This window comes from Panulirus ornatus, chromosome 30, assembly GCF_036320965.1.
Source record: "Panulirus ornatus isolate Po-2019 chromosome 30, ASM3632096v1, whole genome shotgun sequence".
Classification (NCBI taxonomy): Eukaryota; Metazoa; Arthropoda; class Malacostraca; order Decapoda; family Palinuridae; genus Panulirus; species Panulirus ornatus.
In genome coordinates, this window is record NC_092253.1 from 785,830 (window position 1) to 857,918 (window position 72,089).

Genomic DNA, 72,089 nt, shown 5'->3' on the forward strand with positions numbered 1-72,089 from the left:
CTCTCACAAACAATCTCTTCATTCCCAGAAAGACGTTCACTGCATAGCCTCGTCCTCCCCTTAGGTCTTCCTACCTCTCCAGAATTTCCTTCCCCTAGCTGGCCCTCCGTTCCCCATCTAATAACACTTCGCCAGCGAGGCTCTGCCCTTCCAAATTGCCCCAGGTTAGCTGGTCGCCTGGGAACCACACGTCGTGATAACCACCACCTCTTATCTACGGGTGGGTCATAGATAATGCTTTACATTCTATGGATTTTCTTCCCATGAGCCAAAATATCTCCTGAAACTCTGATGCTTCCGACACAAGATATTCATTGGTTCCCCTTTTGTTTACGATGAGAAACATTTGTTTGTTGCTTATCAGAGGAAATACTTATGAATGATAATGTGACAAATCATTTGTTAGGCTACAGTTGCATGATATCCATTACCGAGGGAATATTACATCTTAATTTTAATCCATAAAAAAATTGTGGATCTTTTTCTTAGAACTTACGAGAGCAAATATTTAGTGCATTCCTCTTGGTTATTGGTTAGATGAAGTCATGTCGCTCATGTTGACGGATATTACAGAGTTAAGTATGGGAACTCCTGTACAGGAAACTCTTGAATAGATCTTATACCACGAAATTTCACGGTCTTTTGAGATCTATAATTTGATAATGTTTTGTTCGTTACGGTCCATTGTATTTCAAATTCATCATTATATTCAGCCGAGATTAAACAATTAATTTCAAGCACTGGTTGAAAAAAAAAATGTGGGCGCCACGAAATTTCACGGGCATTTAGATTTTATAATTTGATACTGTATTATTCGCCATGGTCCATTCTATTTGGAATTCAGTATTTTATTTAAGTGAGATTACGTAATCCATTACATGAGTCAGTCAAAGCTAAAAAAAAAAAAAAACGGAAAGAAAAATCAGGTATTTACCTCTATTCAGCCATTTCTAGTATTATCAGAACTGACAGAGCTGTCCTCATGTAGATGTTTATACATTCATGACAATGAAATGTAGACTGAGTGACCACGTTTGCACATGGACTGGGCGACCATGGTTGGTTGTGGACGAGTGGTCATGGGTGCCTGCGAATTGTGACCATAAGAGAAATACGAACAGAGAAAGTACGCTTTCATTAACCTACCACCATCATGACCCTTGTTATGCATGACTAGGACTCTCAGTCATCAACCACAACACAGTGGTTCATCCACAGTGAGGATATAACAACTTAGACTTCTTACTGTATATGTTTACAATGTTTTGATCATATAGATACAAGGATAATTACTTAGTCATTCATTTTCCAATGTATTTTATTATAAACAGATATTATTAATATGAGGTACATAGTTATCAAAGCATATAATCATTCAACTGTGTAATTCTACCAGAGAATATAGTCTAACATTGTTGATAATTGCTTATTACACCTGGACGATTTTGTGTAAGATGACATTCCATTTACAGTAATCCCACGTTCCCATATATATATATATATATATATATATATATATATATATATATATATATATATATATATATATATATATATATATATAAAGACCCTTTCTCTACGGTTTCTTGCAGCTTCAGTGCTGCTCCTACCACCAGTAGCAGGGAAAGGATGGACTCCTTTGGTGTGGGTTCTTCAACGATATTGTACTCTGAGGATAAAACTTCGCCAAATGTGATTTTTCACTCTCACTCGCATCGCAACCACAAGTATGCAGACTCCGGCAACGCCTTCATATATAAATAAAATGAAAATAAATATATATATATATATATATATATATATATATATATATATATATATATATATATATATATATATATATATATATATATATATATATTGTCCTTACGGTTAACAAGAATCGTTACAGATATTCTCCATGTAAAAGAAAAGGTTGAAATACTTTTCTTACAAGCTGGACGATATTTTATTGCTAGAAATATACAAATATGATAAAAGCCAACATCAAGCCTGCGACTGGGAACGAACTATGGACCATCCATAGCATAAAACATCCTGAATTCCAGTAAACTTCCTTAGCCTAATGTGTAACAGCCAACCCTTTTAATTTATACATCCAAACTCTGGGGATTACCTGCTGCCTTCAGTAACTGCCTCAGAATACGTTCTCTAGTTTCTCAGCATGAGAGAGTCTTTCATTATTCATGTTCCTACAAAAATATCCTGATTTTCAAGATTTATTCCCCAATGTTATAAATATATGTGAAAAATTTTCCTAGTCCCCTTAATGTTCACATTTTGTACGAAGTCTTGGTATTTCATAATCATTTCCAGCAATAAGGTTGACACCTGTTATAAGGACTTAACGAACATAGAGAAATTCACTGCTAAGTTGGCTTCCTATCCACGTACAGAGAATGTTACTGAGTGAAGTTATTTCCTTGTGTTTCTTGTCAGAAATTCGGTGTAAGAAATACGTTTCTAATAGTCCCTACCGAGTAGACCTATACAAGTATGGAAAAGAGAAAAGCTTCAGAGAAAAACAGAAATTAGTTTCCTTTCTTTTACGTCAAACGTTATTTTGAAATCAGGTACGAAAGTCATGAACTTTCTCCATGGATCAGAAAGTCTAGTCATGGAAACAAAGGTTTCGTCTAAACAATCTATACTTATTGAAGGATTTAAAAATATTAAGAACATCAGATTCTCTACTGTCTGCAAAACCCTGTAATTCTCCGCCTTCCACAGTATGTCTATGAAGTTTTACGATGCAAGTAACAGACAGCATAACACCCCGGCAATGCAGCAGACGCTCTTCTTTAGCGTTTACTTATGTGCATTTCTGGTTATCGAAGTGATGTTTCTTGATAAAGTAATATTCTAGAATATATCAAAATGAGAAATATACCTTCTCACCAGATGCCAGGTAAACACGTTACTTACAGGTCGTTTCGCCCAAAAAATTTCCTTCTTGGTACAAGGTTCCGGCAGGTTTCATTATTTACTAAGTGGTACAGAGTTTCGCCAGTTTATATAATGTCTTTGATAATGTGCTTCCCTCTTCACCTGGGTCTTGCTGTCGGCCATTTCTCTGGTGGTATCCAATCATGAAGTATTTTTGTGTCATATTGTTACCATCACTTTAATGTGTCCATTTCATCTGTTCTCTTTTATCAGATGACTGTGTGGGTTCGTCCTGCAGTTCATTTCGTGTTTCTTCATTCCGTAGCTGGTTTAGTTGTTTACAGCTTTTATCACTCTCAAAATCTTCAGCATTGCCGCTTGAAGATGACTTTTCATCGTGAAATCAAATGAACATAACTTACTTTCACATATCAATATACGTCGATATTAAACTTAATCTCAATATTACGGTCTTTTTTCTTAGTAATGTTCAATACTTTTATAATTGGATACAGTAATAGACCTCTGCTAAAAGCATTAATTTTACTTCTCAAACTGGTTTGTGTTCTTTTCATTAAAACAAAACCTTCTATATTTCTGGACTGCTTCTGCTGATGATCATTATGAATCAGATTACATTGAGTTCCATCTCTTACGAAAACCTCGAGACAAAGATTTTTTACTGACTATATTTATCTTATCAACTTCCAAGATTTCCTTCCCTCCTCAGCAGCTGTCTTCAAGTCTTGTGTTGAGTTTCATAGTTTCATCAACTTTATAAGAAAGTTCCATAACCTTATGTTTGATATCGTTATACATTTATCCGTAAAATGACCAAAATGGAGTGTTGAAAGCACAGCTCCATGTCTGACTCCTGGTTCTATTATCCAATTCTGATTTTCTCCTTGCACTCTGTGCATACACAGCTGTCTTTCATTCCCTCTATTGTCTGAATTAGTTTTGGTGAAATACATTTTCATTCCCCACTGTTTCTTATAGAGTTTGTGCAACGAGTCTAATGCCATCTTCAGCCAAAAATGCAGACCTTTTTTCAGATATCATCTACACTCCAAAGATCATCTTTATCAGCATTTTCACAAACATGTTTCACTTCTTTTATTTGTCCTATTCTTACATTCTAAAACTTTTTCAGGTATTTTCTCATGTGTTTTGCCTTGTGCACCCTCAAAGATTCTCTATAGTTCTGCCATTAAGTTCTATCCTCTGTCTTATATACAAAATTCAGTACAATACTGGTCTTCTCTGGTCTTCTGACACCTGTCCAGTTTTCTAGTCTCCCTGCCACATGCATTAAGCCTTCCGTCCACGTAACACAATTATATGATTATCTAAGGTGAAATTCCATCACGGTCCACTCCTCCCATTCGTCATTAAGAGCCTCTCTGATATAATATCCTGATATACTCCCCTTTTCATTACCCACAACATTTTACGTAAAAATCTTATTTAGATTATTTACAGCAGTTTCCCCTGGTACATTTAAGAGTTTCTGAAAATATCATTAAAGATTACCCGAAGATATGCATCCCTGGTATTTACATACAGTAAAAGCTCAGCGTAATGCTGGCAACATCTGACAGCTTTGGCACAAGTGTTCCCCGACGATTCGTCGTGAGAACACGTCAGTGTTATGGTAAGCGCCCAGCGGGACTGTAGCGTTACGGAAGAGTTGAAAACTGATGCATTTTATCAAGGTTATACATCACAAATCTATGTACATACGTCCTATGTGTATTTGATAACTTATGTGTTCACGTATTTTTCATAAATTACGTATAAATAAATGAACACTATATATATATATATATATATATATATATATATATTATATCACATACAAACCTCCAACAGCCAGGATCGAACCCGGGACCCCTGTGCAACAGGCGGGAGCGCTACCGCTAGGCTATGATCATAGCCTAGCGGTAGCGCTCCCGCCTGTAGCACAGGGGTCCCGGGTTCGATCCTGTCTGTTGGAGGTTTGTATGTTTTATGAAGGTATGCGTTCACATGCACTTTGTTCATATATATATATATATATATATATATATATATATATATATATATATATATATATATATATATATATATATATATATATGTATATATATATATATATATATATATATATATATATATATATATATATATATATATGTATATATATACATATATATATATATATATATATATATATATATATATATATATATATATATATATATATATATATATATATATATATAATTGAATAATGGGACAAAAGTAACTCTCTATGGATAGCAGTACAATGTGTTTTCAAGAGATTTGTCTTTTGCCAAAATATACATAAGTCTGGGAGTAAAGACGTCATCTCGTACAACTACAATGCACACAATAATCAGCTAGGAGCAGATTACAAAAATAATATTTTTTTACTGAATTGTAAAAAAATGTGTGGACAGTGTTAGAAGTTTATTCTGAAGGAAGAAAATGTTGCATCTAGTTCTTGTGTGGTCTCTTGTTGCCGTAAATCACACTTTGACACTGTGTATTGCAGCACGTATGACACTAACACTGTATCATGCCACAGTGTTATGTCATGTCATGGTAAAACAGTTTCACACTCTAACAGCATGTTAGAGGTCATGTCTAACATCTCTGCACTGTCTACCACAGCACATATGGCACCTCCGTATTATGTGCCAGTATGTTACATCAGACATGATACTTTCACACTGTCAGATCATGCATGAAATTGTGGTCCAGCAACATGTTTGGCACCACACTGTCTTGCAACATGTTTGGCACCACGCTGTCTTGCAACATCTTTGGCACCCTCTCTGTTTCACGTGTTAACCATCGCTACATGAATCACACGATTTGTGGCACCTTCTTGGTATGTCAGATCATGTATGATACTTTCAAACGGTGTCATATTATATGACACCAAGTGCATGATACTTTCACACTGTATGTCACATCATGAATAACCCCCCTTCATACTAAGTGCCACATTATGTATAACTCATTAATTCTTCATAGCATGTATCACTCTCAGAACATAATCAGAGTATATATGACTCCTTAACGTTATGTGTCATGTATGATGCTCCACACGTTTAGTCACACCATGTGTGGCCCCTTTCATCCCTTGTCGGGTTTCAGAATAAAGCTTTTCCATTAACATTATCTTTACCGCCGCAACGTTGACCTGCACGTATGCATGTAACTTGTTTTCCTCGAGCTCCGGAGGTTACGACAGGTTGATAACCTCCGAACGCTCGAGGGTAAGATTTCTTGAGCATGAGGAGACGACCCATACGGTAACCTCAAGGCCTCTCACCTGAGCCTTAATGGTCGTGTACCGTCGAGCTAAAGAAGTGAAGATAAAACCCGAAACATTCACATCCCGTATTCTGTCTGCAGTCATGTGTACCTTCTGCTCTGTTTACCTTACATCTTGATGGGACAACTGCAGTTCAAAAACATTGATATACACATATTTACAAAAGCTTTAGTATTTCTTTTCATATAAGACGTAATATTGAGTCCTCTCCTTAGCTTCAAGACATTATAGTAATAGATCAATTTTACTATAGGTTTAAAAGATACAGTTTAGCGACACATAGTAAAATGGATCTTTTCGTAGGTTGTCTGCCAAACAAACATATTTCTTGCAGGTGGCAAAATATTTATAAGATCATCCCAGAGTACAATTTTCTTTTCTCTTTTCAAATCGACTGATAATTACCCACATTCATGCCGGGTTTATTCGGCTAATTTTATTTTCATTTTATCAAGAACATCAAACCCTCTTTGTTGTTCAACTTCTGCGTGTTGTCTGAGTGACCACGCTCCTTTATAGTGGTGAAAGGTAAGTAGATAAAGACAGATACATATAGACGAGTGATTACAAGGCTTTATTGAGTAATAAGAGGCAGTCAAAGATGTAAACAGATGCATGAATAGATACGGAGTTTGAGGCACTGTCTGTAATACACAAAGTGTGTGTGTGTGTGTGTGTGTGTGTGTGTGTGTGTGTGTGTGTGTGTGTGTGTGTGTGTGTGTGTGTGTGTGTGTGTGGTGTGTGTGTGTGTGTGTGTGTGTGTGTGTGTGTGTGTGTGTGTGTGTGTGTGTGTGTGTGTGTGTGTGTGTGTGTGGGTGTGTGTGCAGGGGAACAGAAAAAGAGTATGTTGAAGCTGAAAGAAATAGAAAGGGAAACGAATGACTGTTTCTAATTGAGGTTGTGGGATGTCAGATACAAATAGCGTAGTGCGAAGAGAGGAAAGAAATAAATGAATGGCTTAAATTCGTAACTCAGGAAGATCAAATAACAACGTTGGACTGCAAGCCAAGTATGTGACAAGTCTGTTATCAAACGTATTTAGCGTGATGCTTCCAACTCTATCGGAGGAAAAGTATTTTCTTCCACTCAAAGTATAATGCTTACCAATGAGTGTTTCCGATACTAGAAATAAAGGCAGGAAAATATTTTTTCTAAATAAGTGCTTCAGTTAAGATTTTTGAAACCTTTGATAATTTCGAGTACCTGTATCAGATCACCTCTTAACCTTCTCTTTCCTGATCTGAATAAGTTAAGGCCGTATAGACAGCCCTCAGAGGATTCATATCTCATTCTGGGAACAACTTTGATAGCTTGCCACTCTACATTCTATTTGATATCTCTTTAAGTAGGGCAACCAAAACTGAGCACAGTATTCTAAGTGGAAACGCACCATTCAATTCAAGAGTCTGGCTTTCATTTTCTCACACTTGAACGAGAGAGAGAGAGAGAGAGAGAGAGAGAGAGAGAGAGAGAGATTTGTGTTCCTATCTGTGATCTAGTAATATTCGAACCATTAAGAATTAGGATATAGCTGTCAAATTCAGTTAAATGAATAACAGGCACAGATTGTTTTCGTCTGTTGTGTCTTCCAACACCATAACAGTTTACCAGCATTATGCACAAGTCCTCAGTATTTGTTTTCATTATTGTCCCCATCTAATGTTGAATTCTGAACATACAATCACATTCTAATTACAGTTGGATCAAAACAGTATTAATTCTCAATAACGCATGATCTTTCTCTCTCTCTCACACACACACACACACATATGTATGTATATATATATATATATATATATATATATATATATATATATATATATATATATATATATATATATATATATATATATATTATCCCTGTGGATAGGGGATTAAGAATACTTCCCACGTATTCCCTGCGTGTCGTAGAAGGCGACTAAAAGGGGAGGGAGCGGGGGGCTGGAAATCCTCCCCTCTCGTTTTTTTTTTTTTTTTTTTTTTAAATTTTTTAAATTTTCCAAAAGAAGGAACAGAGGGGGCCAGTTGAGGATATTCCAAAAAAGGCCCAGTCCTCTGTTCTTAGCGCTACCTCGCTAACGCGGGAAATGGCGAATAGTTTAAAAGAAAGAAGAAAAGATATATATATATATATATATATATATATATATATATATATATATATATATATATATATATAGGAAGATCCAACTACAACTTGGATCCTCATGCAATTTTGCCCATCTGTTTCACATGTCCCAAGCCTTGCTTCCACCTCTATCGGACTATTTTCTCCACTCATGTATATGCACCATCTCTTTCCGATATAGAAATTAAGGCAGAAAATCTTTTCAACATATGTTCGTTAAGATTTTTGAACCTGATATTTCGATACCATCAGATCAACTCTTAACTTCTCTTTCCTGATCTAAAAAGTTAAGGCCTACTTCAACCCAGGATTTTCTCATTCGGGACAACTTTGTGCTTGCCACTCTCTTCTATGATCCTTTAATTAGGGCAACCAACTGGCCACATACTTCTATGGAATCCACATTCCAATTCAAGGTTCCTCATTTTCTCACACTCTGACGTCCAGGAATAGAGAAGACAGATCTCCGAGTATTAGAGAGAGAGATTTGTGTCCTTCTGTGATTAGTATATTGAACCTTAAACTTAGATTAGCTGTCAATTCAGTAATTATACAGGCCATTTTTTCTCTTTTGTCTTCCACCCATAACAGTTTACAGCATACTGCCGTCCTCGTATGTTTTCATTATTTCCACAATTGAATTCGACATACAATCAATTCAAATTTCAGTTGAATCAAAACAGTATAATTCCAATAGCATGATCTTTCTCCTCCTCTCACACACACCACACAACTGTATTATATATAATATATATATATATATATATTATTATATAATATATATTAATTATCCTGGAGGATAGATACTTCCCACTATCCGCGGTCGTAGAGACTAAGGAGACGGCTGAATCCTCCCCTTCGTTTTTTTTTTTTTTTTTTAATTTTTATTCCAAAGGAACAAGGCCTGAGCATATTCAACTGGCCCTCCTCAGTTTGCGTTACCTCCAACCGGACAATGCGAAACAAATTTAAAAAACAGAAGAATACGACTATAATATATATAATATATATATATATATATTAATCCTGATAGTATAAATAATATATTCATATCCCTGGGGATAGGGGAGAAAGAATACTTCCCACGTATTCCCTGCGTGTCGTAGAAGGCGACTAAAAGGGGAGGGAGCGGGGGGCTGGAAATCCTCCCTTCTCATTGTATTTTTTTAATTTTCCAAAAGGAACAGAGAACGGGGCCAGGTAAGGATATTCCCTCAAAGGCCCATTCCTCTGTTCTTAACGCTACCTCGCTAACGCGGGAAATGGCAAATAGTTTAAAAAAAAAAAAATATATATATATATATATATATATATATATATATATATATATATATATATATATATATATATATATATATTATGTGTGTGTGTGTGTGTGTATTAGTGTCTTTCATATGTCATCAGCTTAGATATCATTCTAATTCTGTATTTCGTAATCACTATTTCTTTCCTTTTTCGTTAATATTCTCTTACTTCATTCATCACTTCGCCAGCACTCTGCTATTTCAATGATCATACTGAACACTAACCTAACGTAAAGCATTCTTTGTCCATCCATAGCTGTCACTTTCTTCAGTGCAGTACACATCCAGGCACCACTGTTATGAACCAGCCAGAAGCCATTATAAATGGCTTCGTTGTTCTTTTCCACACCAGCAAACAAATTTGGCACAAGGTGATAATCACCACACATAGATAACCCTTCTGCTGCTGCCACAGTCGGCAAGTTTCATGAAGGAGTTTAAAGTTCTCTACAATCAGTGGCGGCAAATCTTCGCTTAGGGTGAATAAGGTTGCTAAGGGACTGGTATTTCAACATATGGAAAGCACTTGAAACACTGTACATTTTCCATCATAGACTTTTACTGGATATATTCTTCCTTATAACTTAGAAATGTGAAGTTCATCGATACCATTTTAATGATTCCCCAGTGCTATCACTGCAAATTAGATATTACCCGGAGAAAACGGTGGTTAGACGTCTATCAGGAGCTATGTTGGGCAGTTCGTGAAGAATAGTGACCCAGATTCACATATGTTGATGACAGTAGTTCACCTGTAATGCATGATCTATACTGACCACCGAGTACACCTGGAGTTGGTCAACACTTTCACTCGTGAGTATGTTCATAAAGTCTGACCAGCAGTCCACAACTTCCTTTGACCACATGCAACACCTGGTGTTAATCAGCTCTTGATGGTGTCACAACAATCGCTCCTTATTGGTCCAGAACGTAACATGACCCTCGACAATACCTGAGGTTGATCAACACTACTCAGTTTAAGAAGACGAAAGTCAAAAATATTTTGCCCTCACAGCTACCTACAGCCAGCCACAGGCTACTGAAGACTGGTAGGCACTGGCGGACGCTTTTCATTACCTCACAGTGCCGCTCTGATCTCCCTCCTGACAATAGTTGGGAACTAGAACAACGACCTCGGGTATCTGCTGGGGTGTTTCTGGCACCCATTTAACAGCCACGTCTCCATAGCAAGGAATGAGATATCCACATGATTGTTGGGCCTTCCTGGTACCGCACATGTTGACTGAATATCCAGAGTAACATAACGGGCACCCACAATCTATGTCTCCACGGCAGCAAACAAGTTTCCGCTTTACAGTTGTGGTTCAGGAAAAAAAATTGTGAGGGAATAGCGGGTCCCAGGAGGGCGGGACTAGCCAGAGGAGAGCTGAGTCTCCTGTATGATGGGCATGGTCTCCACGTCGGCTGTGTACGGAAGTAGATCTGGAGACTCTAAGCCGGACTCCAAAATGCGAGACACTCCACCTCGTGTGCTGCTTCTTCTGTGGAAATAAAGCAGATGTCACTAGAACTGCAAATCACTTTTTTCCCGAACCTTTACAACCTAAGATTAGCTTTTATATTTTCTCATTTCATGCAAGACTGATAGGGGTAAAGTTATCATATACTGCAACCTAAAAGAGAATACGTGTTGTGTGTGTGTGTGTGTGTGTGTGTGTGTGTTTATACAACGCTTTCAGCTTTCGAGATTTTATGATGTTTATCATGTGGGGTTCACAAGACAGAGGGGAAAATATGGTTATACCCAACATGTATGTGAAGGATTCCTTTGCGTTTATTTGAATTTTAACATTGGAAAAATGATATTCAGAAAGAGATGTAGGGAGGAGCTGGACTTTTAAGGTATTAAATAACACCACTTCACCATCTTTTGTTGCATAAGGAACCGACATGTGTGGTTTACAAATATCTTAAGTGTTCGGGACAAACATTCACTGTTTATTACTATATTCAAAGAGAAATGTTTCTAGAACTTTTGATATGGAGCACAACTTACGGCTGAGGTGAGCAGGAACAATTTTCTAGAACGTTGGGTCGAGCAGGAGGGGTGGGCGTGCGTTTCGGACTGTTGTGGACTGAGTGTGCACGTTGGCGCGGCGGGGGCGTGAGTGGCCCAGGAGAGGAGGGGTCTGGGGCGCAGCAGGGGGGACGAGCTAGAAGGCTTGGGTGGAAGCCATCACCACCCTTTGACCGTCAGGAACCCGTCAGGAGGGGTCGGTATAGGTTGTTCAGCGGAATGATGGATCCCTCGTTGCCCTTGTCTGGTGTCTCGTACATCCTCTGGCGATACTTCCTGGAGGCGACAGACACGAGACACACCACTACCGTCATGACGAGGACAATGCCCATCACGGCAGCCACGGCCACGTTGGAAGTCCTAGAGATCCCTTGCATCATGAACTCTATATCTTGAGTGGTGACGTGGCAGCAGGAGATCTGCAGCCAGTAGCCCGTGTAGTCTTCGTTGCCAATACAGAAACGGTAATGGGATTCTGGTTTCAGGCGACTAATGGTGAAAGTCTTACGTGACGGACTGGCCATGCTAGATCTCTTCTCTCCCACTTCGGTGCCATTGGCATCAACCTCAGTGTAGACGATCTTGTATGATGAGAAGGCTCGACGCTCAGGTGCCATTCCAGACAAGCGTCACGAAGGTCGACGATACGCGTATTGGAAAGAGGTGAATGTCGATTCCAGTGACGTTGAGGGTTGTTGAACTGCGTGTTGTAGCAATAGAGTTTTCTGCGACGCATGTGTATGACCCTCCATCCGTAGGCTTCAAATGGTAGTAAACTAAAGTCCCTGGTGGGAAAAACCTCCTCCTAACCTCATTTAAAGAGGAATTCACCAAAGACCCATCTGGCAGGATCCAGTGTAATCTAGGTCGTGGGGATCCTAGAGCACGACATTCTAAAACTTGGCGCTCACCGACTTTGCCCAACACTGTTGGTGACTGAGTCAAGTTTAGCACCGTAGGAGCACATTGCTTTGGAAGTTTTGTTGTCACAAGATCTTTCAGGAGCTTGTGTGCTAAGCTGGGTGGGCTTTGGCATACCAAATGCTCCGGCTCACGAAGAACTAGACTGGCATTATCACCAAGACCTATCAGTTGCCTCAGCCATCGGACGTTACAGTCACATTTAAGTGGGTTTTCGTACAGTGATATCTCTACTCCTTCTGGTATATGTTGAACCATCTCTTTCTGTAAGCCCAGTAAGTTATTATTATGGAGCTGCAACTCCTTCAGAGAGTCCACATTCATGAACGACAGAGGATCAACGTAGGTTAACTTCTCATTATCATGTATTTGTATTGTTGAGATGTTAACTAGATTGTAAAAGGCTTTCGAGTCAATAATACTGAGTTCGGGCATTTGACATAAACTGATCTTGGTGACGCTGAGATGTGAGAAGTCTAAAGGTTTGATCTTGGTTAGTGGGTTCTGGTCCAGAGTGAGCGTTTCTAGTGCAGGTAGACTCTGGAATGCCGTTGTAGGTATTCTGTCCATTAGATTGTCCTCCATCGTCAGAACCTGAAGGCTAATCAAACCAGAAAAAGCACGTGGATCCACGGTTGAAATCCTATTACCTGCCAAGTGCAGTCTCTCGAGGGAACCCAGCGACCTAAACACCGACACAGGGATGTTGTGTATCCTGTTGTGGGCGAGATTAAGAACCACCAAACGACCCAGACCATGGAACCACTCCTCGTATAGTGACCCCACGAGGTTTTGTTCTAGATCGAGACTCAGCAGGTTTGTCAGATCAACCATAGCTTCGTCCTCGATGTAGTTGATCTTATTGTTAGAGAGAACTAGGTGTTCCAAGGCTTTGGGGCCCATCAGATTGTCATGGAAGATTGTCGATATGGCATTTTTGCCAACATTCAGATACACCAACCGTGACATATTTTGAAACATGCCTCCTCTCCCGATGGACTTGATTCTGTTGCCAGACAAATCCAGCTCTCGAAGGTCAGTGAGTTGTGAAATACTATCGAGAACATGATAGATCGAATTTCCCCTCACACTTAATACCTGAAGATCACTTGGTAATCTCTCCGGGAAAGTTTTCATGTTGGCAAACGAGCAGTCGAATGTGTTGAGCTCCTCGTGGAGATGGTTCGATCGAAAGACGCCACAGGAACAGCCCTCTAAGCAAGATGTGTTGTAGGAGTCAGCTCGGAGATCCCCTAAAGCTCTGCCCACCTCGACCGTCGTCCACAGCACCAGCGCCTCCAGCACCACAACAATAGAGGACTGGAGTCGTAACCTCCCAGTCGTCGCTGTCCCCTTCGTCGTCATGGTTACCTGCTGATATTACTGCGCTCACCATATGTGAAGGAAGTTTGCCCACCGTGCCCCTCAGGTTGGTAGTTATGTATCCAGGTCAAAGGCCCTGTAATTAAGAGGGTATTTTCACTTTACCTTCGTTTATGTAGTTCAAGACATTTCATTTCTTCAAAATGCCAACCTTCAAGTTCCCAGTCGACCATCATATCCGTATGACTTCCTTATTGTGTAATAACAGTACCTGTGAAGATATATACGAATACATTAGTGACAACCATCTTCTGGAAATGATAAAATTAATGAAAAATATCCAGAGAATTTATGTCAAAAACTGCACCAAGGAATAGCAACATTTATGATGAATAGCAACCAGAGGTTCGGCGATCGGTCAGTTCAGATTAGTTTTGGTACAAATTCAAATAAGAAAAGGTTGCTTCTTATCAAAATCTATTCATATCTAGAATGAATCAAAATATATTTCACTGTTAAGGAATTTAGGTTTCATGAGGGTGTAAACCTGTGAAAGACTTGGTTATGGCAGGGACTCGATATTGGCCCTTTTCTGCTCGCCTCACGTCTCCACCACCTGCTGACTACGGCCCACTCAGGAAGAGTGTGCGAACGCTGTTACCTTTGGTGGGAGATGAGCGTGTGGGAGGGAAAGGCTTGAAAGGGCTGGTATTTGTGTGTATGTTAGTGTGTGTCTAAGAATGTTCACCTGTGTGTGTGTGTGTGTGTGTGTGGGTTGTTCGTTTGGGACAGGGTGAGATTCTACATTTAAAAGATGATGATCGAAAGGAAAGTTAGGGCAAATATGGTAAACTTAAGAGCAGAAATATTATTCCTGAATGATGTATTTAGTGTTATATCAGGCATTGCTTTTTTTGTAAAATTATCTCTGAATGAAATAAGAGACTTCATGATAATCATAAAGAACATGAATAAAGAAATTAATGCTATTCATATTTCGCAAATTGTTACGATGATTTAGGGATTCACTTCTCATTGGCATTTGTGTGTAAGAAGCATTAATGACGACGTACACTGCAAGATTCTCCTAAACACTTGACAGTGTTTTTATTGCAAAGGAATTCGTAAGTTTTCGGCTGAAAGTGTGCATATAAGGACGCCTTGACACGTGAAATACGAAAACTGATTGTCCTCACCTGTGTAACGACTAATGAGGTCTCGTCCAGTCCCGCCGTCCCTAAGTGAGAAAGCTAGTCCTCAGTCTCTTCCCACCCAAGCAGGAGAGTTGGTCTCCCAGTCAATTCCCACCTCAGCAGGAGAACTGGTCGAGTCATACCCCATGGGGAGGGCTGTTTCCTTGGTCATATCATACACTAGCAAGTAGCTAGTCCCTCAATCGAATCCTCATCCAGCAGAAGTGCTGGCCAATGCCAGCGGACTAATACATGAACAGCAAGCTAGTGTTCCCCTAGTTTGCTGCCTTAGTAATGTCACATCATCACAGAGTTTGCTGCTTCAAGTAACTGACTTTCTGTTGCCCTGAAATGATACCCACCCAACACTGACTAACTCAACTCTAATGAACTTAAGAAGCCACTGCCCAATAAACGTCACTGATCCTCTTTTATGTCCCTACCCACTGTCAACAAGCCACTACCCAAGGAACAAAGCACAGAACCAACACATTATTTGCCTCAACTTGTTTTGTTTTCTTCAGCAGGTGGACTTATCCAGCCCCACCATGCTCTCTCTTGCCTCCTTGAATATACATCATCCCTTTTACCCGCCTCGCTGGGCTTTTCTGAGAGCTTCCCCTTCAGAGAAGACTTTTTCGACAACCCACGATCCAAGATTAAACAATCTGCTCTTATGCTCACTAATATGTTTCTTTCATTCCACTGTTATGTTTTCCCTCTCACTTTCTGTACTAGTTATAGTAATGAATCTAACATTCATTTCATTTTGTACAATTATTGACATACCATTTTCGTATTCCTGAAAGACATCTCTTCTCAGACGCACTTCTTGATTAACTCGGACCTCGAGAAGTTCTTCCATGTACACGTATGGCTCTGAATAATGATGTTACTCATATCGTTTATATATTGCAGAGGGGAATAGAAAACTAAAGGTGAGATAACAAAATTCGGAGAAGGAAAAGAAAAGCGAACGCATCGATGACATCTGGATGTCCAGCCCGAACAATAGAGGTTATGTTCATCACAACGAATAATATTGAAAATTTCCGTGGTTCTTATGCTGTCCCAGCGCCACCAAGGCATAAACCTTGTCAGCGCTCGCCAGAGGCCCTTTCTTAACACAAACCATGAACTTCAGTCTTTCCTGTCTCACTGAAGCAGCACTTTTGCTCTCAGGAGTAACAAGCTTTAACATATTTTCCACTTCGACTGGTTGTTCATGCACTTTCCGTCAGTTATCTCGCAACACTCTCGATATTTCCTACAGGAGTTATCTTTTAAGAAAATCATCTACCAGCTCCTTCCCTCTTTTCATGTCACATGTTTCCTTATCATTTATAGATAATGAATGTCCGTATCGTCCTCGTTTTCTAACAATCATTCACTGCATCTCCTTCAAAAACATTTTTTCTTTACTCAGTTTTCCATCGTGGCTTTCCGGTCAACAGTAGTCAGCTTATGTTCTCATAGGCTACTCATCTCTGTTACACACAGCCTCACTGGCTGACTCAGTCGTGTATCTTTCACTTCCTCCCTACACTTCTTAGACGTTTGACTTATTCGTTGATACAGAATACAGCAACAAAATCAGTTACTCCACTCATAAGTAAACCTTCTGAACTCCGAGATTTAATTTCTTTGCGTTAATTCGAGAAACATTGACCAGAAATAATGGTGAAAAGTGAGAGGGAAGAAAATGTAGTACGAACGTGAGCAAAAGTTTCATCAACGGTATCGTTATGATTTATAATGGTATCTTTATGGTTTACAATGGTATCGTTATGGTTTAAAATGGTATCGTTATGGTCTACAATGAGGAAACGTACTAACAAACCAGGTATTGTCAAAGAAAGACCATCAGTGTATCTGAAGTATAGGAAGATGAATACTTCAGCGATAACGCTTATCAGTTAATAAGAAATATGTGGCACATGAAAAACATCTTCGAGAATGATATTCTCATATGCAAATATTTCAGCTTCTTCTTTTTCCATTACAGAGTAGCAGTTCAACTCCATCTTCACCAGAATGTCCGGAGGTTGTAATTAGATCATAATGTGCTTTCCATTCATCCTTCCCTGTAGAGCATGTCATTGTAGCTTTCCTATAAAACATGGCGTCCCTTCATGCCTGTTTTCTGGACAGATGATGTACAGGAGGAAGTTGTGGGCTGGTAAAAGCTCATCACTTTCTCATCCTGTTTCCATCAGTGTAGATTAGGATCATAGCATATTATTACTATCCTTCTGCAGATATTCATATCAAAGACCATCAGATCTATGTACTCCGTCGTATATTTCCTCACAGCATCGCTCACTTGATTATCTCACATGTATTCACAATATTAGTTCCTCATCGTCCACGTCCACAGTGTTGCATAGGTCACTCAGAAGAGGTCTTGTTAGTGGAAGCTTGAGAAAATGGCAACCACTCATACTAGCTCAGAGTCTGTCCTGCGTCTGTCTAACTGATCTATTCACCTTAGACACTCGAGTACTATTAAGTCTGATCTCTTTGTCCACTCAGAGTCAAGAATGCACACATTCCCCTGACGATCACAATCGTTTTACTTGTATTAAATCCATTAATAAGGAGAGTGAATTCCATGAAGCTTCTTAAGCCAACAAGTGAGACGACTTATTTCTTATCGATAATATTATGTGCGTCTAGTTCTGCATCCGTAAATAACAAAACCTAGACACTTTTTGTTGTAAACAGTGAACAGCTAGGAGTCAAGACTGTTTTTGCAGCAGCCCAAGAAAAAAAAGCCATATACATTCTCTGGAGACGCCTCTACGAGTCACATTTCGTTATAACTAATATTGACCATTAATCACTTATAACTCATACGACCATCTTGATCAACCACTCTATGACCAAGAGTGATGATTTTCCATAATCAGTTATAAGTGTAGTGACGAAAATCTTAATATCCCAGCTTTCATCGTTACCTGATACTATAGAAGGACTTCACAGTAACCATTTAGTAACCCTAGATGCGGTCGTGTCCCTGGAGCAGCTGCCCACATCCACTCTCCTCAGAATTATACCAGGAGACCAACCCGGCCGATCTCGCATGATGTAAAGGCGCCATAAGTGACCCTCGCAGCAGGGAATGGAAGCGACTGGAGGACCTGGGATGGAGCCAGAGGGAGGAGAAAGGAGGAGGAGGAGGGGCAGGAAGAAGAAGAGGAGGAGGAGGGAAGGTTGAAAGTGGCCATCTACGCCAGTCATCCTCCTGCCCCTCATCCACCCTTGTGGCCACGCTTATGGGCTTTGATGATTCTGGCGAGGGTCTCCGTATAAGATGAGAGGTAATACTATCCGGTAGCTGCGAGGGCTAGCTGGGAGAAGAGAATGGCGATGGAGTGGAGAAGAAAATACACACAAAAAAAGTAGAAATATATCGAAATGAATAGATCAAGAGATAAACAGGCACCCTTAAAAACAGGGAGAGACAGGGAACACGGGACTGAAAGAGAGAGCAAGATGGAGAGCCCATGTCCGTGCTGGCTGGATATGTATATGTAATGAGGTGAGTGGATGGGAGCCAGAGTCGAAGGGAATTATTGTCCCTGGCAAGTTCACGGTCCTTGTCGTCTTTCCGTTGTGCATCCTCTCCCCTCAGTACACTAGTTCCCAGCAACCATAAACAATTTGATATGAACATCATGTATATCTCGACTATAGAGACTCATTTCATTTATGGCAAATTTAGTTTATTGTTCACATTACTGTGTACGTACATGTGCCGTCAATGCCAAACCTTAACTCAAAATTTCTGGGAACATTACTTTGCTTAGATTTTTATATACTACATTTACATCATTAAACTTCAAATAGTTAAAGTAGAAACCAGTTATGAGGTTATACTGTGGCATCTTAAGGTATTGTTTAATCAGTATAAGCAATTCCTAACACAAACAACACGTGTTTGTTATCGTCTCTATCTCGTTTATCCAGACTGCGTTTCCGTTCACTAGATCTGTGGTTTCCTTGGCAGCTATTCCGTCATCAAATTCAAGTGAAGTATTTTGGTACATGATTCATCAACAACTTCCTCCATACGACTGTAGCTCCTTACTATACGTCCTCAGAGATTCGTATATGCTGGCTCGCTTGTACTCTCTCCTCACTTTCTTCTAGGAAATAAACATTTCAAATGCTGGAAAGAAAAATGGAAGTTCAGTTTTCTCTGGAAACCATATTACCACAATCAAATCGTTATTAAACAGAGATATAAACCACAAGCAGCTCAGGTGTAGCGATGCAGAGTCGGTTATCCTGGAACTGTGTATTGTGGAACATTCAAGTGTGTATGAGTTATCAGCCTCTGGAATTTGCCAGGGTCTGAAGATCAACAATGTTTGGATCTCAGCAGCAGAGAGAGACGGCAACGCATGAATCATAACAACGTACGGAACTCAGGGATCTCAAACCTCTCAGCTTCTCAGTAGCTTCTAGAACTCTGAAATATCTGAGACCCATAGTGTTTAGGACTCACCAGCGCCTGGAAGTCTGAAGCATATTGATCTCAGCTTCCTCTGGAACTCAGCAGTGTCTAAAACACTACTGCAACATGTGAGGCCACCAGCAGTATTTGGAGGATCAGACAGTTTGGCAGCTGATCAAGAGCCTTGTGTAAACTTTGGTCAACCGTTAGAGGGTTCATCATGGATTTGTCTCATTACCTAAATCTTCTTACACCAAAACAGACATTCTGAAAGTAGCATTTATGAGCGGTGTGCAGTTCCCGTTTAGTGCCTGTAAATCTTCAGCTTGTGTAATCATAATAGAAAGTATAACAAAAAGATATAAAGATATACCCTCTCTCTCTCTCTCTCTCTCTCTCTCTCTCTCTCTCTCTCTCTCTCTCTCTCTCTCTCTCTCTCTCTCTCTCTCTCTCTCTCAAGGTAGTAGATGGTATGCAGTCACCAACCAAGGAGGTATGATCCCATTACAGACTTTTCATGGATCAAAGTAGACACATGATCTTTCATTAAATGATGGGCTGTTTCTTATGAAGGAATTCCGTGTGATGTTTTCTGCTGTAGAGTTTTGTTCTTCATCTTAGTATACTGAACAATCCCTATGATAACTATTCACATCCCGCCTTGGATCAGGTATTTACTATGCCTTGTTTATACATCATTCCTTACGTTTCTCGTCCTTCTACTCTCTTATAACTTTCTGCTTCTTTCATTTTAGAATTTCTTTTCACTTTTGCCTCAGATTTCTTAATTTACAATCTTCATTGTACAAAGGTTGCAGTTTTTCAGCGAGAATTTATTTACAACAGCTTCTATTCTAGATTTTTGCAGCGATATATGTTTACGCGTATTTGAGATCTCATAACTTTTGTATTTCTAACAATTCCAAATGTTCAGATAATTTGATGTCTGTATGACAATGCTTCTTCCTCTTGCAGCAGAGATCCTCTGCTCTCTGCTTGAGGAGAGATGGGAGGGACGACCAAAAATGATGGAGTGAGGCTGTTTGGTCGAACCTTGGTGGTCGACCCAGAATACCATCGAGACTCGTAAAGCTTTATTACCGTGAGAGGTCCGGCCCCTTAATGACACTGGCGGAGAGTTCCTCACTCGCCTCCTCACTTGACTCCTGCGTTGTGGTCTCTCTCGCTGGGGAGCAATAACGTCAGGTCACGACACTTGGCACCGCACTGGAGAATGGTTCTGTTTAAACCTCTTTCCTCCAGATTTTAAGTTATTCTATTTCCTTTTCACTGAATATTCTTTCAATTTACTAAACATGTCCATCAAATTAGTCAAGAATACTTAGAAGCAAAATAGGTTCATTGGTTAATCAACTTGTCATAGTTCAGTCACACAAACACTAAAACTGAACATAATTTATTCATCCGTAAGCAAATGTTGGACGAGGTAGTACCATGTAGGCACAGGTTAGCTTTGATACACAGACATCCATAATACACTTCTCTCTTAATGTTTGTATGTCACTGAGTTTCATGAGTACCGACCGCTTGCACATGGTCAAGCCAAGATCTTATCTGTGCAGCTAAATATACATCATAAAGACTTCGTACCTTTCTTGGACAAGACTCCCATCCCTTAAACCCAAGCCCCAAGCACAAATTCTCTCCCCTCCCACATAAACCACTTCAAGCTTGACAATAGTGACAATATTGTGTCTCGTCATTCATAATGTAAGTTGTAGATGTAGCAATCACAAATGATATATTCATAATGAGATAAAGCTAATACTAGAGCAGCTTAGTATCGATAAACTGTTAACGTTAACAAAACCTAAGTTCATTTGCATCAGGTCAATAGAGCTGTGAAATCACAAAGGCTCGCCAACGGAGTTTCACCCACCTCAGTTATGATGGGGTGACCTTCAATCTAACCCAATAGGGTTAAGTCGGAGACCAGTAGACTATCACACTCATGGCTCGTACAGGCTTCCTCAGTGATCCTACCTTTGTGATGGAGGGTTTTGAATTATTTTGTAATATGAAGCTGATGAACTTAATAATTTCGTTATCATATTTTGTGGTCATTTTCATAAGTGAGTGGTAAGCATGAATAATCAGCTATCGTTTCTATGATAGCTAATTTGACGAATATATTACCCTCCTTTATCCGTCCAGTCCGAGTGCTATTCAGATGAGGCATCATTTTCATGATCATCACTCAATGATTTAACCAAAAGCTTGGCGGTGGTTGTGGTTAGATAACACCAGCGCGACGGAAGTCCTGCCACGCCCAGGATTTGAAATCTGGTGGGCCTGTACGTGGATCCTGGTGTGTGAGTGTGTGCAACATCCCCATGCTGATCACGCGACATCGTTCCAACATCAAACAGCATCATCAGGGCATCGAACTAACACTAACCAGTATCGCTCGGCATCATCGGCATCATAACTCATGACCTCCAGTTCATTGTAACATCACACAGCAGCATTACAAAGCCTCAAGGAATTGCTTCAGTACCACTCTCAGCATTGCACAGCATTATGCAACTTCACTTCAGCAACGCACCAGAGTCAGTCAGCATCGCAAAGCATCATCCAGGGCCACTTAAGCAACCTTCCATTCTCGTCTGTGCATAACAGAGCACCACACAGCATATCACCAGCACCACACATCACAACAGTACCTCACAGCATATCACCAGCACCACACATCACACCAGCACCTCACATTACTCCAGCACTACACATCACTCTAGCTAGCATCCACATCATCACCTCAGCACCAGCCATCGCCCTAGTGATGCAGGAGTACTACTGCATTATCAACTAAGCACAAGAGAGAGAAATTTCTTCTCAGCTGCTGATGAAGCGGTCTCTCTCACCCGTTCCAGAGATTACTGCGCAGATCTTCTTATTCCCTGCCAGATCCTGAGGGATTGGCCAGAGGTCAGGCTTCTTAAAGATCTCTTTTTGTCGGGGAGATTTCCGGGAAATTCGACGCCTTTGGACATCATGATATGCTGAAGGGGAGATGAAATGATGCAGCAATGTATTGTTCGTGCACTTGGCAGTACAGTTGCCCACCGGTCGTCATACTGTGAGGTGGTTTGATCGAGTAAGTAATGAAAGTGTAAGAGAGATGTGTGCACCGCACTAATGACTATTCGACCTTGAAAGCCGAGCACAAGTACACCATCCCTTCACAAAGACTCCAGATAGAATACATATATTTGAGGTGCGTCACAAGACCAAAGACGGATATTAACCGTCATCTGTCTGGTCTGAGCAGCAGATCCTGCTATGGTGACCTGATGAAATCCAACATCCATCCCTCCTCATGACAGGAGGCTAACCCGGCCACACACTCTGGCAAGGCAAGATCAGATGATCCCCTGTGAAATGTGCCGTTAAGCAGGTTGATCTATTGGCCTTTGGCTATTTACAGTACTATTTTGTTTGAAATATTTCGCTGCCGACGAGCCATGAGACAGCCAGTCTTCACGGCAGAATCTATGCCGCGACGGCACTGCTGCAGTGGGCGGACGCTGGAGCCGTGGGGATAATTGCTTTTCAGGCGCTGCATGCGAGAACCTCCAGTGCCACAGGACGCTTAATGGTGTTCCGAATCTCATTATCCTAGAGCACCTACCACACAATCATTCGTCTTACGTGAGCAACTATGTATGCACAAACACACATACACCATACATACTATATATATATATATATATATATATATATATATATATATATAGTGTGTGTGTGTGTGTGTGTGTGTGTGTGTGTGTGTGTGTTTCTGTGTCTGTGTGTGTGAGTAATGTCACATAATGAACTCCAACCGAAATCATTCGAACCTCGTATCATTTGCGTGGTAGCTGGGTACACTAACCACTCAGTACTATCCTCATAACAGGGAAATGTCTATTCGATTACTAGTAATCGAGGTTCGAAACCTCGCTGCTGGAAGGCATAACGTCATATATGAAAACGCGCGTTCAGATGCACTATATATATATATATATATATATATATATATATATATATATATATATATATATATATATATATATATTTTTTTTTTTTTTTTTTTTATACTTTGTCGCTGTCTCCCGCGTTTGCGAGGTAGCGCAAGGAAAATATATATATATATATATATTTCCACACGTCTCTCTTACCCTTACGTTACTCACTCGATCAAACCACCTCACACCACACATTGTCCTCAAACATCTCATTTCCAGCACATCCACCCTCCTGCGCACAACTCTATCCATAGCCCACGCCTCGCAACCATACAACATTGTTGGAACCACTATTCCTTCAAACATACCCATTTTTGCTTTCCGAGATAATGTTCTCGACTTCCACACATTCTTCAAGGCTCCCAGGATTTTTGCCCCCTCCCCCACCCTATGATTCACTTCCGCTTCCATGGTTCCATCCGCTGCCAGATCCACTCCCAGATATCTAAAACACTTTACTTCCTCCAGTTTTTCTCCATTCAAACTTACCTCCCAATTGACTTGACCCTCAACCCTACTGTACCTAATAACCTTGCTCTTATTCACATTTACTCTTAACTTTCTTCTTTCACACACTTTACCAAACTCAGTCACCAGCTTCTGCAGTTTCTCACATGAATCAGCCACCAGCGCTGTATCATCAGCGAACAACAACTGACTCACTTCCCAAGCTCTCTCATCCCCAACAGACTGCATACTTGCCCCTCTTTCCAAAACTCTTGCATTTACCTCCCTAACAACCCCATCCATAAACAAATCAAACAACCATGGAGACATCACACACCCCTGCCGCAAACCTACATTCACTGAGAACCAATCACTTTCCTCTCTTCCTACACGTACACATGCCTTACATCCTCGATAAAAACTTTTCACTGCTTCTAACAACTTGCCTCCCACACCATATATTATTAGTACCTTCCACAGAGCATCTCTGTCAACTCTATCATATGCCTTCTCCAGATCCATAAATGCTACATACAAATCCATTTGCTTTTCTAAGTATTTCTCACATACATTCTTCAAAGCAAACACCTGATCCACACCTGATATATATATATATATATATATATATATATATATATATATATATATATATATATATATATATATATATATATATATTTTTTCTTTCAAACTATTCGCCATTTCCCGCATCAGCAAGGTAGCGTTAAGAACAGAGGACTGGGCCTCTGAGGGAACATCCTCACCTGGCCCCCTTCTCTGTTCCTTCTTTTGGAAAATTAAAAAAAAAAAACAAGAGGGGAGGATTTCCAGCCCCCCGCTCCTCCCTCTTTTAGTCGCCTTCTACGACACGCAGGGAATACGTGGGAAGTATTCTTTCTCCCCTATCCCCAGGGATTATATATATATATATATATATATATATATATATATATATATATATATATATATATATATATATATATATATATATACATATATATATATATATATATATATATATATATATATATATATATATATATATATATATATATATATATTCTTTCATCAGTATTAATGATAGCAAATAACTCCACACAAGCTTTGCTATGAATGAGGACGGTCAAATGCCAGCAAGTCTCGGCACAAGTAATAACATCAATAATAAACTGTATTACATGTCTCCAGCAATCGAAATCGTCTGCGACGCGTCTCTCCCTTGGACACTGCCTCACCATCACCATTAATCCCAGATCCGAAACTACCCCTAAAACTCCACACCGGAGACACATTTTACTTATAACTTTTGACGAGACGCCGCACCCAGGCTGGCGGTTGGGGGGGACATGTTGACATTATCTGGGGGAGAAATCTGCGAGAATGGTCCCTTACGTTTGATTATACCAGAAGCAATAGTGAGGGACAGAAAGGGAGAGTGGGGATGACTGACTTCCAGAAGACGGATCGACGTACAGACAGTCCATACTTATGATAACTTTCCCTATCCTACTTTTATACTATCACTCCATCTCTTGGGAACTTTTAGCAATACATTTTTCGTTGTACTTCCTCCCATGAGAAATGTCTCTCATTTTGTTACACTTCTTGCTTTAAGCATCTACATCTCTTATTATTTCCTTCGTCCTCCACAAAATACTGGACTTCGGTGTTTGTCAATCAAGTGATCTCTTAAAGTCACTTGTTCTGTTTTCCCAACTTCTTACATTCAGTCTGACAGTCTGCCTCACTTCCTCCAGTCTGCTAATCGTACTAAACCTCCTCACTTCATCCGTCTTATCTTCTCAATCGCTTTGATTCCGTCATCAAGGGTTTGTTACCTTGGCTTCGTCCACAAAGGCTCTGTTAGTCTGGCATCACCCGCAGTGGCTCTGTTAGCTTATGCCCCTCCACATTCCTCTCCGCAACGGCCCTGTTAACTTCTGTCTGTACTCAAGAGATCTGTTAGTTTACGTCAGTCCACAAGGGGCTCTCTTAGTTTATGTCCTCCACATAGGCTCTCTCAGTTCGACTCCCTGTCCCTCATCCACCAACAATGGCTCCTTGTGTATGCCCCTTTCCAAAAGGACTCACCATGATGCCGGCTAACACACTGGTGTCTCACCAGCATACAATATTACTCCTTAACACATTCTGCTACACAGCTAAAGCCCTATAGTCATCATCAACACTTTGCAATAATCCCGAGAAGCTGTAATAATCTGCAATGCCCTCGATAATCTCGAGAGTCTACGATAATTCCTTCTAGGCCACAGTAATCTCATTACACTTCAGCAATTACAACACATTACAGTAATCCTCTAAATGCTGTAATAACTCTCAACCGACTAAAGTAATCCCAAGCTTGTTACGGTGCGACCCAAGCACACTATTATAATCCCCAGGCAATCTGCAGTAATTCCCCGCTGACAGCTGCTATAACGGTTGACCCACTATTGTAGCTGCCATAAACTGCCGACACAATGTAGAGGTTACAAAACCGTCGGCACATTGTAAAAGTTGTTCTGACCTTCACCTCGCAATAGTCAATACTAGAACTGTTGAGACTCTATAGAGGCTGCTATAAACATCGACACACAATAGAAACCGCTATAACCATCGACACGTAGTAGAAGCCTCGAAACTATACAAATCACATTAGTAATAATCGTGACACGACAATTAACACGTTGCATATAGTTCACTGAACAATTATGATTCTAACAATTTATAATGAACGTTGTATACTTCACCACTTCCCTTATGACAGCAATGTCCATATGCACTACAAAACCTTCATTACACTACAGTAACCCCGGCGTGTTACAATGGTCCCAACAGGTGACAGTAATTCAAACAGAGTACAGTAACCCTAACAAACTACTGTAATCTCAATTCACTACAGTGATTCAATTAGGCTACGATGAGCACAACGGGCTACAGTTGTTTGTATCAGGCTACATTAACCATAACGGAATACAACGGTCCCATCATACAACAATCGCTTCACCAGACTACTGTAATTCCATCAGGCTACAATAATCTCATCAGGTTACAGTAACCCCATCAGACTATAACAATCCTATTAGGATACAAAGGTACCACTGTGCTACGTTACAGTGGTACAAGGAATTCACAATATTCACCGATATGTTACAGTATTCCCCATAACGCTGTAACACTTCCTCCACGTTACAAATATACCAACCCACTCTAGTGATTCCCAACACGAAAAAAATGATAACATGATCCTCCCCACCATACCAAGATCCTCATTAACGCACCATGAACCTTCCCAACACACCATGATTCTCGACAAGACACCATGAACCTATACAACTCACCATGAACCTATAGAACTCATCATAATCGTCCCCAACATGTCAAGATCCTCTCCAACATACCATGATCCTCCCCAGCACGCCATCATTCTCCCCAACATGCCAAGATCCTCCCCAACATACCATGATCCTGACCAGCACTCCATATCCTCCCCCACACCGCGATCCTCTTCAACTCACCATAATCCTCTACTCCTTACATGATTCTACCAACAAATATCCACCATGTTATGTCATCTGCGTCTAGAAAATTCCCTCCTTCATGCCCCATCTTTGTCGGACCTGACCTGACCTGACCTGACCCACTACCACTCTAGCCTACCTAACTGGATCTTTTTGTTCCAACACAATAACGTCTTCCTTCTCCCACCAGCTGGAGCTTGCTTCCTTGCCTCAGGTAATGTCTCTCCAGCGTGTTAAGCCGCGGGGTCACCTCACCCTCGTAGTAAAAACATTTCTTACCAGCATCTGGAGCCACATGGTGGTGTTTCCTCTCAGAATTCGCATCTAAGTTAGTATGATCTCCCCAACTAGATTATCTTTCTCACCGCTCCGAACCACAAATCTTTTCTCCTTTATCTGCTTCTCCCTATCCACTCTGAGCCATAAAGCCTTTCTTATCTCCCCAGTTGAACCTTTGTTTTTCTTTTTACCCTATAAGACGCGATGGTCTTACCTCGCTGGCAACGTTAATTTGTTCCCAGGTCCCCCAGCTCAGAGCAATCTCTCCTGCTCTGGAGCGCTTACACTTTTCTGGCACCCCAATACATCTCAACTCCTCAAGACAACCCAGTAACCCGAGACAACCCAGCTCCGCAAGACAACCTACCCCTCAAGACAACTCAGTCTCCTAAGGATGACCCAAATCCGAGAGACAACCTAGACTAGCGAGACAAACCAGCTCTCTGAAGCAAACTAGAACAACGAAACGACCATTTCCTCCGAGACGACCCACCTCCCAGAGGCTACCCGGCTTCCCATAGCGACCCATCTCCCCAAAACGACCCACCTCCTCAAGGCGACCTAACTTCCCTAAACGAGCTAGTTCCCTGTAACGACCCAGCTCCTTGAAACAACATATAATGACATAAGAAAAACCATTAAAGGGTCTTGGCCCCCATAAGGCTTATGGTGTTGATGACTTTTCTACATATATAATGTGTAGATAGATGTGAGTAGATGTGTAGATAGATGTGTGTAGATGTGTAGATAGATGTGCGTAGATGCGTTGATAGATGTGTGTAGATGCGTTGATAGATGTGTGTAGATGTGCAGATAGATGTGTGTAGATGCGTTGATAGATGTGTGTAGATGTGTAGATATGCTTGACAAACCACGTGACATATTGGTCAAGATGTTGGTCAAGAATGTGTATGGTTGAGGAGGTGGAGATGGAAAGTGTTATATCCAGTTCAACTGCGGTGATCTACAGACTGGTGTCTCTGGCGAGTGCAGTCTGTAGGGTGCTGGAAATGATAATCAGGAAGATGGTTGACTGCTTGCTGTGGAGAACATGGGTGAGCGAAAGACAACATGGATTCAGGGGAATATAATGAGCTACAAACTTCTTGTACTTCTATGAGAGACAGAGAGTGAGCTCCGTTTTTGACGAAGTAGATGGGTATGTGGATTGAGTATTTGGACTGGCATAAAGGAGGCTGATTGAGTAGCTAGACCTTTAGCCAGGAATAAAGTGTAAGCACAGTTATCCAGCCAAACATCAGAACTGCACTGAATGACGTATATTAAGAAATATTCAGTGAACCGATCACTTCCTGTATTGGGCTAAATCTTGAATATGCTTCTCCCTTCTATTCACCAAGTTAAAGAAGCACGAATAACTAATAGATAAGATCCAAAGAAGCGCAGATGAAAACAGTAATAGCCTAAAGAAAACTGAGTCACAGTGAGACGTTAGAGGCAATAAATTTGTCTTATTCGACTTATAGAATAACCTACTTATGGAATAATCTATCATCAGATATTGTCAAAGCGAAGACCTTTAGTATGTTTAAAACACGACGAGACAAATACTTGATGATATAGTTATCAATGAATAACAGACTCACAGTTCTTGATGATCCTACCCGAGACTGACAATAAGATACCCATGTATTTATTCCTTCTTCCCGAAGTAGTCGGCGGCTGTGCTTGAAACGTTTTTTCTTCATTCTTCTCTTTGTAATGTGCATGTCAGTACATTTTCTCCTTACTAGAATGCTTTCCTTCAAACGTTACCTGAAAGCTGTTGTACCTGAGGGAGTGGTGGGTAGGAATGTGCCTTTTGCTTTACTATCCTGTCTTCATCTGTACAGAGCAGGACTTTACGATGTCATAACTATCCTTCTTCATAAACCATCTGGTCTAGTTTTGTCTCCCTTTTGCTCTACCTCCCCTTCCTTCATCTTCCCTCTCTCCTCCTCACGGACATACCCTCTCTACCATTCATGGACTTTCTGTCCTCCCCAACAGTCCAACTACTTTTCCTTCATCTTCTTACCTTCCCTTAACTTTACTCCTCTGCCTCCCTCCCTCGTCTTCTGGTGGCCTGGGTCCGGAAACAGTCTTGATAGAAAGACTGTTTATATTGGCCTGTCAGATTTAGCGGCTTCCCAACGGTGTAGAGATCACCCCCCACACAGGCTGTACCACTGCTGTACGCTACAAGGTCTACTCCACATTTTCAGACTGTATGCCGCGGATCCCACAGTCCACCACACAGTGTTGGCTCAGCTGGAAGTGAGAGAGAGAGAGAGAGAGAGAGAGAGAGAGAGAGAGAGAGAGAGAGAGAGAGAGAGAGAGGGAGAGAGAGAGAGAGAGAGAGAGAGAGAGAGAGAGAGAGAGAGAGAGAGAGAGAGAGAGAGAGGTTCTAGCGAACACTGCTCCAGCAGAAGTCGGCCCCATCCTCTGTGTATCTTCATGTTATGTGGGTGGATTGTGATTGTCTTGCCCCTGCCTTCCTAACGCAGATGTACGGGACAAAACTAGTATGTCTTAACACTTTGTGGTGTATAAACTTACATTCACCGATACATAAACCTGATGATACATACTCCTTATGGTACATACACCTGGTGATACATACGCCCGGTGATAAATTCACCTAGTTCCAAATACAACTGGTGGTAAATACTCGATATGAAAGTCTGGTAAAAGCTCTTCCCCCAGGCAAAGCTCAGACATGGTACACCCATCAGCCTCCTGACCTCCCTAACCTCTCTTCTTCTCCTCCCATTTCTTTCACTTACCTCTTCCCTTCACTACGCTGCCCTTTCTCCCTTTTACCACGTTCCCTATCACCACTTCATTATTCTTTTTTTCCTATCCTCCCTTACTCCTCATCAGATCCTCCCTTCTCTCCCCTTTTCTACTCCATGTTTTTCGTTCGTCCCTCTTATCCTGCATCCTTCACTCTCCTGCGCTCCATCTCCTTCATTCCTCTACCCTCTCTCTATCTAACCCTCATATACCCCCACCACGTCATCCTCCCGCCCTGTCTATTGTTATCATCCACATCCTCCTCTTCTATCTTCCTTACCTTCTTCTTTCCTTGCCATCCCTTTTCCTTGCACTGCCTCTCTGCTCCCCTCTCAGGCACCTGAACGCGTCCCTCTGAGGCCCTGGGCAAGATAAACTCCTTCGCTGCCATGTAACACGGACTTAATATAGAACCTTTCAGCTCGGGCGAGGAAAAAAAAAATACCCTTTAAAAGCTGTGGAGGCAAAGAGAAGATATTTTCCTCGTCGTGGGATGATATCATCTTTGAAGATAAATTGATATCTTGAAGGATTACAGTTTTCTGTTGTTTGGTTATCAAACAACTTAATTAGCATGAGTAAGATCGAGTGTCTTGTCCATGTTGTTTAACATCATACAGAGTATGAGGCATCCTGCTGTATCTCATAGTGAGTGGTACTGTTTTCCATTGTGCCTCAGTGTACGTGCTCCTCCTCATACATTACTCATTACTCCTGTCCTCATTTTTCACACTTACAGATTAATAAGATTCCACTTCTGTGTGAGTGTGAAGTCATAACCATGGTTCATTTTCTGTGGTCCGCCTCTTATGCTCAACCCTCCTAGCTGGCCTGTGTGACTCTTGAGCACGACCATCATAACTTGGAGTACGACACTGACCAAGACCACACCATCTTACTGACGTGTCGTATCGTCGTGCGCAAGGGTCGTACCGACTATCGTTAGGCTTGGTTGACCGGTAATTTCAAATTTCCACTTATAGGAAGAACATCTATTGTGTGAACCATCTTAGTTTTGACTTCCTTAGGTGTAAGTCCTTTTAGAGACTAGCACATAATGGCTGTCAAGATTTCATATAGTTCTATCTAAGAAATCAAACGAAGTCATATGAAAACGATCATTTTCTGAATCAGGTTTTACGAACAGATTTTCCAAAAACATTAATTTTTCTCCATTAATTTATAGGAAGAGAAAAAAATACAATCTGTAGTCAATGTGTTTGTGTGTGTGTGTGTGTGTGTGTGTGTGTGTGTGTGTGTGTGTGCGTGTTTTTTTTTTAATTTGTGTGTGTGTGTAGATACATACCCTAATCATAACTTGCAGTCATATCACTGGTGCCTCTGATGTAGTAGGATGTTAAAGAAAACTTCAATCAGCAATATGATTGTTCAGCCATAATGGCACTAATAAACCCAACCTGAGGACACCAACCTCTCACGAACACGTAATCAGAATATTGAAATATAAAACAATATCCACGACAAATCAGTGAAAGCGCCGGGATATTCAGATCAAACGATGGTTGCATTATATCTACGAAGTTGACTATTTTTTGTTGAACAATATCATTAGCAAATGTCTTTGCAAAATGCTTAAGATATCAAACAGTTCCTTTACAATAACCAACACAGTATTTAAAGTACTGTAGATGAGACAGACAGAACCACTCCGTTAACTTTTGTCTAAACTTTGGACGGGATCAGAGGGACGGGTGACTCGTTCCTGTCTGTTCCGGTGGCAGGTCGAACATATTGGCTGATGAAATCTCCCTCTGATCTATTTTCCAGTCAGGAGGATGGATGATGCATCAGTTGTTTTACTCTCGTGGTGCTAATTATTTACGTCATAGAGATAACTCATTAGAATAATTAATGAGTTGTTGATGACTGCAGGAAGGTCCCAGGACACCAAACACCATCAATGTTAAACAACAATTGAACAATGTCCTTAGTGACCCGTGAAGACGAACAATAGTTGCCAGTGATAACGAGTCTCCCCACCTGTACGTATGTCCTCAAGGATGACGCTGACATATCCTAAGGAGGATCAAGTTCAGATATATATCATGCGCTTGCAATCTCTCTCTGCTCGTTAGTCCCGATCAACCATATAAACTATAATCACGGCCGATTAGAGACAAAAATGAACCTTATCATTATCATTTTTGTGATTCATAGTGTAAGATTTCAGGGAAGCTGACGTTACAAACAGTCAGACAGTACAGACACGACCGTTATCTTGCAACAATTCCTGTCTTTCCATAATGAAAGGAGGAATATATTTCTTTTGGGCGGAACACTTACCAGATATACGAGCGGATCTTAGAGGAGAGCCAGACTCTCTGGTCGTAGGAATCCGCAGTATCCTAGGGGGCCAGTGCCTCCTGATGGTGTAAGGGCGCTTCGGTATACCAACCACAGTGAGAGCTTTATCCATGAGTGAGGTAAAACTCGGCGATGATAGCTGTATCCAAACGTGAAGAGGAGTTTAAAGTGAATCCATAGAGTGAGACGGTGATATTAACCTGGACGGCTGGTGTGTCTTGATGTTCCAAGATGAGGACTGTGTCTCGGGATGAGTCAGTATGATACTGTCTCTCATGATGAGTCATGAATTACTCAGAGTTATTAGGATTATTCTACGTTGGCGCCTCTCGTCCTGGTCACACACACTTAGCCACGTTATCCAGCTCACTTACACTTAAGAAGACTATCCACCTCGTCCTCATCCCTTACACTCAAGCAGACTATTCGCCTTTTCCTTGTCACATATGCTCTCAAAAAATAATATACTCGAGCTACGTACGTCACCCTAGAATTTTGACACTTTCCTTTTAAACGGGTAATATTCTTTGACAAATAAAACTAATGCTGTTTCTACGTCCCCTGGCTCAGGGTCCATAATGTTTCCGCATCCTCAAAAATAAAAAAAGAATCCTAAGAAAAAATCCCGCTGCACAATGTCAATAAAGGTGAAAAGATGTTGGCAGTCCCTCTGCTGCTGCAGATATTGCTAAACTGGGAGAGTGTGAACACCTACCGTCCTTGCTGGATGTGTGTGTGTGTGTGTGTGTGTGTGTGTGTGTGTGTGTGTGTGTGTGTGATGGGATTGTCGTGACGTAGGGTGGTATCAGAGGTCGTAGTAAGGAGTGATGGATTCTCAGGTCGTATTGGGAAGAGCTCGTGTTGACAGACTTGTGGATGGTATTGTCGTCGGTCGTAGCTGGGGGATGGGTGCCGGCGGGTCGCAGAGGAGCTCTGACCGGGTCATACGGCCGGCGGCGGGAGGTGTGGGGGAGTCTTACTGCTGTTGGGGAGATATGGGGGAGTCTCAAGATTAATGGGGAGAAAGCAGGAGTCATCTGAATTTCTCAGAGATTTATGCAAGGGAAGTGTCGGTAGTAAATACATGCTGTGTGAAGGGAGGGAAAATCATTCGTGGGTCAGTGAAGTATATGACCATGCAGTGAAGACTAGTGAAGTACATGACTGGGCAGCGAAAACCAGCGAAGTGGAAGAGAAAAAAGAAAAATCAAAAGTGTGAGGCAAACTGTTTCGTGGATTAGTTAACCTCCAAGGACACGTTAGTTGCCATTAGTATTTCGTAGATGTTGTACATCATGAGCTTCACAAGAATGTTGGAATCAGTGAGAGAAAGGAAAGCTACAGAATGAATTAGGAAATCCATAACTTTAAAGTGTGGGTTTACATTCACACGAATCATCTCAGGAATTCGTAGAAGACAAGTGATGGATGATGGCATCATCTATTGATCCATTCATAACCTGAGAAACCATATCTGCACAGATATATAGTCGTCGACGTGACAGTGGTGGCCTGCTCGAACAAAAGGATAAAATAAATTGTGATCGTTAAAGAAAAAAAAAGCACCAAGAATTCATCTGAACTCAGACCCAACTCGTAAGATAGAAAAGTTGGAGGAATGGGTAAAGATCATAGAGGAAGGAGAGTATAATTGTTTTGCTGTACTAGGAAGGAAGTCTCCCACACTGAAACTATGAGAAAATGGTGTCAGACTTGTGCTGCGGAAGAATGTCTTAGGGCCAGTGGCAGGAATAAAACATGTAGAACAGCGAGTGGAAAGCATCACTGCAAACTGAACAGAATGGTTGAAAACAGATGCGTTTATATGTGTAGTTTTGTCTTAATATTGTACAGGGCAGAATGTCAGGATCGGACGAAGACTTGTACATGTTAAGAAAACTTGGTGGAAGTAAATGGACAAAAGTTTAAGCACTTAAGTAAAGGAATGATTAACATGACGGCGACACTTTGCAAGAATCCAACAAGGAAGATGAAGAAAATATCAAAGATATACGGGTGAACAACTAGGATTGCAAGTACACATGAAAAGATGAAATGGGGATGAAACAACTTCCAGTCTGCAAATGTATAGGAAAATTGAGTATTGCTACGTTGACTGGTGAGCAAGAAAGCAAACTGACATTGGTAAGACGAAGAGAATTCAAAACACTGCCACTTTGTAGACATTCATATTAAGGACTGAAGACTTCTAAAGGATAGCAAGGTCTGTGTGATTATATGATCTCTTTAACACACTCTTCTCCCTTCCCTCATCCCTCTCTTCCTTTAACATTTTCCTTTTCCTTTCGTCTCCAATATGCGCCTCTACCTCCTACTCTAACAAGGAGAGTTAGACGAATGGTATCTCCTTAAGCTATTACTTTGGCTGATGAGGAAAGTTTGAAGGACCTCATCTGTGCAGTTTCTTTAGATTCACCGGATGACAAGTCTCAACGAGGCTGGTAATGGTGTTTCGCTCTCCCATTGCTACTGAAAAAAGGATGGAGAAAGAGAGAGAGAGAGAGAGAGAGAGAGAGAGAGAGAGAGAGAGAGAGAGAGAGAGAGAGAGAGAGAGAGAGAGAGAGAGAGAGAGATGGAAGGAGGACAGAAAATGAAGAAAGATAAATCAGAGGTTTTACATAAAGAGAAACTACATATTTTTGGCTAAAACTATATATTCATCCTTGATCTCCTTAGTCGAGCTAGCAGCTATGTTCTCTTCCTCCAACCTTCAAAATGACTTGGTCTAGAAAAAAGGCTTAAAGCTCTCACAAGCACAGTGTTTGGTCACTGAAACAGAAGAGATACCAAGTGATCTTCACCCGTGACTGTCTGCAAATGATCCTTATATTTTGCTAAATATCTGTCTGTGACGTTCCATTAATTTCACATGGTACTAGAAGTTACTAAGAGAAGAAATAAGTATAGCTTAATCCCCAGGGACCGACTGAATCACTTACTAAGTTGTATATTTCCTTTCAGATCTTAGAGCGTTAGTGCCGCAGAGTACATGCATACTCTGTGAGACTCAAATGTCTTATACACAAATCATACATCAATGTTTACTGTACAAATCCCATAAGGCGGTGTGAACTCAGCCCCGGAGGAAGGTAAAGAGCTTCCACTGAAGTAGTCGGGACTTGATTAAACATCATGTGTGTGTGTCTGCAGCAGCAGAGTAGCGGATTAGCTTGCTCTGTACATAAGCTAGTGACCCTGTCAGAGAGATTTATAGACCTCTTAGCGTCAGGTATGTACTTAGTGGTGTGTACATTTCCCTTACAGTTGTTCTGAAAGTTTTCGTCGCGAGTCTTATGAATCTGCTCAAAAATGCTGAATATGAGACGAACTGAAAGTGTCAGATTTTTGTGTTTACTGCGACCTGAACTTTAGAAATCGAACAGCGAAGATGGTTTTGTTTGTTTGTTTGTTTGTTTCCCAGGCTACGAGGTAGCGCCAAGAGCAAATGACAAACGGCCTCATTTGCTCACCTCTACTCCTTAGCTGCCACGATAATACACCAAACAATGATCCTCCTGTCCACAGGCAACCCTGACAGACCTTTCCGTGGTTCCCTGATGTACGGCAGGTGTGTGTGGTGTCACCATGATTGTTTCATTTGTTTATAGATGGAGTGGTGAAGGAGTCATACAGTCTGTTGGGGATGACAGGGCCTGAGAAGTGTCAGTTGATGTTTGCTGATGATGCACTGGTAGCAAATTCGAGTGGGAACAACTCAAGTTGGTGACTGAGAATGAAGGAGTGTGTAATAGGACGTTGAGGTAAATGTGAATGAAATCAAAGTTTATTAGGTTTGAGTTCCGGGGCAGGTTAGTTCGGGTATGAATTTGAATGGAGAAAGCTTGGAGGAAGTGAAGTGTTTTAAATATCTAAACCTGGGAGAGAACATGGCGGCGAATAGAACCACGTTTTAGATTTGAATGCTTTATCATAGTTTCTATCTCTATGACAATATTTGGTCTTTAATACAATAAAGCTTGTGAAATTGCTTATAATCACTGTAATCTCAGGTTCATTGGTTTAATGTGCAAAATTCGTTTAGAGATGCCATAATTGTTGTTATCACACAATGATGATAACTGGCTTATGTTTGCTGTAATCTAGGGTCATATCGTTTTATATCCAAATTTATAGCAAAAAAACGATCATAGTTTTGTTTTTCCCGCCATAATTGTTGTTATTGCCAGGAGTCTCATAACTTCTTGCCGGTGAGACGTACCAACAGAACATCAGTATATCACTCAAAGGTATGAGGATAACTGATGTCCTCAAGCAATCTCATCATACTGCCTAATTCATATAAGAATTCGACCCACACCTTCCTCTAGCAACAACATAATGCCTCACATACACTCATCATTAGTTTTGAGTCAACTCCCAAACACCTCAAGTCAGTCTTATCAGAATTTCCAGTGGAAATCTGATGAGGTCAGGATTTTTAACTATTTTCACATGCTTATGAGATCCATCAGTGTGTACTGGCCTCTCTCTCCACTCCAACGCAAGGTTCCGACGTATGCTTCCGACAGGCAGATGCCTTGATAGACCTGGTTCCGGTGTATGTATGACGTTCAACATAAATCCAAATAATGCTCTTTCAGAGTGAAGCGTCAGTCATTTCCAATATCACTGCACCTTCCCCAGATGTCTGGCACTGACAAGGTTCTTCTAGCTTCTGGATAAGTATATGATGGTCAGGCCACATAAAGCCTTAAAGAACAGATGCTGGGAATTCACGAGAAATCTGAGTATATGTTGTAAGCAGACTGAGCAGCTGAGCCGCTTAGGTCGAATTCATTTCACCACCAGCTTTTGTAAACAATAGGACGACATGAGAACGTAAAAGTTTCATAAAACATGCTCTATTTCTAAGGTCCGACCTACACTAGTTGATCATTATCAACTTTAATAGTTTTTAATTCTCTCTGTCAGACACTGTGATTGGCTTTGTCAAGATCGGCCAGCATTTTCGCGCATTATTCCTCTTCTGTTGGTCGTAGAATGGAAGTTTCGAGCAGCTGCTCAACAGCAATAACGAGAACTTAATCATTTTGGTTCGGAGGTGTTTAAGGTTCAAAGGCTTTCGTGGCCGGTGCAATGGACTGTCTTCGTAAGGACAAAAGGGGTCGATTTGTGTGTGTGTGTGTGTGTGTGTGTGTGTGTGTGATCTAATCTCCTCCTCTGCGTGTCAAGAGTCAGACTCCTTTTTCCTCTGGGGTTTTTCTACGGAAATCTTCCTGTTGCTGTATATTCTGTGCGGCAAAGTCTTTGTATCATACGCTTACTATGCTTACCTAAACTCTGTCTGCAGCCGATGTGTTAATAAGGAGTAATACATGACAGGATACAAAAGTGCATCATCTCACTTATGTACATAGAGACACCGTAATAACCTTATGGACCTAAGCTAAATGCTATATAATCGCACATGACCTGCATAACTGAACCTTAGGTTAAACAAAATTTTCACCTGTGATCTTACACGCTGCACATCCAGCATGGAAGACCATATCTAAGAAAAAATCAAGGGTATCATACTGAGGCTGTTGCTCCGCTGTTCATGTTACAAGTGAACTACGTGACTGTATGATGAGCTTCGACCTGTGCTGTTCTCCTGCTGCTGGACGCGTATCACTAGTCAGTTGGTTAGAGAGCTGCACAACTTGCTTGTATGATGGAGTCTTCTAAATTGATAGACTTCCTAGACATTGTATAAAAAAGTTCTATTTGTATCATGTATTTAAGATCAGAGAATTTTTTTTGGAAAAACACTGAAAGACAGCAACTCTGGATGTATCCTTCGTCCTAGCCCTTCTTGGCCCCATACCAACTTCGTTCCAAACTCTGAGGGCCCTTCGCCCGATGCATTTAGCCTCAATGCACCTCACTCTAAACGTTCTTTACACAAAGTTTAATTACGCCGTGTCCTACAGCACTTTCCCCTAACTGCATACACCTTAATTGAACTTCCGCCAGACGATGTTTTCTGATGGAGGAGAGAAATGACGAACTTCATGTGTTGAGTAACATGAGTAGTTGTGAATATAATGTGATTGAGTAACATGAGTAGTTGTGAATATAATGTGATTGAGTAACATGAATAGTTGTGAATATAATGATATGTCCAGGATGTAGGATGACTTGAGGCCATTGCACGGTAACTACCATTATCAGGCTACCCAACTGTTTGACGATCATCATAATAGTAATTTTCATTCATGGTATCCATAAAAGTTATCATCGTGTCATCTTACATCCAAAATCAAGTATTTCGCCAGATCCAAGACTACACTTTCCCATTTGCTGTTGTGGAGCTGTCTTTATCAACTCCCTAATACAGTAGTTCTTGTAGTGATTCAAGAATTCAATAGGTCTTGCTGTTCATTCTTACTAAAGGTTGGCTGATAAAGGGATACCTTGGACATATTGAGATTTGTGTGTGTGTGTGTGTGTGTGTGTGTGTGTGTGTGTGTGTGTGTGTGTTAGTTTTACCGGGTTCCACCCGCTTGTGGATAACCTGCAAGTAAAAAGTCACTTTTAGCAAAGCTGTATCTTCGTCAGCATAATAGAGGAAGTTCTATCTTTTCAAGGAAATTCTCATCATTACCCAGCTTCTGCCTGTGGCGCAGCTTCGGATCTGCTGGAGCACCACAAAAGGAGTCTTGGGATAATGATAATGATCTTATATATATATATATATATATATATATATATATATATATATATATATATATATATATATATATTGTGTGTGTGTGTGCGTCAGTGTTGAGGGAGGAAGGAGCAGGTAATAAAGGAGAATGGCTGTAATAGGATATTCGGGGAACAATGGAGAGCCCGGCCACCAGCCTGACTGGCACCACATGACTGTCTCTGGTGAATAACTGTGTTCACAGCCAGGCCACACAGCCAGGCCACACAGCCAGGCCACACAGCCAACACCAGACAATTGTGCCAAACAACATGTCTTCACAGCCGGGACATACAGCCTCGCTGCATCACAGAAAAAATATCCTGCATCTCTCTCTCTCTCTCTCTCTCTCTCTCTCTCTCTCTCTCTCTCTCTCTCTCTCTCTCTCTCTCTCTCTCTCTCTCTCTCTCTCTCTCTCTCTCTCTCTCTCTCTCTCTCTCCAACGGTTACTTCTCTGCTTATAGAAACAGACGTGAAAACATATTTCTATACGAGTTAGACGACAGACCCTTGGTGGTGTCCACATATGAAGTTCAAGAGACAACTTTGAAACGCCAGGCGACTGTTGATCTTGAGTCACACTTGGACAAGATCAACATATAAATTCTCAGGATACTGAATGGTTGATTATGAATATCATAAGATGTCTGGAACTAACTTGAAAAGCTTCTGACATCACTTTTTAAATCTTATGAGATTCTTTCATGATTGATCACCTTTTCAGTTAATATATTTCTCGCAGTAAATGTGTAAAATAATAACAAGGCTATTCGTGAGAAGAAAACAGATTTATGTGGAGATGAAATCATCTACTTAGTCTAATTAAACTTAACGTGTATCATAAAAGAAGCCAAATATTTCATCTGGCACGAACTTTTTGGGAAAAGGACAGAAGTCGGCTCACAGTCAACACGGGACCAGGACGTAGACGACACCATTTCGATGAGCCACGAGCAGGAGCGCAACATGGAGGACCTTGATGTGCCCGACACTGAGGGACATTCGACACCGGTACCTCACCAGGTCCGGGCAACGGGAGAGCCGATATACAATAGACTGGCAATAAGTTGACTCTGAAAGTCACTGGCCCCTCCAGCGAAGCCTGACTTTTGAAGTTTATATCATCATATTCACACTGTGTTTTACGAATGCTCCACAACACTCAGAGGGCCTGCTTGAGAAGGTATATTCTCGCCTCTACAGTATAACAGATAAGCAGTGAACTTGACTCTTATGTACAGAGGTGATGGAGCAGCGCACGTGTGTGCTGTTTGCAACAGTGTAGCAGTGAACAAGTCTGACCTGTGCTACTGTGGAGCAGTGATCTATCCTGACCTGTGCTACTATGGAGCAGTGAACTAGTCTATCGTCTTAAATCTCTTTACCCACAGAATTGCAAAGCCTCGAATAAGTGATGTATATTTTTCTGTGGCCGTCGTTCTCAAGTTTTGGATGTTGACTAAATGGGTCAGAGAAAATTAATCAAGGATAGAGGGGAATGATACGTATACAACATAAGAGACGGCGATTAAGCATAATGATGAAAAATAGTATATATATATATATATATATATATATATATATATATATATATATATATATATATATATATATATATATATATGAAAATGTTGGTTCTTGAGTAACTGGTAGCAGCAGCTAATAAAGAGTGATGGCTGAGATAGGATACTGTGAGAACAATGGAGAGTCCGGCCACCAGCCATGACTGGCCTCTCCCCAGACAGTACAGTGAGCCTCTGCTTCTGCACGATTGTCTTCACAAGAAGCTACACAACCTCACTTGATTACCACGCCTTCAGCACCTTCAGCCTTGTTGATCTCTGTAGTGAATGTTTATTACACTAGGCTCTCTCTCTCTCTCTCTCTCTCTCTCTCTCTCTCTCTCTCTCTCTCTCTCTCTCTCTCTCTCTCTCTCTCTCTCTTAATTGATATTTACGGAATATCTCAAGGCTCGACTTTCCGAATATGATGGATAATAGTTTTGGGATTAGCTTTGAACTTTTCGAAGGCAAAATACTAGTATCAAGACGGTCTTCACTGCAAGAAAAGAAACTCAATGAGAAGTAGAAGGCAAGGTTTTCCTGCTGGCTGATTATTCTACATCGCACGTGACCCACAAAGATAAATTATTAAGCGACATTTAAGAAATTTATATTTACTCCTAAAATGATAAGAATGAGGACCCATTCAGAGTTTTTCTTTCACGTGGAAATCTTTTTATTGACTAATAATGGTAACTAATATGTTGACAATCCATGTATCTCACTGTATTACGCTTTTCTCAACGTACGAGCACGTCTCCACCAGGGAGGTGGTACTCCATATTCCTGGGAGCCAAGCATGATCCGCTCTGAAGGGCGGTGTTGATACTGGGGAACATAGTAAGCTGGTGTCTGTGTTATACTCGTGGACAAAAAATCAGCGTATGTCACATCTCTCAGACATGACTCAAAAAACAATATTTACTGATGGTGAGCCGCGTGATGAAGACTTTTTTTCAACCCTCCAACCCCATCCTCCTCGTTCCCGCTGATGTCGATATGAAAATTCTGTTAACCACTGAACATACACCTGGATAGATTATCTTCATTATGTCCTAAGTAAATTACATGTCTAGACTGGTCTTCCTCTAAGGTGTTCGTTGAAGAAGAGGAACGAATACATGCGGAGGTGCTTCTCGAACATGTGACAAAGACACGGCATGTAGCAGTGTGGAAGGGCTTTTGACTCCAGGTCTTCGCAAAGTGTCTCACTTTGACATTCAACCACTGTAAAGAATTAAAGTTACAAGTGGCCAAGTAAAGCAGAGGGGACGAAAGATAGAGAGTAGAGCATACTGGCTGCCACCTGCACGGTGTTAACACTAGAAATATTTATTTGTCCATAAAAATCCATATGAAAACCTCATTAGACAAACATGTGACATGGTGAAGATAGTTTATTCCTGTATCACCATGATTCTGGTATAGCAGATGACAGAAATCAGGAATGCTACAGCAAAACTATTTCATGAATACAAGAAAAGGTTTTGAATGGCACGTTGACAGTATGCTAGATTTACTAGCGTATCCAGAAAACTTCATGACAGTTCTGGAGGAAATGCAAGTGAGAAGCCGTAGACTATTTCTAATAACACAACGTTGAAAGAAACAAACATTTACACCATAAACTACATGATTTTTTCAGTCACCGAATCAGAAAGACACATCGAAATCCTGTCTTGTTAATACCACGACAATAGTCTACGGAACTGCTTCAGTCCTGGGTATATAATTATTTGCATAAACAATAAAAAGAAAAATTGGGAAATGTTTATAAAAATTCAAATATAAGGATCAGCATCACAAACATAAACCAATTAGCAGTTCTGAACGGGGAATTTAACGTGGATTACATAAAACAGATAAATGAACGTCGAAGAACCAAGAGGTATGATATGATGTCCCAAAGAGGTAGTTAGAAGTGTTGTTTAGTACAATAAAGTAAAACAGAAAAATCTAGGATGGTTCAACTTATGGTTAAGAAATAGAGATTATCTCTGTCTTCTGAAGAAAAATATAAGTTAAGAGACTAAGATAGCTTCAATGAAACAAAAACAGTCCAATATGAAGGTGCGATAAGTGAAGTGAACAAGTTCAAAGAAAAAATTAGAGTGTTGCTTGGTCAAGTCAGGAAAAATATTGATTCATCTCTAAATGGGAATCTATGAAAGACGGAAATTTCTTTGGAGTTCCTGCAACTTCAAAGCTGCGCTACAGTCAGAAGCAGGGAAAGGATAGACTTTTTTAGAGTGAGAAGCTTCTTCAGCGAGATTAAAGTCCAATATCACAACTTCGTCGAAGGTGACTTCTCACTCTGGGCGTAACCGCAGGCAGGGTGAGTCCAGCAACGCACAGGGATATATAAAGACCAGATCTACAACCCACCTCCCCATGTGGTACGGAAAGTGAAGAACCACTTTGTACCCTCCTTTTGGAACTCGTGAATAGATTCATGACGCTGCTACTGCTGCTGCTACCTTCTTGACGACAACCAGTGTCACTGAGCCTCAGGCAGGTACATCCCTCACAGACTCCACTGTCAGTTTTCCCATGAACTATGCAAAGAATTTCTGAATATTAACTTTGATATCTTCCTGAGTCTTAGATGTGTGTGTGTGTGTGTGTGTGTGTGTGTGTGTGTGTGTGTGTGTGTGTGTGTGTGTGTATTCCTCATCCTTACTTCTCCTTTCCTCCTATAATGTCATGATGCATTAAGCAAAACTTCCTGGCAAGCTCAGTTGCCGGCCAGGTCGGTTGATGTTCTGAGTGTTAATCCAGTCTTGCTTGAGAGTCAGAGGTGAGTGTGGTGCGAGCCTCTGCCTTCCTAGAGGTGTGAGGACTCTCGATACCTGACTTACTGGGATCAGTGATGAGTCTGGTCTTACCAGCTGGGTTTTTGCTCGCTGACGCTGGAATTATTCGTGAGTGATTGTCAGTATGTCCACACCATTTCCTGGGTTTCATCGGATTGAAATGCGGTGTCATGTTGTATCTCTACCTACTGAGGTCTTTCTTACAGTATTTCATCTCTGATTTGTGCTTTCCTGTTAGAAACCTGCTTACTGTCATCTGGGCACTAGGTAGATACGTTCTTGATTACTCATTGTTAGGAATAAAGTGATGACTTATAAGCTACTCTGGTTCTGCTACCCATCCCTTACGCAAGGTGTATGGAATCCCATACGTAAGTCTAAGATCGATCCTTTATCAGACCATCAGAGAGTTTTGAATATATATATACATATATATATATATATATATATATATATATATATATATATATATATATATATATATATATATATATATATATATATATATATGTGTGTGCATGGGTATATACGTATGTGTCTGTGTGTGTATATATATGTATACATTGAGATGTATAGGTATGTATATTTGCGTGTGTGGACGTGTATGTATATACATGTGTATGGGGGTGGGTTGGGCCATTTCTTTCGTCTGTTTCCTTGCGCTACCTCGCAAACGCGGGAGACAACGACAAAGCAAAATAAATAGAATGAAAAATATATATATATATATATATATATATATATATATATATATATATATATATATATATATATATATATATCCCTGTGGATAGGGGAGAAAGAATACTTCCCACGTATTCCCTGCGTGTCATAGATGGCGACTAAAAGGAGAGGGAGCGGAGAGCTGGAAATCCTCCCCTCCAGTTTTGACTTTTCCAAAAGAAGTAACAGAGAAGGGGGCTAAGTGGGGATATTGCCTCCTGGGCTCAGTTCTTTGTTCTTGGCACTACCTCACTGATGCAGGAAATGCAAAAGGATTTTGTTGTATCTGTTTTAATTAAAGAAATTATAAAGCCTTAACGTAGATATGGCGTCAAGATAAAGATTGATGGGACTTGAGGAGGAGGATTTCAGCTATAAACAGCTGAGAGGAGGAAGCTATGGGAGGCTGAGGACCGGCCTGATGGTACAGGAATTACTAACGCTATTCAGAAAGATCTGAGCACGGCCAGGGCCGAGCAAAATTAGAATGAAACATTCGATGTACCTGAAAGATACGAGCACACAGACGCACGGAGGTCACCCAGGATAATGAAGGCCAATTTGCGAATTATGTTTGTACGTTTGTGGAATTCAACGAAAACATAAGAGTGAAAGACCGGAGTAGGTAGTTTTTGCCAATCGAGGGCTATTACATAACAGTTAAAGGGAACATTTACTTTAGAATAGAATACCTGACAACGTAGTGCAGCTGAATACGTGGCCTGAGCAGCTAGAGGTATTGTGATCCTGTGCATCATGACGTACTGTGAAAGTGTGCAACGGGAGGTACTGTAGGCCTGAACTGTGGGAGGTCACTGTAGGCCTGAGCAGTGGGAGGTCACTGTAGGCCTGATGGCACTGTGAGACGTACAGACAGAACACCATTATAACCACCTGTATCCTATTTACATGAAAATCAAAAAAATAAATAATCGGTCCAGGGTAAACAAGCTCTGTTAGTTAGGGATTTATCAAAAACAACAGAAGGAAAGTTTTAGAGTCGTGTGAACACAGAAGGTAATTCCTGCCAGCTTGCCTCAGTCCCTGGAGCCCACTGACTGATATGAGGCAAGGTGGCCCTAATATGCATGCTAATAACTTTAATCTCCAGGATAACGCACATGACTCCCTCACAAGTTTATGTCGTAAACAAATTTGATAACTATATTGCTGCAGTATTGCCAGAAACGCTTACAGGCTTGTTTACATATAGTCCTTAAGTTCTTGTTACCTCAGAACCTGTCAGCCTGGTTATGTGGTGATGTTCCTTCCGAAGTCTGGCAAAATATTAGTATGATATTGTGCTCCAGTGGGGACAGTCTGGGCGATATTCCGTAGTTCCGAGTGACGCACTATTGAGAATAAGGTTGATGGAATATGAACAGTGCGTGAAACTGAGTCCTGTGCCATTATAATCTTGTCTTATTAGGGTCGTTATGAGTCATTATGGAGCAGGAGTAGCGAGGATGCCCGATGTATACCGACAAGGTACTGGAATACTGGAACAGATGGTATGCTGTCTGACCCATCTCTACATCACTGAACATCACCACTGGTCAGCAACTGATCCGCCTTGATCATACAACCTCCAACGTGATTCCGTTTTTCTCAGGTTTTTTAAACTTCAACCTCCTACCCACCACCCACACACCCACCTGACCATCCACACACCCACCTGACCATCCACACACCCACCTGACCATCCACACACCCGCCTGACCATCCACACACCCGCCTGACCATCCACACACCCACCTGACCATCCACACACCCGCCTGACCATCCACACACCCACCTGACCATCCACACACCCACCTGACCATCCACACACCCACCTGACCATCCACACACCCACCTGACCATCCACACACCCACCTCCCCACCCGCCACTCAAACATCGCCTGCCTCTCATCATCGTAGTGTAAGACTTGACAATTCAAAAGTTTTTTTTTTCATTTTCTCCGGAAGCTCTTTTAGGGCTGTCTTGAGCTCATTCAGGTAGGTTTCGCTCTCTCTCTCTCTCTCTCTCTCTCTCTCTCTCTCTCTCTCTCTCTCTCTCTCTCTCTCTCTCTCTCTCTGAGGCTTAAGCAAGACTTGATTGTTTCTTGATTTTAGTAACTAATATTTCGTACAAAAGCCTTTTTGTTACATCCGCATATTATATTGAACCATATGTCCAGTTTTATTAACAATGAAAACAACCAATTATTTCATCATAGTCTTTCAAATTGAATAAAGAAGTAATGATACCTACCATCAAGTACTGACATGAGAGTAAGGAACTCTTGGAATCGAATCCACAGTATGCACAGAAATCTCAGGAAATTCCCATCTGAGACTTAGGAGTCAACGTATACAGTGTTCGAACCCTTGACTAAATTAACTCCTTTTGCCGTGAGAGGATTATCACAGAGCTTCCTCAGGGAGGCTGAACTCGCCTTCAAGAACACATAAAACACGGATCCAATGTTTCTACAAAGGCGAGAAGACGATAAAAGTCAAGAGAAGTGATTTTGTCGACAGATTACGTCTAGATATATCCTACATTTACCTTAAAACTGCGGACTCTGTCATTCGGTGACCATAAAACAAGACAGCAAAAGAGTTTCAGGAGAAAGAGTTGTGATGGTGTACACAGTGTTAGCTCTGATGCAGAGAATTGCCTATGTCCAAATGTTCTGTTTGCAAAATACAACAATTTAGAATTTATCTCAGGAAATAATGGAACTGTGTTTACCTGGCACCTGTCGTGTCTCTCTCTACTCGGCCGTCCATTGTGGCCTAAGTCAACAAGGTTACGTTAGTATCCTTCGCCGTCCCACTAGATGGTTCTCCCTCTTCTCCGTCCCTTTACACAGCATCCTTCCAATATTGCTTCTTGGTTTCTGATACAGATGTGGAAATAGCCCCTTATAGTATCAGATTAGGACACCTTACCAATTTGGCAAGAAAACATCATGATAATGGCAACGGACCAACAAGAAGGCAACTCAGCATAGGGACCTGATGGTGATCCATCTACTTTTCCAAATAAGATAAGAAAATCAGTCATAAAGTCGATGACATGACTGTTACGACAGAGCTCTGATGACAGCAGTACAGCAGAAGTTCACAAGATGACGTATGTGTCACTAATATGTAAAGGACAATCAAAGTTTCTGCTGAATCAGGGTTACGTCCCAGTGGACCATTACACTGGCCACGTCCTTGTGGACCATTACACTGGCCACGTCATCCTGGAACCTCGCATTATCTGCGCCGTTGGCTCTGACATTCTCATGTAATGGAACACTGTTATCTAATCAAAAATTTTAGAGTGCATGTAGCCTCACTAAGTGGCAGCCATGGTTTTTTACGGTCATGTGAAAACTGGTTTAATTATTTAGATCAGGTGCCCAGGTGAAGCAGACAGATCAGGATAGCTGGTGGACCAGAAGACCAGGCGAGCTAGGAAACCAGGCAAACAAAAAAGATCAGGCAACCAGACCAACCACGTAGTCGGACGGAACAGGCAACCAGACTAGATAACAAGACAAATAAAACAACTCAAAAAATACAAAGAATTAAAGTGATCCAGACAACCAGGCAGACCAAGCAACCACAGAGATGAAACAACCATACAAACCATCTACATCATTCATCAAGAAGAAAGGCAAGTTACTAAACCCTCTATTCAACCATACAAACTTCACAAGCATAGAGACAACACAAACAGACCACGTACCCCGAGACAGACCTGACACCCTAACTCGACTATGAAAGAAGACAGAACACACCTGGAACAACCTAGCAAGATCCTACACCGGTACGCCATTCAGGAGGAGCAAAGAAAAAAGACCAGATGGCCAGACTTATCATACAGCGGTCCAGACCACAGGGGCAAACGCCTCATACCACCAGACATTCTATAGCCACACACACTATACGCCACACACACACTATAGCCACACACACTATACGCCACACACACACTATAGCCACACACACTATACGCCACAACAGATCTGAATGTTACATGAATCGTGGAACCAGAGTGACCAGATGGGTATTTAAGATATACTTAACTTGCCATCGGGTGATCAAGATGTACTTAACTTTCCATGTATTCTGTGAGTTTATGTAAATTAGCAGTTTGTGCCCTTAAGCAGAAAATGCAAATTCACAGTCTGAAGACTGCAGCCCAGGGCGCCCGGCCGGTGAGGGTGTAGTTCTACCTACTTTAGTTTTTTCTTCTATTCACTCTCGTGTAATTCTCTGTCCCTTCTCCTGCACACTTCTTAACTTCCCCTCTTCCCTCTTTCGCATCCGTCTAATCAATTTACTAATCGCTGCAGACATGAATCTCCTTCTTCGCTTTCCACCTGTCATCAATCATTTCCTTTTCTTCTGTTATTCCTACTCATGTTTCTCCTCGTAAATTTCCCTTACCATCAGGCATCAGTGAACTACTGTCATTTTCCTCCATCACTCTCGTCTCGTACCTTTCCCTTCCCTACAATTTGCTTTTATGTTTTCTGATCCCTGTAAACGGCCTGCTAAATGTTGCAGCACACCCTCGCCACAGACATCAACACGAAAAAATCGAGCAAATCGAGCAACGTCCCTGCAAGGCATCCAAGAGTTCTCAAACCTCAGACAGCGGGTGGTGTACAGCCAGGCCGGGTATTTTCCGTTACAGTGGTCGGTCTAAAAGTCTTACAACTTCTTTCATCAAGTAAGAAAATTCTCAAAACGATAATGTATAATGTATGAACTCCATACTTCACACGTTTATGCTTTGTTTCGGGAAGTACCTTAAGGCATTCAGGATTGGACAGACGCTTTCACTAAAGCTGAAGTGAAGCTGGCAACATTTATTAACCAAAAAATTATACTAACAAAATATTTCTGCAAGCAAAAAAAAAATCCCCCTTAAAAACTGTGTAACATATTTGATGAGTACAGAAAGTAAGTATGGATAATGGACGGTTTAGTTAGCCAAAACATCCGTTTTTCTAGCGCGTTAATTCAGAATATTTCCGTGGTACTCGTAACATCGTATCCCCTGTTCCTCTCATAACATGGCTGCTTCCTCTGGCAGACAAATGAGTCAGCTGTCGCACTGCGCATACATTAACAATCGATCCTGAGCTTCTTTATATTGTTCATTGAAAGTGAGCAGAAATGTTCCGGTATGTCGGTTATTACGGTTGTTATACTACTGTTTACATGCTACAATCATTTCCTCAACCTGAACACTGCAGAGTCCATGCACGAGATTTGGGATGCTTTGTGCAATTCATTGGACCAGATTTTGAAATTCCGGCAAACGAAAGAGTTTCATCTGTATCACATTACTCTCATAAGGTTGCTTTTTCGTCACAAAGTCTGTTCTACACCACTGTCATACTTAAAGTACTTTTTATTTACAAAAGGACGATGTAAAAATGTAACTTACTTCTTCACGGCAGTCAACATGGTACTAGCAAAACATGCCTCAATAATGGACAGATCAGATGAAATGGGAACAAGAAACTTTGATAAAACAAGAATTTATCAATCTGAGCACTTCGTAGCTTTCTTCCATATAACTGGTTGCGGTGTGAGCCCCAACAACCCTCACACTTCATCCTTAGTGCAGTTGGAGCCTTCACTCCCCAGCAGCTGTGGCTTTCGTGAGAGCTTGACAATGACATTTTGGTAAACCTCAAAACATGGCACGCACTAACTGGCTTTAAGCGAATTACATAGTCATTGGAAGGTTCCTGGTCATCAGGAAAGAACGTGATAAACTTCCAACTATAAGAAGAGAACTTGATAGACTTCCAGTTATCAACAAAGGCCATGGAAGGCTTCTGACCATCAACAGAGACTTGAAGGGCCTTTGAACCATCAACCAAGGCTTCGCAATGTTCCAAATTCTCCACTGAAACAATGAAGGTTTCAAAGTATTACGGCAAGTCCGCAGTGAACATCAAGCCATTAAACGTACTGTTCTGTGATACAGCAACATATGACGCAGCAGCTGAAAGAGACGATTGACCGACAATGGGATGGCAAGAGTGGTGACATGTTCACAACGTCCAAATGAACGAACGACGACTTGTTTCAGCGGAGGAAACTTCAAGCGCTGGAAGTGGAATGCACATTGTTTGAGATGATGGGTAGAAACGTTGACTCTGCCAAGGTATCATTAGTTATTCATAAACTCATCAAAGTACAGCTGTGATTCAATCTTGTGTATATGTACAGTATATTTGAGAAGCTTTTTAAGCTTTTCGTGAAAGTTCAGTCTTAAAACTGTTGATTATAAAGCCAGAAAAACAGATTTCTTCCTAAATGAAATACTCGACGTACAATTAGAAGCTTTTCCATTTTGTATCTTACAATATTCTGTTATGTTCAATTAACGAGATATTCATTTAATATTCATTTAATACTTACATATTTCGGACTCAGAAAGGAAAGGGACTTCTGACATCCCACTTGTAAATGAATGAAAATGAGTTAGCCTATCCAAACAGGGGCCACATGCGCAATGAGAATGTATGTGATCTTAGAATTATCTTCAACGCCTGCAGGTGTTACAGGCTCTGTGGTTGGTGGATGTAGATTAACAATGACGGCCTTAATGACCCTGGCAAATTATTATCCTAGATCCAAAACAACCAACCAACCAACCCTTCCAAATTTTTTTTGAATGAATCCACGCCACTGAAGAAACATATTTTTAAAGGTACATGTAAAAGAATTTAGAAAGAAAATCGTGGAAAAATGCAAACGCAAAGAGACTAAAATGATAAGAAAAAACAGCATGAAACCAGGTTATATTGTAGTCATCATTATCACCTCAATCGTCATCATATTTCTAACCATGACCGATAGATAATCCAATGACAATATAGAGTTCCATACCTACTGGAAATATGATCCACTGGTACTGGCGGTCGTGTTCATTTCAGAGACAACAGATACTGTTGTGTTGTGGGTATCTCTGGAACGCTGGTACACAATCTATGACCACTGTCCCTGCTCGTTAAGCATACCACTGCTCTTACTATTTATACCAAAGTACCACAAATACTTCCATCACTATCAGCAGAACTATTACCACCACAGCTATTACCCTTCCCCATACTACTGAATTAAACTTTCTGCTGATGTTGCTTCTGTTTCTACTGTTACCAACAGTTCCCCTGCAGCAACGGCTACTGCCACAAGCACTACCACTACACCAAACACTACCGTCTCCTGTGTTGACCATTGGTGCTACTGCCGCTGTGGGTGTTCTTCAGCCTTATATTTGCTCGTAGATTTTGCCCCAAATGTTACCAGACACTTACGATTTACTCCTCCGCCTCTTCCTCTTCTTCCTACTCCTCCCTACCTCTTCCTCCATCTCCTCTCCTCCTCCTCCTCCTGCCCCTTCTCCTCCTCCTCATTCTCCTCCACTTCCTCCTTCTACTACTACTACTGTGGTTGTTACTACTACTACTACTACTACTACTACTACTACTACTACTACTACTACTATTACTACTAGCACTACTACTACTACTACCACTACTACTACTATATTACTTAAACTATAATCAATGATACTACAGAAACTATTGTTATCCCCATTGAATAACAATGGTATTGTCACAACAATAATCAGTTCTCTTACCAGTATGCTTACTTCAACTACAACTACCTCACTTCTACGAATATTACTGTCACTTATCTGGTCACTATACCTACCACCACCACCAACGCTGTTGAAAAATCTTTTGTCAGTGAAGCAATATCTGCATTGCAATATGTGTGAGATTCATCACACACTGCTTTTAATTGGCTTTTACCACACACTCGGGTTTGCCTCATATTTTATATTTCTGTCTTTTTCATGCATCGTCCCATCATGTATCTATCTTTGTATACCCTCTCCTTACTTTTAACTTCGTTGTATTCCAAAACACCATTATGCAAATGAGCTCAGGCATCTGCCATCAACTAAGTCAAGAGCTAACATGATATTTACGAGCAGCAGGGGCATTTACGCTGGAAATACTCCAAATGGTTAATACAGAGGAGCACATTTGGTTGTCATAAGAAGAATGCCTTCAGTGTTAAATGCACAGGATACATAGCAGAGTTGTACCTCATGATGTAACACAATACCGAAAAAAATATAAAAGATGATCTCAGTCTTGTATCTGGACGTGAGAGATCACGACACTTGCGACGGTCACTAACGTGAGGCGGTCGTGTTTGGCAGCTGTTGGTCCCTCCCCTGGATACACAAGACTTTAACCGTGTTGTCTTGCTATATGTACACAGGAAGGGATAAAAGCTGGAGGCTCTGAATAATAGAAAATATGATAAGCAAACGTATGAAAATTCATGAATTCTATGAAATCGAAGTTAGTTTGAGACGCTACATCATGGATGTAATATCGTTGTCCTTCCAGCCTACTATATGAGTCCGGCTAGAGTATACGCAGACCTTGGAAGCTGGTGGCACGTATAACGTACAGTTGCTCGTCGTGCTTTACAGTCCCTGGGAATTTAACCACAGTCTTCTTTGCCTAATTCCCCACACATTTGGTGACTGACTGATATTCAAAAATCGATCATGTGTGGCATGTGCTTAGTAGAGTCAAATATAAAGACGAGGTACACGTAAATACGTATATTTGAAAGAATAATGGAAGAAAGCATGATTTAAAGACAGACAAACAAAGACAAAAAGGGCAAAGTGGAGAGGGAGAGATGAGGGATAAGTTGAGAGAGAGGAAAATAGGAAAAGACAGACAGACAGAAAGACAAACAACCATAGAATGACAGACAGGACTACTCAGAAGTACCACTGAACACCGTACTCATACAAAACCTCTCGTTCGCTCGTCTGTTGACATACAAGTCAATCAACTTGCTCCGCCCTGGACCTAGACCCCTCAGCCTCAGGCAGGTAAATACTCCAATTTTCAGACAGCGCTTTCTTGCATCCCTTCGGAAATTTTATCTCGCCATATTTCACCCGAGTGTCAAGACTGCGAGGCCAAACAAGTTCTTGTGTGTCTGGATCTCGGAGAAGCCAAGTTTTAAAGAGAAAATTGCTCGGGAGAGATGGGGTGAAACGTACCTCTGTGGTGATCAGGTTGGCGAAGTCTTTTGATGAATCCCTCACTAGGTCCTCACTTCGTGCCTTGCTCTGGCTGCTCCTCATACTCTCTAGTACGACAGAGCCTCATTCTTTTGCTCTATAGATCCTTATGATTTTGGCTTTGAACATTCTATTTCTTTGGCTCTGTTGTTCTTCATTCTTTTTACCTTTGTAGGTTCTCACTTCTTGGCTATGTGGATCCTCATTCTTTGACACTGTAGATCCTTTTTCTTTGCATTGTTCCTCAGTCATTGGCTCTAATGTTCCTCTATTCTTTCCTCTGTAGTTCCTCATTCCTGTACTTCTGCACCTTTTGATAACTCCATCCATCGCCCCTGATATCTTGACCATTACCTTTATACTCTTTGCCATCTTTATACCCTCGTTCTGTAGTCCTTCTTCTCCGGCTCTCTTGCTGCATATCCATTACTTCTTTTGCTTCTTATTCTTTCTTTTGTGTCGCCCCACTTCTTACTGCTACCTCTTCCCATGTAGAACTTTATCTCTGCAGTTCTCAAATGCTTGCCTTTGAGTCCTCTCTAACTCTACACCTCAACAGTATATATATTCCATGGCTCAAAGTTACCTATCCCTTGTCTCTAATCCATCTGTTTTCAGGCTTTTGATTGACTCTCTTGGTTCGTAAACCTATAACTCATGGTTCGAAACTTTTCCTTTTTTGGCTTCACTTCCCCTGTCCCTTGTGTGTTAACTATCTTTCCTCTGGTCCCAAACTCTCTACACCTCACCTCTATAGTGTCCATCCCTTCGCATTAAATCCCATAACCTTTGTCTGTAGATTCTCTTAAACAGACTTTAAATTTGATTCCAAAATTCCTCTCAGTCCTTACTCCCAGATGGAAAACATTCATTTCATTTATTCATTTAACCTTTAACTAATCAAGATCTCCATCCTGACCACATTAAGTTATGTTGCGTCTCAGATTCGATGGTCTGAGGAAAAGCAAAATCTTTCCCTCTCAAACGTCTTTATTTGTTCCCCTTATCTAACGGTCATATTTGTTGTCGTATAAATATCATATCCAGATTACTTTCATTAGTCGTGTCACTTTTAACATAAGGTAGATGGTTTCCTCTGACCAAATGAGGCAACTCCTTCCGGCCCTGTGTTTATAAAATCCTTTTGATCTCTAAAATCTCTCTCTCTCTCTCTCTCTCTCTCTCTCTCTCTCTCTCTCTCTCTCTCTCTCTCTCTCTCTCTCTCTCTCTCTCTTAGCCAGTCATAAACACCCTACGCCTTTCCTCCATATTACGTCACCGTCGCCTATCAGCCACATGAACCCTGTAAGTCGATGTCAACCAACACCCTCCCGAGTTGAAGACTGAGTGACTCCCAACACCTCGGGCTGATCACCCTCGGTAAACACACACTCACGCTCGTCTTTTCCAGTTGGGTCGACGAACTCACCAAAACAGAAATGAATTCTAAATAAAACAATAAGTCTGACAAAGCCGTTATCGCGAGTTGCCTTGCCAGCCATGAACCCACGTCCACCTTTTCTTCAATATTTCAAATTTTTCTTTTCCTGAAGCTTCTCCTCTCCCACCTGGGAACATATTAACAATCCAGCTTCGAAGTTAAGGTTAAACAGTGTGTGTGTGTGTGTGTGTGTGTGTGTGTGTGTGTGTGTGTGTGTGTGTGTATGTGTGTGTGTGTGCGTTTGTGTAGGCGTGTGTCTGTGTGTGTCTGTGTGTGTCTGTGTGTATGTGTGTGGTGTGTGTGTGTGTGTGTGTGTGTGTGTGTGTGTGTGTGTATGTGTGTGTGTGTGTGTGTGTGTGTGTGTGTGTGTGTGTGTGTGTATGTGTGTGTGTGTGTGTGTATGTGTGTGTGTGTGTTTTACGGTAAGGGAAAATTTGGATTATCTTGATCAGGTTTTGCCTAAAATATGATAGCATCTCGCATCCATGTGCTTGATAGCGCTTTGTTTATGTCAACAGGTGTAGCCTTAGATAAGATAATACAGATAGGTTTGGACCTTGTCCTAGGATGTTATTTACATATGGATGTGGTTCACTGTTATCAACACAAACAGTATCGAAATAATATATTTTGCAACATGTGAATGATAAGGATTATAACTTACCTCTCAGGTTGTTGGTTGGTGTGTGGAGGTACTGGAGGCTCTGAGTTATGGCAGTGTCATTTACTATTGAAGAATAGCACCGAATTCTCAAGCGTAAACAGAAAGTGTTTCGAAATATCCTGAATTCCGATTAATTCTGTTTTTCCTTTAACATTATATTGTATAAATCCATTTCGTACGCAAACCGTGAAGAAAGCGTTTCTTAGACTTGATCAGACACTCATTATCATGCTTTCCACTTTTAATATACAACGATAGTCAGATCAGGATCCATAGAGTAGTGAAGCCACGCAGGCGAGAGAGCAACACCCTCAACTACCACCGAGCGAGAGGCAACTGATGCCCGCTCCCCTGCCTGCCACACACCAAACCCGCCTTGCAACAGATGCCAGCCATCATTTCCCTCAGGAATTTTCGAACCGCACAGCATCTTTTCTTTCTTTAGATAAGATAGAATACTTTCCCATCGTAATATCATAATTTACAAATGAATTCCGTGAAGCTGTGATATACTGCCTCTCATTAGGAAACAATATATCATAATTTACATGCCTTATGACTCAGCATTTTTCATGTAAATATTCATATCTCAGATGTAAAGCATAAGTAAACAATTTAAGTATTGTCAGTATAATATATTGATGCTATTAAAGAATATTTTCTTCAATACCTAACACCTGATAACATATATTGAAGTACGTTAATTAAGTCATCACCATTGAAAAAATTACTTGGGTTCCAAATCATCTTTCAATTTAGGTCTCGTTGAAATGAGATATAGATTTCCTAAATTTCTTCTCTTTCATCACTCAAAGACTAAAAGACTACCCAGAGGTGAGATCAGGATAAACAAAGTGTAAGACAACATCCAGCAGGAAAGTGAACCATACAGATCAGGAACAGTTTGATGATTTCAAATCTGAATGAAGCAGGTGTGTGGTGTTACTAGATCAAGGGAAGTCAACATGGAAAAGTTGTGCAGAGATAAGTTCTAGAAATCAACTGGTATTATGAAGTTCCATTGTACACACTCTCCCAAATAAGTGATAGCAGAGAAATGGTAAGAAGACGAAAAAGCAGAACAAGAACATACTGGGAAAAAATAAATAATATGCTAGAATATATGTGGACGAAAACTTATGTGGAAGAAGCAAGGTTTGACTCAGGGTAGTGTTACGAGAGAGCGATATACACGTGATCGATATTCACGTCAGGAGTACTTGAGCAAGGAGAATAAAAACCAATAAAACGATGATGTTTAGATCGAAATTTACGAGAGGACGCAAGACAAGCTCATGCCAGGCATAGCCTGAAAACCGGGAACACAATGAAATAATGGTATTAAGATATGACCCGAAAGACGACATTAAGAAGTTATCACAGGAGTCTGATTATAGCAAATAACTAAATAAGTGCTGGTGAAATGACGGCACTGATGGCTGACGTGAGTACTAGGGGTGGTATAGATAACAGGGAAAACAGCAGAACACTGAGCAGATAAGGCATGTGTGGGAGGAATGGAAACGAGAAACGCAAGTTAGACTGACATCCTAAGTACAACCTGTGGACTAGCGACCACCCCAGTAATGAGTTGGCTTATACATACCTATGAGGCACATGTGGGATAGTGCAGACTGTTGCAGACACACCTCAATCGTGGACTTGATGGTTATTGAAAGCAGATTTAGGAGATGGGTAATGGAACCTCGAGTAAGGGAGAGTTTCATGAGTGATTGTCGAGCCAGTGTGTTGTGGTGTGAAAGGTCTGCCTGAGGTGAGGATGCTGGAGAAAAAATTGAAATGTGAGATGAGGAATAAGAGGCACAGATGAGAGGGCATGATGGTTGAATTATGAGATGGCAAGCGTAGCGCAACATCTTATTTCTAAAAGGACTTTGAGAAATGAGAGAGACGTGACAAAACTTTATGAACATCATTTTGGGTGAAGGAGAAGGGATTCGCCAGTAAGGAAGAGAGCAGTGAGGAAAAATGGCGCGGTCTGCTGCACTGATCTCGTAAAATAGGAGTTTAGAGAGAAAGATGAAGTTTGTGCGTAAAGTGATGTTGAAACAGAGAAACTTGTGCCATAAGTTACGAATAACAATGTATCCATAGAAAAGAAAAGGTAGAAATGGAGAGAGAAAGAAAGACTGAGGGAGAGAGTGATTTTTGCAAGGAAGTATAAACTAATTCTGGCCTAGTGTAGTGTATACCAACTCAACTGAGTAATGGAGGGAAGTTTCAAGGTAATAACAAAGTTTAAACGGAAGGGAGCACGTGCAGTGCAGGGACCTAATTAGATGTTTTTAAAGGGAAATAATCACCATGACTTCCATGAGAAGTTATGCCTTCACTTGCCCACTTTATATAAATGTATGCACTACAGTAGGTGTTTATGCTTTACAAATCATAAAGTTTTAATTAAACTTACCAGATTTGCATTCACCTCTGGGATTAAGAGATTTATGACAAAAATCTTTTTTGTATTAAACAATACAAGATACTAGGAATTTTTCCATGGCATTGTCCATGACTTCTTACTGATTGGTTATGATTCTAACATTCTTTCTTTAACACTGAGAAAATATTTACTTCAGTTTGTATCTTAAATGTCTTTGATAATCATGTTCAACACATCTATTACTATTTGAAGATTGGTTCTATCTATCCAGGTGTTTGTGCGTATATGTAAGCACGAGTGCACACCTTTGTATATAAATAAATATATACGTGTCTATTTGTGTATTCCCGTAAAAATGAGCATATTTATATTAAAATACAGGAAATACACACTAATGTAGACAGTAGAGCTATAGATAGTACATATACACATACGTGTATATATATATATATATATATATATATATATATATATATATATATATATATATATATATAGATAGATAGATAGATAGATAGATAGATAGATAGATAGATAGATAGATGGATAGATAGATAGATATATGGAAATGAATTAGTATATATGCGTGTGTGTATGTACGACTACTTCTTTGTTTGGTTGATAGTGACGTGTTTGGCTGTGCAACTCTTCCAACATCGCTTTTATGGATGAGGAAGTGAAAGGAACCCATCTTGGTGCCCTGATGATGCCACAGGTGAGGGACGTAGGGGTGAAGATGACCATAGTTAGTGCAAAGCCTAACAACTATTCCTGACGAAAACTGCAAAACATAGATAGCATGACACTTCTCGGAGAGATTATCATTTTGATTTCAGTATAAGAGAAACACATGTTTCCACTCAGCAGGATATTCTGATGGCTGGAGAGAAACACTGATGATGGAACAGAGAGGTCTGGCTACTTCAGTTTAGAACTCCTCGTAGAATTTCATTTGAAATCATTAGATGTCGAGAGGCTCCCTCTCTTAGGGGTGTAAGGCCGAGTACCTGAGGGAGTGTCAGGTCTGGGAGTGTAGGGTGGGAGGCTGGTGGTGCCAGTAAAGACAGATCTCATGACAACACCATAGAAAATCCTTTCTAATAATAGCAGCAAAAATAAAATTCACAGGCCAGCCAGAATACATCAGTGACCGGCTTACTCCCAGGGTTCGAATGTTACAGAGTTACGCATAAATTTTGAAAAAGCTCTTGATTTATTGTATATCTTGAGAGGAAGTGTTCAGTGATACGGCCTTGAGTGTAATCTTCATCCTCTGTGTTCTGATAACAAAATTTGCTCTGTTGAGACCAAATGTGCGACCCATTACGTTTTAAGAAATACGTCATTGTGTTATGAATGGAGGACGTGTTGTTTCAGAGTTTTTTTAAGAATCAACAGAATATGATCTCCCGCTGAGCTCAACACAGTATCTCGACCTTCTACAAACTTCAGATCCATTATTTGACCTCTTGATTTCATCACTATTATCTGACCTTCGCTAAGATCACCATTATTTTACCTTCCATTGAGTTGATCACCATTATCTGATCTTCCGTTGAGTTTATTACCATAATTTGACCTTTCGCTGAATTCATCATTATTTAAGGTATTTCTCAAAGGGAATTTCTTATGTCAGTGTGTTTGGCAGCACTGCCACTAGGGTGTTGGTTGTGTCTGGCAACGATTCAGCTGGGCAGAGGTGTGGGTCTGACGGGTACTGATGACACCTTGTCCTTCACTGTGTTGACACTCCTTCGGCAGCACAGATGTTTAGTACATCACTTCCCCTACGTCTTCCCTAGGATACTCCCTACATCTTCCCAAGGATACGTCACCACGTCCTCCCCAGATGCTTCACCACTTCCCTCTCCATCAACTTAGACAAAACAGAACATCCGTCCTGTTCGTGAGTCCTGAGGGTGGATGGCACATCCAGTGAAGCACCGACTTCATTACGTTGACACCTTCCAGCAGCACGTTGAACACCTCACACTCACTTGACTTACCAGAATACTGCATATGAGACACGGCTGATCAGACGAGTGTTTGGCACGAACACTTGTACTGTTGGATGTATCTGTTCTTGAAGTTTAATTTGCAAGAGGAAGGAAAGCCACTCTGATCCATCTTTTAAATTCACCAGCAGTCAAGAAAGTCCTCTTGGGCACAACATACAACTGCTTTTGGCAAAGCATTTCAGTAGTATTTTTGAAATGGTAACTAGAACAAAGTTTACGCTCTTTCTTACTGCATCCTCCTGGCGTGAATACTGATAAGATGTCGGAGGGTGAGAAAGATTTGACACGTTACTAAAATAAGAAGAAAGTTTAACCAGTTTCTTATCTTCCTTAAAGTCTCTTATCAGTATTCAGGCCAGAGGGTTGCATCGTCCCATTATGCAGGCATTCTCCTCCTCCTCCACCTGCTCCAGCCTGCTATAGTCTGCAAAACTGTTAAATGAGAAGATAACATGGTTAACGGGGAAGCTGCACCCAATAGGTGGAACATTCTCCTGCTACCAGTGACAATTCGCAAGACTGTACAGTGGGAAGACGACGGAACTAACGGGGAAACAGCAGCCAACAGGTGGGTTTGGTCGCTCTCCACGACCCCCTCACGACCATGACGACGTAGGTTAGGTTGAGTTGTGTTTACCTCGACAGCTGGTCACTTCCTCATCCACTGAGTAAACGTCTTTGTATTTTGAATGTTTTAAGGTTTTTTCTAATGATATTTCTTAAACATTAAACGATCGAAGTTGCGGGAACAAAACTGAAGACTCAGCTTCTGTATTCAGGAAATTTCATCTGGAATCGAGCATAACGGGTTGAAATATAGCGAGCGACAGCTGCAAACTTTACGTGGACACTGAATTTAACCCACGCGGGGAATCATGAACAGGATTTTACTGGTGAACAGTTTTGACTCTAATGTTGAACATACAATCAACAGAGAATTCTCTTTGGACACAATATTACTACAAGTTTTCGAGCACTAATATATCTGTCCTTTCTAGATTTAGAATGAGCCAATTTCATATATATATATATATATATATATATATATATGTATATATATATATTCCTCCCCAATGGGTTGTTGCAGTTTCAAGGCTTCCCTACGATCATAAGCATCTCGTAGCTCCTAGAGCTGTGAGTCTGGGCTGCGGTCAGAAGTAGTGAGAAATTCTTCAGCGAGAGTGTCACTCCGTCTCGTCAGCTGATGATGACGATACAGTCTTGCTGCTGATTGATTTTTCAGTCGCGGTTTCACCTCAAACAAGCGGAGTCCGGTAGCACCTGTAAGTATGTCAACCTGCTTGAGATTACACCTCGAGTCAAATCTTCGGCGCGGTAGTACATCGTCAACTGACGAAAAAGAATACAATCTCATCCGAGTCCATCATTTCCCTGCTCCTTACTGTAACACAGCTTTAAACTGCACGAACCCTGTAAAGGAATTTGGAGTTATAAAACTTTATTATATATATATATATATATATATATATATATATATATATATATATATATATATATATATATATATATATATATATATATATATTGATAGATAAGTAGGTAGATAGATAAGATAGATAAATCTATGGATAGCTCAGTAATCAAGCTTTAATAAGTTCAAATAAACATCAGTAATGTTTTCTCTCTTATCTACACCATGCTAAATATTCAACTGATGTTGATAAAGAAGCTACACTTACAGAAGCAGATGCCTCTTGTGTTCGGAGATATACCATCACACTAATGTTTCACCCATGTCTGCTCCCGGCATAGACAGTTACGATTCTGCTTCTAATGAATTGTCCCAATATCTGGCGTCCAGCGCAGGGTATGAGCCGGCACTACCGTAGCCAATCATTTATTTAAGTGGCAGACTCGTCTCGATGTGTCTCCCTCCCTCCCTCACTCGCTAGTGGCTAGGCTGCAGACTCGGCCGCCTCACGTTTGCGGCGCTTCCATTGGTTCTGTTGCTTCATGTTGATGTTACAGACACTTGTGTGTGTGTGTGTGTGTGTGTGTGTGTGTGTTGATATGGATAGCGTTATATGTAACCTCTCTTAGTTTGATGTGGATTAATGTGTCAGTTTCACATGCCAGTAGAGAATACTTTACCATCCAGCTTCCCTCTGTCGTCAGGGATGTACACCAGGACTCTGCCCGTCGTCAGCTTCACTTGTTCCCCGAGTTCAGTGTAAACACTGAGATGTCATGACCTTTAGGGTATCAGAACAGTGTGTCGCGAGCTTAAGCTTGACAAAGGATGAATACTTATAATTGGGTTGGTCGGCAAAGTAATTGGATGAAGCCCTCATTATACACAGCTTTATTAACCCTGTTGGTAATGTCATCAATACTGGTGTTATATTAACTGGTGTGACCATCATCTCTGTGTTAGCGGGGTCAAGTAACATATTCGCGCTACCCCGTCCCCTGTCCTTGTTTATATGTTCTATATGTACACACACACACACACACACACACACACACACATATCCAAACCAGATAACCATTTATCCATCATACCGACGGGAAGGATGAACACATGGGGTGGGTGTGGGTCCGCTGCTGCGCCCAGGATCTGAACCAGGGCGGGCTCAAGTTGACTCATGGTCAGCAACGTTTACCATTACACTGCGGAGGTTCGTAGTGTGTGTGTGTGTGTGTGTGTGTGTGTGTGTGTGTGTGTTTTCTTTAATTGTATAAAACAGAATATTGCATTCATCAAATTCAACAGCGAAATTGAAAAACATTCTGCGATGATGAATGTAAACAATGCGCTGATTTTCAATACATCATTCCATTCCTGGAGGGTTCCAGGATGTTGGATCAGTGACTCATGTATGGCTGCTTGATAAAGCTCCTGGATGGTAGCCATTTGCAAATGTCACTCAGGGGATGAAGCCCAGCTACAAAGACAACATCCAGCCGTCACTTTTTGGTAGGAAATATTTGAATGCAAACATTGCATCAACAGTACCGTGCACGGCGCTATGTACTTCATAGTGGCAGGAATTTTTTTTTCTCTCTTACATGATTATTATGTGGAGATTGTTGTAGTTATTATGTGGAGATTGTTGTAGTTATTATGTGGAGATTGTTGTAGTTATTAGTTCCGAAACTATGTAAGAGTATGAGGCAAGAAACTAGATATTCAACATTCATATTACCATTCAGACTAGAAACATTACTGCCCTATCCTCCCCAGAGCGCACTAAACAAACCTGATAATGGACTGCCAAGGCCAGTGAGCGTCAGGTAACTCGCCTGATTGCAATAACATTCCTCATCTGTAGAACGCGACCTGACCAACGCCTCACCTACTGCCCAACACTTACGTCTGTAATGAAACAAACAAACAACCATCTGGTTATCATTCACTAACACTAGAAATAAAAATTACACACACATATATATATATATATATATATATATATATATATATATATATATATATATATATATATATATATATATATATATATATATATATAAAGATAAAAATTATTAAGAGAGAGAGAGAGAGAGCAGGAAGACACTAAAACTAATTCCAGGTCTGAGCTCAACAGTCAACACCACATTATTCACAAGAGCCCAAATCTGCACGTAAATGACTTAAAGTTGATTTAAAACTCGGGAAATTCGGAGGACAGAACCTAAGTGGGCCAATTATACCCTGTCTCAGGTTCCCTTAATTGAGGGAGCACAGCTGTGAAAGCAATTTGGCAAGCGGAAAATTTGTACCTACGAGAACTCAAGACTTCATTTTCTTTTCATGTTTATATGTAGTAAGACGCTTGATCAAGTGAAGGTCTACCAGTTTGCGGGGATTCAGATGAACCTATAGTAAGGTTTGGTCATTAATTATATTGTCGTCATCATCACTACCATACGCGTTATCATTACCATGAACACCGATCCTAAGTATATCATTATCATCATAACTTTTTTATGTAATTTTCATGATGCTGGAAGTATCTACTTTTATAATTATCAAAAAACTATGATTTTCGTTATTATCATCAGGACTGTTGTAATTACATTATTTGTTATTACAACAACAACTATATTTATTACCCGAATCGTTACTTACCTTAATCATCATCATTATTATGAGGGGCTGAAGTGAGTCATGTGTGGGAGAGAGGGTTAAGTTCCTGGGTGCTTAATGAGCGTGTGAAGGACAGATCAGTCTAGCTGGGAGAGAGGGATATATTTGATGGTATAATAGTCCCACAGGTGTTGCATGCATGCGGGGCTTGGGCCCTGATGGCAAGAGAAACAGGATGGACGTGATGGTAATGAAGTACATAAGGCTGTCGTAAGCAAACATTCCTCCATTTTTGGTGTCACTGATCCGTCTATAAATCTTTCTACAATTTGTCAGAAGGTTGAGGAATAGCTTAGACGAAAAAGATCATTTTGCGACATCGAGCAGCAAAATCGACCATGTAGATCTGTTATCTCAAGGAAACCGAGTCGTCTGCCTTCGTATGGCAAAGTTATCACATGAAAATAGATTAAATAGAAAACTGGCTGTAAGATTATACTGATTCAATACTACGATGCTACCCTTCAGGAGGACTTGAAATGGTACAGAGGAATTACTCATGTACTTATCTGAAGTAACAAAGTTTGTAGAGGTTGTTGAATGAAAACATTTTCATCTGGTTCTTAAATCCATGACTATATAAACAAAACACGATAGAATTTCTAACTCACATATTCAGAAACTATATATCCTAAAGCTAAGTGATATTTTGCGTGTGACACAACTTATTCGTGCGTAGGTAGCAACTCAAGTTTCAGCAGACTCCTCAAATGCAGTAATACTTAGCAGTCTGATGATCAAACTTTGGTGAAGTCAACTTCAAGTGTCTCATCACTTTAGTTTGGAGTCACAAAATCTCAACACGTTCATCAGGACTCACAGACAAACCCACCCAACAGCTACAAAATATCTTTTGTTCTTACTCGTAAGAATAGGATTGTAGATGCGTCTGAGTTTTATGCCCATGATTGGATGTTTTTCACTTTTGCTGTTCATGGAAACATACTGTCATATTGCGCATCAGTATGGTTTGATTAAAGGGGATATCTCTCTCTCTCTCTCTCTCTCTCTCTCTCTCTCTCTCTCTCTCTCTCTCTCTCTCTCTCTCTCTCTCTCTCTCTCTCTCTCTCTCTCTCTCTCTCTCTCTTTGTAATGCCATACGTTTTTATTACCTTCTCGGATCCTATTATTTCGCATGTATCTCTTTCTAAAATTTGCAGTTATTTTCTTGCATGTTGTAAAGAATCACAAGGATAGAGCTCGACAGTGAAAGACCTGCAGAAATACATATGCAGTGTTGCATATTTTTTACAGTAAAAGAACATACTGTCGAGGCCAGACTCCCGGGTCCTAAGTTTTACCTCACTGATCTGCAAATTCAGAGATGAGAGAGAGAAAAGAGAATAAAAATCACATGTTAGTTCACCAGTTGTTTTTATACTGCAACAACGTTTTATGATTCTTTTATTTGTAACTCGTTAATGTTTCAAAAAAAACTTTAAGGTAAATGTGTACTTATTAAAACTACGTGTAGAGTTGCCATCGATCGTATGCTCCACCTCAGTAAAGCTTCTGCACCATCATAACTGTATACCACGTCCCACTTTGAACCCACTTACGTATTGTACGAGAGGACTGGCGAATGGTAAGCTACAGACGGCAGATCCCACCCTCCATGTCGTCACTGCTGATCATAGTTTCTGCCTCATTAAAGCTAAGCTGCCACATCACTTTTCCACATGCACCATACATCTGTGTCACGTCTTAGGTTGACACATTTATTAACTCTCGAAGATCACAAGATAGTGCCTTAATGGGTATGAAAACAGGAAAGTATTATGACCTTTGACACCTGTTTCATGATACATTTTTTCATCACAGTTTACTGAAGACAGAATGAAGAATGGATTTACTGTTTCGTCTGTCTCTGGGATCCCCATTTTACGGCATCCAATTACTAACGAGTCAAATGAAGAAATGACAAATAACACGTAAATTACCACAGCGGCCCCGACAGATGACGAACTTAATGAGAAACAAAATGATAAATGGCTTTTAAAACAAAATCATCATCTGAGGCATTAAATCTTGCATTTCAATTCATCACTGGATTGTGAGCAATTTTTCATGCTTTAAAAAATTATGTCACAGGTTTTCGTATGATTATATTACTATCATCAGTATTATTGTTACCATTATCATATATATTTATCTTATATTCTAAGAACGATTTCTAAGAGAAGGTTGTAGCGTTACCCATGATCTCTTTCCAGAACCTGCTGCCATCTAAACCTGCACTACTTTCTGTAGCAAGGAAATGTAAACTCCATTGAAGTTAGTTCTTTGACAAGACTGTACCTCCAGTGATACAGTTTCGTCAGATGTGACATACTTATCACCGTGTTACTCGTTCTCAAGAAACAGAAAAAATACGGACACTATCATTCTAACGAAGTTTTGAATAAATCTGTTGTCATATTTGATAGATGTTTTAAATAAGTGAAATTAAGGCGAGTTTTAGTAATATTAATCTTTTTCAAAACAGAGGTTCATATTATTCCATCTTACATCCACTGAAGATTTTCTTATCACTCCTTATTCCCATCAGCGAAAGTTGCCTTAATTTCCTCATTCCCAACACCGAAGGTTTATGAAATGTTCCTTATTTCCAATACTGAAGGTTTCCTTGATATTCCTTATCCCACACGCTAGTGGTTCACTGTCACTCCATGTTTCAACATACTCTTGTGTTTAATCCCATTAGGAGTGAGGAGGCTTTGACATTGTCTCGAACACCATGGTAAAGGCTGCTCGACACGCACACAACTGGTCACACGCCAACCCTATATATGTATCTTCTCTCTCTCTCTCTCTCTCTCTCTCTCTCTCTCTCTCTCTCTCTCTCTCTCTCTCTCTCTCTCTCTCTCTCTCTCTCTGACAGAAAAATGGACGGGCAGACATATTGACAGACAGACAGGCAGATGGACAGAAAGAACAAAACATGTTGATGAAAGGTCGGATGAAGGCAGTTCTTTACAACATGCATCCACTGGCACACGATCGCAACCATCGTTATTCAAGGCTTCGTGCGCACCCTAGGCGTACAGACGCACCGGTGCTACCCACAGGTACACAAAGTCATCCAACATCCACGACACAGAATGTCTCAGTAAGACGACCAAACTCGTGGCTAAAATATTGTATGAAACCTTGTATTAGTTATGGCGGCGAATACAGTCTTTCTTTTCCCCTAAATATTCTCTCGATGCTTCAGGCCCGGAGGAATTATTCACACAGGTCTGTCTCATGTACATCATCTTTCTGATCAGGTCAGGACTTATGGATGGTATGCTTAATGTTCACAGAAAGGACATATATAATTACAAAAACGTCCTAGATTTAGATTATCCTGCATTCATGTATCATTATGTTCTAATGATAATCTGAGTCATTTATGTTGATAATGTCGACAATGAATCATAATTTGAGATCCTAGTCTATTGATCTCGAACAAACTATGTTACCTCAAAGCCTGATACAACCTCGTTAATGATATTATTAGCCAATCATACTCCAGCTGGTCAAGTTAAAGGTGTGAGTTAGCGGAGTGACATCAAGCACAAGTAAATGTAGATCTAATGTTAAACTTGTCGACTGGGAGTTAGAAGAAAGCTTCAGTGTAGATAACTACAAATAAACCAGTTTGATAGTTAAGATCTGCAATGTTTACATACGTTCTCCTCAGCTTTACTGGGATTAAGGATGTCAAATAACTCTCTATGAACATCACAACTTCCTGTTGACAACTAGATACAGTTTACGGGTGAAAAAAAATTCCAATATAACTTTGCCAACAATGTATCTTATCCGCTCACATTCTAGGGAATTTTGTTTAAAATAAAAATGGCTCAGTAATTTCTGTGTAACACGCCTCATTATAACTTTCACACGAAAAGAGTTTCAACACAGGATAAGCATCTCTTTGATCTTTGATTAATGAGCAAAATGTTAATGAAAGTTATGTTAAATTGACAGAAACCTTTACACTTCACCTGAAAAATAAATGATGCATATTACGAGTGCCTTGATCTGGGTACTTGTACTAAGGATATGATATTAGGGAAAGTTTGTTATCTTGTTATTTCCAGTTCCCGCTCCAGCCCTCATAGTCTCCTTTTACGACACAGAGATACATGGGTTACAATCCATCTCCCTGGTCTGAGGATTAAATGTTGGTGAGAAAGAAGTTTCTATTGGTACTGTAGGATCAAAGATAAGAAAAGAGAGGAATAGATAAATGTGAGGGGAGAACTTTACAAAAACAAGGGAGGCCAGTGCTCTTTAGTAGTGAAAAGATCTAACGGTGAAAAGAATTGATTATATTTATTTTCTTATAGTGGTGTCATGAATCACCAACCCTTGTTAAATTTTGATATTTGTTTAATAAACTTTCACGTAGGTATGAGACGCCCACCAAGATAATGTATTCAATGTGCATAATTGTTCGCATAAAACACGTGTATTCTCAGTTACACCGAAATGACTGGAATTCTCGTTTAATCTAGATTACTGTTTCACTGTAAGCTACAAGCATTCATTTGCTGTGATAGACATAACTCTTGTACTGGGAGCATCAGACAAGCCAGCAGATGTAAGGGAAGGCGGACCCATCCATCACCACACGCACGGTGTAAACATGATGTATCATTTGGCTTCTCCTCCATTACTTCTCGTCAATACATCACACTGAAATTGCTGGAATACATGACGAATTAGCTATGTCATCTTTCATGCTATCAGTCTTCTTATGTCTTTTCTTTTCTACACTTTGTTCGAAAATTGGAGCTATAACACGAGAGGAGGATAGTCTGTACACAAACATTCAATGTTATACAGAATATTTAGAATTCTTGGAAGAGTGTTGCTCTTTCAACGGTCTGCATGAGCTCTGGTAGTATCAACACGGTTTTTGCGTCAAACTGCACCTTGGAGACGAGGGATCTCTTGTTGCAGGAGGTGACGATGGTGAGATGGTACTGTAGCTGGTTCTTGAAACGTCGGATGAGATCCAGCTGATAGTTGACGAGATTTGTGAGGACCATTTTACTTAGTGATTCTTGAAAGTGGGTGTTACAAGGATAGAAGATCTTGCATGCCTTTTTCCGCACCGGTTTACTGTAGTACTACCACTCCGCACTACTGTAGTACTGTAGTACATAACACTACCGTAGTATACAACACAACACCTGCTGTATAGAATAGTGTAATACTCGTTTTCTGTATGTATGATATACAAAGAACTAAAATACCTATTTGCATTGGGCTTGTATCTCGCCAGAATGTGCGCAGGTAATCATGGTGTAGCTTGAAAATAATATACACGCCTTTCTAGATAGGAACAAGAAATCTAACCAAAATCAGCAAGTAGAACACATTCAAATACTAGATGAACGTTTTCTAAAACTCACAAAACAGGGTCCGGAAGGCTAGAGCTTAACACAAGCAACATCAACACAGAAAAGCATCCCCTCCGGCAACACTGGTGGTGCACCAGAAACTAGAGTCGAAACAAGCAACAGTAGCGCAGAGAGGCATCTCCTCCGGCACACAGCGACGAGACACCGCATGAGAGAGAGTTGAACTAAAACATTCCTCACCACAAACCCGCCTCACAGGCGAGACACCCTTGTCAACCTTGAAGCCAGGAACCTCACATAATTTGTCCTGACTCACCAGAGGCTGAGGTTGTGAGTCAGACAACCGCTCGTGGTGTAGAATGTCTTTTGAAACAATCTACACAATCTACTGAATCTATGTATTTACTTATTGTGGCGTGGAAACGATGCAAGAATTACCAGAAATACTAATAGTATTTCATCAGTTACTTTTGTCATTTGTGGTATTTAATTAGTCGCATGCTTGTAATCTCATCTTCTTATCTAACCTCTCAGGCAGGAAGAAAATACGACCCTGAAGCACAGAGGTACGACCCTTGATCATCAAACTGAAGGGCCGCACAGTCATGCTGAAGTGCTTTACCGTTGTGCTGAAGGCCGTACTGTTGCCCAGCATCTGTGTGGGATGGAAGATGTTAGTAAATCAAAATCGAATGAATCATATTTTCGGGGAAATGCATGAGCAGTGTACCACGTTAATTACTTCAGGGGAGGCAGGCAGGAGGGAGGAACGCTCCACTGTCATCTTCCCTGATGAACATGCAGGGGAGCGTTGTCCTGACACCTTCCCAGACGAACGCACAAAGAAGCGCTCCACTGTTACCTTCCCTGACGAAAATGAGCCAGACCTGACGATGGGTGGCGCCGCCCCGGGCAATGTCGTCTGGTGTTTGGAAGGGAGAAGGTGCGGTGAAGGTAGAGAGAGGGATAAAACGTGAAAGTAAGAAGAGATGAGTGGGGTGGGAAGAGGGAAAGAAGAGCTCACTAAAGAGATGAAGTAGTTTGAAGAGGAGGACATGGAAGACGGGCAAGGAGCGAACAGAAAGTGGACAAAGTCAAGAAAACCATCTCGTTTCATGAGGTTGGTGAGGCTGCCGCGGTTTACTGTGTGCGGATCATCAATATTTCATTTTGAAAAGAATAATACAAGGCCACAGAGGAGGACCACTGGCGGCAAAGGAAGGTTGACATCAAGCGAGAATATACGTGGCTCAAACTTAGAAAATGATAATAATTGATAATAATGATAATGATAATAATAATGGTGATAATGATAATAATGATAATGATAATAATAATGATAATAATGATAATAATAATGATGATATAAATATAAGTAAAGCGAAAGCGAAGCAGATCATAAGAAATAATTACGGTAAAGAGAATTCATGGATAACAGTGCACCTCATGATCTCAGCAAGGATTGCAGCGTGGACATAGATAAGGAAATATCCTCAAAAATGTCACCGGGTTTATTTTTCACAAGCTAACACTACACTGTAAGTCTTCTGGCCCCGCTTGTTTGGGCGACTAAGTGGCTAATGCGTGGTCATAGTGGGATGGGAAGATGGCAGGATGGGATGAGTGGAGCAAAGAAGGGGAATCTAGTGCCTCCGTAGGACGGGAAACTGGGACTGTGTGTAAGGTATTGACCCCATCATTATCGTCTCGTCAACAATAACAGGAAAATAATTAGTTTATCACAGGAAGATTTATATCATAGGGCAATTATCTTTTGTCAGTTACACCTAAAAGTTTTACAATATTGTACCGTCAACTTCAAACACACACACACACACACACACACACACACACACACACATATATATATATATATATATATATATATATATATATATATATATATATATATATATATATATATATATATATATATACATATAATTTTCATTATCATACTTATTCGCCGTTTCCCGTGTCAGCGAGGTAGCGCCAGGAAACACATATATACATACACGTACATATACACACATGTACGTATACGTATCAACATACACACGTACACATACATATACATACTCATACACAGACGTATACATATATACACATGTACATATTCATACTTGCTTGCCTTCATCTATTTCTGCCGCTACCACGCCCCACAGGAAACAGCAT

At 40.7% G+C, this 72,089-nt stretch overlaps 1 protein-coding gene across 1 annotated transcript; it reads right to left on the reverse strand.

The window, feature by feature from the left end:
- Positions 1-9,726: 9,726 nt before the first annotated feature.
- Positions 9,727-56,350, reverse strand: LOC139758284 (leucine-rich repeat neuronal protein 1-like). Its single transcript, XM_071679499.1, is given in 4 exon segments — positions 9,727-11,166; positions 11,682-12,310; positions 12,312-14,082; positions 56,031-56,350. Coding segments are annotated over 2 exon segments (2,109 nt in total). The 5' UTR covers positions 13,989-14,082; positions 56,031-56,350; the 3' UTR covers positions 9,727-11,166; positions 11,682-11,878.
- Positions 56,351-72,089: the final 15,739 nt, after the last annotated feature.